The sequence below is a fragment of the Telopea speciosissima genome, chromosome 1, assembly GCF_018873765.1.
Source record: "Telopea speciosissima isolate NSW1024214 ecotype Mountain lineage chromosome 1, Tspe_v1, whole genome shotgun sequence".
In the NCBI taxonomy this organism is placed as follows: Eukaryota; Viridiplantae; Streptophyta; class Magnoliopsida; order Proteales; family Proteaceae; genus Telopea; species Telopea speciosissima.
Window position 1 is genome coordinate 8,800,688 of NC_057916.1, and position 72,089 is coordinate 8,872,776.

The 72,089-nt window shown below is 39.5% G+C and overlaps 3 protein-coding genes across 4 annotated transcripts; 2 read left to right on the plus strand and 1 right to left on the minus strand.

The window, feature by feature from the left end:
- Positions 1-554: 554 nt before the first annotated feature.
- LOC122655880 (protein SEMI-ROLLED LEAF 2-like) lies at positions 555-5,211 on the plus strand. The gene is made up of 5 exons (XM_043850290.1): positions 555-599; positions 736-783; positions 1,430-1,626; positions 4,968-5,069; positions 5,205-5,211. The coding sequence occupies exons 1-5, from the start codon at positions 597-599 to the stop codon at positions 5,209-5,211; spliced, it is 357 nt and encodes a 118-aa protein (XP_043706225.1). The 5' UTR covers positions 555-596.
- Positions 5,212-13,170: 7,959 nt separating this feature from the next.
- LOC122656855 (ras-related protein RABC1-like) lies at positions 13,171-37,219 on the plus strand. Of its 2 annotated transcripts, XM_043851544.1 has the most exons (5): positions 13,171-13,277; positions 15,433-15,554; positions 16,154-16,282; positions 20,231-20,339; positions 37,198-37,219. In XM_043851544.1, exons 1-4 carry the CDS (start codon positions 13,190-13,192, stop codon positions 20,336-20,338), a joined length of 447 nt encoding a protein of 148 aa, XP_043707479.1. In that variant the 5' UTR covers positions 13,171-13,189; the 3' UTR covers position 20,339; positions 37,198-37,219. The 2 variants fall into 2 exon arrangements, with proteins under 2 accessions (XP_043707479.1, XP_043707472.1); XM_043851537.1 differs by lacking the exon at positions 37,198-37,219 and having other exon boundaries at positions 20,231-20,369.
- Positions 37,220-40,408: 3,189 nt separating this feature from the next.
- LOC122655967 lies at positions 40,409-44,036 on the minus strand. The gene is made up of 8 exons (XM_043850404.1): positions 43,371-44,036; positions 43,103-43,168; positions 42,869-42,946; positions 42,376-42,511; positions 41,803-42,022; positions 41,379-41,685; positions 41,186-41,252; positions 40,409-41,091 (listed from the first exon to the last, which is right to left on the minus strand). The coding sequence occupies exons 1-8, from the start codon at positions 44,034-44,036 to the stop codon at positions 40,409-40,411; spliced, it is 2,223 nt and encodes a 740-aa protein (XP_043706339.1).
- Between the last annotated feature and the right edge of the window lie 28,053 nt (positions 44,037-72,089).

A 72,089-nucleotide genomic window follows, 5' to 3' on the forward strand; every position in this document is an offset into this window, starting at 1 on the left:
ATTTCATTCAAGCCTGCTTCACTGTAACTCAAACTCATCCCTATTTTCTTATTTGTTTCTAATTTTTTTGTATTCTTTTTATTTCCTTCTTGATGCTTGCCCCCTCATAACTGCTGCTCAAATTTTCTCTTATAATCCGGGACATAACTATGATATCTTGTTTTGTTTCATGATCTTCATCCTCGTTTACTGCACCACCATCTCTGGTGGGCAATCCATTTTTTGCTTCTTTCTCTGTTTTCTGTTATTTGCAATTTGATTATAAACAGTTGTCTATGTTTGTGTTTACAGGAGGGCATATTAACCCAATGAAAGGGGTGGCTTACAGCAGGAGGTGTGGTTGCAGTAAGAAGAAGAAGGGTAAATAGGTAATTTTAATTTCACTGTTTTCTGTTGAATATGTGATAAGGGTAAAATGGACTTTTCCATTCAACCACTAACAGCAGACTAACAACGTCAGGTTTCAAGGGGTGTCAAGTAATTGTTTAAAAATTTGGGTATTTTAAGAAAAATGGCAATAGTCTAGGGGGTGTACAAGTAATTTTCCCTATAGCAAGTGCTGTTTGAGGGCATCAAGTTTGCAATGCCTTTCAGCCATGGTAGTTGGTGGATTTTTTTTTTTTTTTGGTTGTAATGTTTTCTTGTTAGCGACTTAGCGCAACATGAGCACAATCATTTTTTAAATTTAACTCCATCTAATTCCTCATTGAGTCAAATTGATTTTTCACATTTCAGGTGTGGTTTATGGCAGATTTTTCACATGTTCTTGATGGTTTTGATGAGGTGAGTGGTTTTCTAATGCTTTAGTATGTGTTGGCAATTGGACCCAGTGTTTTATGACTTGTTTCCTGGCACAATATGAAGAAATTGAGCTTTGGAGCTAGAAGCTGCACAAGGAAAACAGGTTAAAGTTAGAAGCAACAATGTGGAAAAGTTTTAATGGAGGAATGATTAGGGGCTGTGGTGGGTACTTTCCACAGCGAGAGGAGTTTCTTCTGAAATAACTTTAGGTGTAGCTCATTTCTTGTTTCTAGGGCTGGCATTCCAAGACTTCACACTCTTGTTAGATTTTTGACATGTTTACTCATATTGATGCACGTTTGACATAGTATGGGTGTGTCTGCAGACTGCATTTAGTTCTAGGAGATCATTGAGTTTGATATGTATCCATCTAACAATATCTGCGTCTGCCGCTAACACATGTAATAGTAGTTAAATAGGATCAACAGTTTGTAAACCCGTAGCAAGTTATGATTAAAGCATGCGCATTCATGTATATATGCGAGTCTGATAATCAAGTCTCTCTTCTTGTGAATATACTTCCAATTTAAGCTTCTGTTTGTACATCTCAAAATTTTGGCTATTTTAAGTTTAATTGGGTTCCTCAATCATGAATTTCTTTTGATTTAAGGATTTATACTTTGGGCAGATTGTGCATGCCACACTGGATAACTACGACCCAGATATAAATCTTGTAGATGATGGTGAAAGGGGGGAGCCAGATCACAATTGGGTTGATGAAGTAGTTAGATGTGAAGCAAGGGGTGGTGTTGGTATTGGTAGTGATCTCAGCCTGAGGTACCTTAGGCCAAGACGAGAAAAAAAAGATTGCACTCTATTGACTCGGTAATAATGACTAGTTTTCTAACTGTTCATGGTGAATGGTTACTTGTTTTCTCTACTCTATTCCTTAAAATTATATGCAACTTTCTATTATAGATAAGTGTTCCTGTTATAGGTATTTCTAATTTCTTCATTTATGTTTATGTTCATTCAATTTGGGTAAAATGTTTCAGAAGCATAAATTTTTGTTGTATGTATTCACATTGTGATAGTATGTATTTGTTCACATCTTCATTTTTGTTTGGCTTGGGCACTTCTACAAGTGAAATTGTTGGTTCCAGTACTTTTTCATGCCTTAAGTGCTTATCTTATTTTGGTTTTTCAAATTCAATTGTCTCTCTTATTTTTTTTAAATCTATCTCGTTTGCTCCTCTAGGAAATCTTGTTTATGAGTTATCCCCTTCTTTTTTGTTTTTTTTTTCTGGAGTAGTGCTTTATCAAAATTTTGTCTTTGGGCTTCTTGGTACTTAACTCTATTTACTGTTTTAACTGGTAAAGGATTCTATTGCATTTTGTATTTATTTGTCTCAGATTTTCACATTGTATGCCTGTAATTAATCCTGAAATTTGTCAATTGTTATGTTCTCATACAACTCCGCGTCTCCCCACCTTTTTTTTGGTTCTTATAGAGGTTTTCTAACGGGACATGGATAGCTTTTAATTTATTCTACAATGTGAACTGATAGATTGGGTGGGGGGTTTTACTAACCACACTGATATGAGGTTATCATTTTGTTTGGACATTTTGGTAATGGGGGTGTTAAAAAAATAGGAGTCGAACCCCATAGAAACAACCTAATAGGTTCACGATAGGGTACCTTTAGTCCAATTATGCCACTGTTATGGAATTCTTGATAATGGGTGTTGATATAATAGTATTGGGAGTCCATTAGCTTGTGTGTTAAATAGGTCATCTCTTGCCCCCCCCCCCCCACCCACCCACCCCCAAAATAGCTCCATAAAATCGTCAAACCAATTTGATTATGATTTGTGTCACATTCTGCACAGGTGAAGCGATTGATGGTCTTTGCTATGACAAACACAAGACCTCACTGACTAGGCCAGCCGGTCTCTCCCTCTCTCTCAAGTTCCTAAGGTTAATGTTTTGTGGATGCCATCCTACATAGCATGGAAGGTTTATTTCCAAGGATTAGCTTCTCTTTGTTAATATTTTTTAAAATATATCTCAAATGGTGTGCCATTTTAGATACTCATTTCTTCTCTTTTTCCCTTTCCCTCACATCCCCAAAACAAAAATTCTGGAATCTCCGTATTTCTTCAGCTGATCTGCAGCCAAATGTTCCTTTGGGGTACTACATCATGCCTCTGCACCTGTATTTTCTTTCAAATGTTGGCTTTGCTTGGTCATGGGCTGGTGTAGCACAACATGAATTTTCCCATGAAATGAAGCTTGTGGTACCTACAATTTTATTCATGAAAGTATTTCAGATCAAGATGAATTCGAGCTTATAGGTATGACATAATATTAAGATGTTAACAGCCATGCCTCTACTTGGTCTGTTGAGCCTACCACTGTAAATTCTGGATAACTATAGTAGATGTCGGTTAGAGGGAAAAGCTTGCTTGAAGCTGTCTAGCCAAAGGGAAAATGTAGAACCGTAGGACATAAGGTTTTCTCTCTCTCCATAGAAGAAACAGATTAACCAGAGCTCAATTCCCTTTCAGAACTCCCTCTTAGTCACAGAGATAATGTAGAAGTAGAACCGTAGGACATAAGGTTATATCTCTCTCTCTCTCCGTAGAAGAAACAGATTTATCAGAGCTCAATTTTCTTTCAGATCTCCCTCTTAGTCAATGTATGTGACAGTTCCACAGCAAATTCCCAACTGAATCTGTGCCCATGGAAACAAAGGAGAGAGAGGCTCTTGAAAGGTGGGTCAGAAGCAACCTGTTTATAGGAAGTCCACTGACACATTTGTATAGATAACTACTCAGTATAGATAATGTGAGCCTAGAGTAGATAAAACGGCTCTAGAACCCTAGCATCTCTGCCAAGAAAATTGGAATGTCTAAGCATGTGGAACTGATAAAGGGACCTTCTCTGCCAAGAAAATTGGAATGTCTAAGCATGTGGAACTGATAAAGGGACCTTCTTGGTTTATTTTTGCTGATCACATTTTGCTTTTATCTATTGTGCTTCTTTTCGGCCTTATGCAATAATCAACCAAGTTGTGCCTTCTTCAGTTACGCTATATGAATGCTTCATGGAGGGAGAGATTACAAAGTAAATTTGAAATTAGGCCATTGTGAATTTTGCCTTTACCAGCTAAAATATAATGCAAGACTACCTCTTTGCCTGGAAGTATAGTAAGTTGTGGTTTCAGTTTACATTTTGTGAATGCTATCGATGTATTATGGATGGAGGCACTCAAAAACTCAGATCAATGTTATCTGGTACATTGAAGCAGGAATGTCCATTGAAATGTGTACTTATATGGTTGTCAATTCACCTGTTTGTTGATCATGCATATATGTCTTACTAAAACATTGTCATTGTTTAAAAATGAATATAAAAAGAATGTTCTCTTTCGGATTTCTTGTGGGGTTCAAACTGTTCTGGATATGTTTGAGCTTTTCTTTGTAATTCCTTAACTTTTAAATCATTTAAGCACTTTATGGTAGAAATGCAAAGTAAGAATTTTCTCCATCAGGATTATTTTGCAATTAATGCTTTGCTTTGTTCTTTTATAATCAGACAGCAATATATGCTTCTAATTTTTTGACTGGGTGTTTCAAAATCACTGATTGAGAATTCCAGAACTCTTATGTTGCCTACAAATATGCATGAAAGATTGAGCTTAATTCGAAATGCTTGGAAGGGAGAGGGGTATCCCAATCAGTAGCTGTAAGTCAGCATTCTTCTGTTTCGATTTTTTTATGTGGGGGATGGGTTGTTCTGCAATTATGTTAATGCATGTGTACCTTCGCTTTTCTCTTTCTTCATCATTTCTGTCAATTACATATTATAGCTTAATTTACAAAGTACATAAATTGTATGATTCTGCTTATTTTTTACTTCTTTTCTCCTTTATTGATCTCCTCTTTGCTTTAACTCTGATGTGAGCTACTTTTGTTTTCAGAGAATTACAGAATGCCAGAGTATGTCAAAGAAGAAAGTTAGGAATGCTATAAAGGTATAAACTTTCCAAGTTTTATCCATGTTACGATATAATAATCAAGATGCGTAGAATCCGTTCATTATTTTCTTCTCTCTCCCTCTCAATTCAATCTGGTAAATAGAGAACCTAAGTTGAAGTATTGAACAGGAGGAAAGAAGGATATTTTCCCCCTTACCAAACTGATGTTTGGTTTGGTGATGGCAGGAGCATCGAGTTCATGTTCTCAGGCATTGATGCAGATCTCACCTTAGACCTTATTAGGCCATTGGAATGGCAATCGGTGTCTCCTGTGCTGGGTGCTGCCTGGTAATCATCCCATCTCTTTGCTTTTATCCCAGTTATTCCTTTTTCTTCGCAGATTTTATTGTGATTGTGCTTGTTTTGATTGAATTTCTTAGACTTTTTCCTACAACAACTTCTATAATGGGATTTATATTACAGGAAGTAGTTTCATAGGTGCTGCAATTAAAATTTGTTTGCTTTTGTTTCTCTGGATTTGATTGGGTTTGATAATTTATGTGACTGTTCTTTAGCCTATAAATGCTCCTAAGTGAATAAAATTCATTCTGCTTGATGGTACAATCTTTACCCGATTTTATTCTGATTTCACTGGCTTTGATTGAATTTCTCAGACTTTTTCCTGTCTCAACTGCTATAGGGAATTTATATTACAGGAAGTAGTTCGATTGGTGCTGCTATTAAAGCTCCATGCATTACTTCGAAGAATTTCTCATTAGACTTTTTTAAGAGGGTTGTGATGCTTCAGGTCTCTTAAACAAGACTGATGCTTGTATGAGTGAAGGCATGGTTTTAGGTATCGGTCTTGGATCAGCCGTATTAGAGGTAAATGTCCGTAGGAAGCAAGTCCGACAAGAAGGCTACAGTAGATGCAGCCTCATGGATGTTCAATTTTGTCACTTTTTTCAGGATTATCATTGTCAATAAAGCATTGATTTATAGTGCTTTCTCTGTTTTATCCTTAAAACATCAAGTATCAACTTGCCTTGTCCATCTACGGTTTCATTCAACTCTCTCTCTCTCTCTCTCTCTCTCTTTGATTTATTTATAGTGCTTTATCTGTTTTACCCTTAATACATCAAGTATTTGGTTGATTTAGGAAATTAAATTCTTAAAATTATTGTCAAGTTCGTGTTGCACTCATTTCATAATGATGTCGATCAAGTTATGTTAAATTATGGAACACGAAGAAGATGCATTTACTTGTGTAATTGAAAAGTGAAATTGTTGGCACCTTAAATCTTGGCACCATTATAATTTTGGATATGGGTCATAGATGTTTATGTGGGATGCAAGTAGAATTTAAAAAATAGGTGAATCGGCCGAGACAGATTCAAATTTCTTTCGTAACAAAGACATAAACTGATTGCAATTTCTTGCATTCTGAATCGGAATATTCACATCAAGGTTCCTTGATTTCTGCCTTTTCAGGCTGATTACATGGTTATTCTGACCGATTCCGATCCAATCTGAATCGTGAATAGGCATGGACCCGCACAATTATTGATAAACTTTTAAGTTCACAACTACCCAAATGCTGATCCAACTGCACGAAAATCACTCTCTAACAAAGGTTTACACGTGCATTTGCATCAATATCTATTGAAAAGAGTCAAGTACATGATACTATTTTGCACATTGAGAAAGTCTCATTACCTTATAAAACAAAATCATTTGCTCTCCACCACTTAACAAATGCTTACATGTGCGACGTGCATATTTACTAGTGTATATATATATAACAATGTTTGGTCAACAGAAACTTCAGAAATGCAAACTTCAAAGCTGGGATTCAAATAGTGAAGAGAAACATAGGTTGATGACCCTCTTTCTTTCCAAATGTTGAAAAATACATTCTAGGTAAGGTGATCCCCAATTCTAACAATCATAGGTTTTTCTCCCCAAGAGACCAAGGTCTTCAGCTTTATCATCAGTGGTATTGAACATTAAGCTAATTTAAGCATAGTCATTTCTTGTGCTTAGTGGAACAGAGTTTTTTGAAGGCCTTTAAATCAATGATGTCATGGATCTAACAAATAACAATATATTAGCTACAGAGAGTGTTGATATCAATGCTTGCATTTAGAACATGTACGTTGATTAGCTTCTTTTGCCACTTCCCTTGAACTACACCCAATCACATTGCTTTTATCTATTTCTATATTACTTCATTTCTAGGAGGTTTAGATTTATTAGCTTTTTGTAGATTTATGTCTCTTGGTTAAGAAAATGAAAGGAGTCAAGCAACTAAGATGAACATCTAAGCTTTCTTTCTCAACAGGACTGTGTTGTGGGTATGCTATTCGCATTGCTTCCGATTTTGGGTGGTACTTCTGGGTTCTTCAAGCAGTACATCTTTCTCATTTTCTGTTTGTCTGTAGTACATTTTTTACATTTTCCCTAGATGGGTTCTTTGTTTCCTCGGTTGTGGATTTATCCTCCCCCCCCCCCCTCCCCCGGATTTCCCTGTTTGTTTTGTGTGGGGTGGGGATTGGCCCTTCACTTGAGCAATTTCTCCCACTTGGTTAATTCTGCTGCATCAGTCAGTACTTTTTCAATGGAGAGGACCTGATTTTTTATTTAATTATATAAATTCAGGGGGCTTAATTTCTTATGAATGGGGTTGTTGTAGGAGCCGGGGATTGTGGTACACTGTCATTGTTGGGATTTCATTGGATGGTTGTCAAAGCCCCAGTACCATAAAGCATCTGGTTGCAGCCTTGATTTTTAAACAGTTCTTTAGGGAATTGGATATGGTGGATGCATCTCCCAAGTATCTGTCTTGCCACTACAATTCTTTTGTTCAATTCCTCTTTCTCTGGCCTTTTTTTGTCTCCGTCTCTTAATAATTCTTTCCCCAAATGTCAACTTTAGGTGTATGCTAAACTAGTTGGTTGTCTTTTACCAAAAAAAACTAGTTGGTTGTGATACTATAATTGAATGATTATTCCCACTCAGGTTTTCCAACTGGGTTCATTCACAGACCACAACAACAACAACATCATAGCCTTATCCCAACTTATGGGGTCGGCTACATGGATCCTAGAAGAGACAGTAGTAAAGGGAGGGGGGCATACAACATCAACACAAACTCTAAGGCATCGACCCTTCTTAGCTACGTACCGCTTCTTAACTGCCCAACATTCTGCTCTAGTCCTTGTGTCACACCCCGGCCCGGTTATTAAGGGCCAAGTGTGACGGGATGTCTCTGACATCCAACCAATCCCCAAGGATCACAAGTGCAGTACCCTATTCACAATCATTGCTCACAGATACAGTAATCAGAGGCAGCGGAAACAATTTAATTAATAGAGATAACATCATTAGTAAGAGAAGTCTAAGTGATATTTCATTTATATAAAGGATAAGGCTTGTAATACAACTATACAGTTCTCAAAGGTACCACAGAGTAAAAGTATACAAGAAACTATACTATAACTATATAAAGCATTTATAAAGCATAAAAGAGTGGGGAGGTAGCCTGGACTATCAGGCCAAGATCAGGAGGTTGCGCAATCATCACGTACGCACGAAGTATCGTGCACTTCAAACTCCAGCGCCGCAAAGCCAACATTAGAAGTAACTAAATCACCTGAAAAATAAGGATATCCACAGGGGTGAGCTCTCCACTGAGCCCAGTAAGGGGGAGGGGAAGCACACATACACAGTAAATCATGATGCATGTCTTAACTAGTATGCTCCTAGCACAGTTCTAAGTCTCATGAGGTTTAAGTACTACGAGTAGTAGATGCTAGCCTCGAAGAGAACCCGCCAGGAAAGCATGACACAAGGCAGCTAACCCGACAAACCCCCAATGACTAACCGAAAAGCATGACACAAGGCAGCTCCAGACGTCGGTCACCCGAGCAAAACCATTCTACCACTGTGAAGACCCGCCAGATCGGTATGACACCAGGCAACGGACCCGACAAACCCTCAATGACCAACACTGTTTGTCTATTCCCACAGCGGAGCGGACACTATAATATGGGACAGAAGATGGTACCCCGGCATGTCCCTTCGGCTGTACCACGGGTTGTCCAACACCTTTCCCCTTATTGGTAAGGGGCGTAGTACTGGGTTATAAATAACAACCTAACCCAGTGCAATCTATTTATGATGTTACAATCATGGATTGAGTTATAGAGTACTGATTTCCATCATCAATAATTTCACATAAATAATATATCAGTGCAATGCAATGCAACATGCTCATATGCAGCCTAGTTCACAGTGCATTCTAATGCATTAAAAACAAGCTAGGAAACTATATGTCTCAGATACAGTTATAATGATGCATGGCATGACAATCAGCACAACATAGAAATTAAGATGATAAACACGCAGAAATTAAGGTCAAGATCCCCTTACCTGTAGTTGTAGCTAGCCTAGGTAAATAAACTCCAATAGGCAGGCAAGAACAGACCAAGACAGTCTTAAATATGAGACAAGAATATTATAGATTAGTTATAGAAGGAATTCTAGGTCAGTTACCCACCAATAAATCGAACAAACCGACTAGAAAACAGTAGAAACAGCCCTAAACAACATACCAAACACCATGCAATAGGTTCTGGGATGGTCCAAGGTCAAGTCCCAAGGGGTCTAGGCCATAAGGGCACAAAAATAGGGGAGCCAGATGCAGACTTCCAGGGAGTCGGTCAACCGCCCCTGGGCCTGCAACTCCATCCAGGAGTGTGTCCGAATTTGGGGTTTTTCCTATTTTTGGGTAGATCTTCACATGCAAGGAAGAAACTAAGTGTTTTAACATTATATAAAGGTGGGTCTACCTATATGGGAGTTCAATTTCATAAATAACTTCATAGTTGTGGTAATTAATCAATTAAACCTAATTAATTAGTTTAGGGTTTATAAATTGCCATCAAGAACAGCAATACAACTTTCAAACTTGGTAATTCTCCAAATTTCAGGTCTTAGAGAGTCAAAAACTGTTTCAAATCAGTCTAATTATGCTCAATTTCACAAACCCAAGCTTAGTCTCCAAGCTTTAATGGCAGAAATTCTTAATAGGTGAACTAGAGATGGAGAAGAAGGGAAATAAAGAGGAAGACAGCAAGTATCCAAGGCTTACCTCAGTTATAGGAACAGATTTAGAGTGCAGGCAGCTTTCTAATGGAGATTCTTGGTTCAGCTCCAAGTGTTGAAGACAAGCCCTAAGGTAAGCTTCCTTTTTTTCCCTCTCTTCTTCTCTTCTCTTTTCCTCTTTCTTTCCTTCTCTCCCAAGCTGGAACCAATTTCTTTAGCTCCCTTAGACTTGTGAATAGTGATCAATTGGAAAGGCTTTTGATATTTATCTAACTACTTAAGCACTAAGGGGTAAATCTGTCTTTTGGACAGAAATTAGATTTAAACTAATTTCTAAAATAGTTTATAAACCTGAATTCGTATTTATTGGTCTATTCTATACATAACTTAATGCCGAGCGACATTAAAGGTCATCCGAACACGGGTAATTGTCTGGAACAGCATTCCCCACTGGGGAACTGGGTCCCACAGCGACAATTTTACTAAAATACCCTTCTAACCCTATTTGGTCGTACAAAACGTTATATAAGGGGGAGGTCCTGCAGCCTGTCCAGCCAGCAGACCCGACACAGGTAGCTCTGGTGCGGGTTCCCACAAGGTAAAAATTACTATTCTGCCCCTAATACACTAATTAATTAAAAATACAACATACATATGTATAAAATGGGATTCTTACCTAGGATTCGGCCTAAGACAAAGAGAGGCTTCGCAGGCCATCAATCCAGCATGCCAAGCTTATATAAGGGGGAGGTCCTGCAGCCTGTCCAGCCAGCAGACCCGACACAGGTAGCTCTGGTGCGGGGTCCCATAAGGTAAAAATTACTATTCTGCCCCTAATACACTAATTAATTAAAAATACAAAAATAAAAATATCATGGTTTCGTCTTGGCTTTGAACAATAAAGACTTATCTTTGAGTGCACAGCTGTATGATTTAGAATTTGATAAACAATATAAAATTCAACATTTCTTTGCTTTAAATTCAACTCAACTTAACTTTAGAGGGCGGTCCTTGGTGCAACAGTAAGGTTGCTCCATTGTGACTAAGTGGTCATGGGTTCGAGTCTGGAAACAGCCTCTCTGCTAAAACAGGGGTAAAGCTGCGTACATTATGACCCTCCCCAGACCCCACAGTGGTGGGAGCCTCGTGCACTGGGTACACCCCCTCTTTTTTTTTTAACTTTCAATTGGGACTTATCCCAGCTAAATGGTGTTGGCTACACTATCCTCTTTCACTATTCAAGTTTATTTGAAGTTATTTTTGTCATTGACCCAAAGCCAACCCACTTCTCTTGAGGCCTTATCGGTGTACCCCTCTTTTTTTTGTGTGCTAAAAGATCATTTGTATTAGACAAAGGGAAAAATGAATCATACAATACAGGCTGGAAAGCCAGAAACACCCACAAAAAAGTGAGTTACAATCTCCCATCTACGGCATGGCCATCAACAGGGGAAAGAACCATGCACTACAAAAACAGAACAATTACGAAATCAGGCGAAAGCGAGGCCTGCTTTGAGCATCAATCAGCAGCTCATTCTCAATAGAAGGGGGGCAGAGGGATCATAGAGGAAGATAACTCGAACTTTGCAGCTGACTTGGATAGAAAGTCGGCGATTGGGTTGGCTTCTCTATAGCAATGAAAAATCTTCCATTCCAAAGAGGCAATGAAAGGGAGCACGGAGATTCATCTTTGGCGAACAAACCATGTAACCATCCTCTTTTTAGCAAGCAACACCACAGCTACCGAGTCACATTCTATCCAAAGTTTTTGAAGGCCCAAGTCTCTCGCAGCTTCTAAACCATGAGTCAGGGCTGAAAACTCAGCTTCAAAATTTGTTCCAATCCCAAGGAATCTTCTAAAAGAGAGAATAACTTTCGCATCATCATCACAGAAGACGCCACCAGCACCAGCCTTTCCTGGATTTCTTAAGGAGCGACCATCGACGTTTAGTTTAACCCAAACCCTCTCTGGAGAACACCAAAAGATTTCCATAAATTCACTAGGCCTGCTTGGGATCAAGGAGATACTTAATCGCCTTGCAGTCAACAAAACAGAAATCGAGGGAGGCCGACATCTTAAAGAAGGAGAGATTGAAGCAAAGTCTCTTAAGAATAATCTCCATAGAAGGTTCGGACCCCTCTGAACTCCATCATGTCTTCTCAGATTCCTTTCACTCCAAATAAGAGATGGAATAAGGATTAAACCTGCAAGCCAAGATTCCTTAAGAACAATACTTCTGGATTTGCGTTTCCACCAGGAAACCTAATCATGAAAGGTATCCTATTGTAAACAATGGACAAATTGAAATTCCCGAAAGTGGGTATGTGCAAGAACAGAACAAAAAAACAGAAAACTGAAACAAGGGATGCACGGATGCTGCGGGACCCTCCCCAGATCCCACAGTGGTGGGAGCCTCATGCACCAGCTTCGCCCTTTTTTATTAAATAGAAAAGAAAATAAAAGAAGAGAAGATTGGAATGAGGAATCCTGCCTGATCTTCAGAGTTGATATCCCACCATGTCTTCCTGCCTTAGCTTCTCACCAAGGGTCTCACGGCATCTCACAGCAAGTTATTATGAATCTCACAGAACAATGGAAGAAAAAACCATAATTCATTCATCAAATTCGTGGGTAGGGCCGCCTCTTGCAAACTTATATAAAAGACTCAAAAACACAGGTCAAACTCAAAAAAGGAAGGGCTTAAACCAATCTTGAACTTATAAAATAACATAAACTGACTAGGACCATTAAGGTGGCCCATTACAATGAATACCCATTGGACTAGAGACCCAACAATATATATGTTAGAAGTGTATGTTGGAGGGTAAAAAAGGGAAAGACCCCTCTCGGGATTAGCGTCAGACATTCTGGCTGTAATACCGAGAGGGCTTCCCCCTCCTCTCTTTTTGTTCCTTTTCTGTCCCTGTATTGCTGATATATATATATTGCAAATAAGAAAAGAGAAAGAAGAAGAGAAAAAGAGAAGGAAGGGAGAAGCTCAGTCCCGGTTCGCTTGATGACGGCAAACTACTCTATTCGGAAGCGGGGGACTGAGGTCGACTCCGATCGAGAGGAAAGCCTGTGTGACCATTGACTGTGAAAAAGGCTGTCCTCGGTCCGACAATTATATTCATTTGATCTGTCGGCTGCTACAGATCATTTGATCGGTCCGACAATACCTTGTTAGAATAAGGTATTGTCATCTTGTTTGTGCTTCCTTTTAATATTATTTCAATGGTATGCTTGCATTTTGGCATTTTTCACCATCTTTCTTTATAGGCAGATGAGGTTCATTTGGTCCCCCCTCCACCCCACCCCACCCACCCACCCACACACAAAATTAAAAGGTAATAATTAAGTTATGCCTTATTTTCATCATGCAGCTGGGCAGGAGAGGTTTAGAACATTAACAAGTTCATACTACAGAGGAGCACAAGGGATCATTATGGGTATTTCTTTCCCTGTCGCCCTATTATTTATTGTATTTTTGGGGCATGGTGTTGATTTCTATACTTATCTTTTTATTTTATTTGTGTTGATGAAAATGTGGATTCACTTGAAGTGTAGTCTTGCTATAGATAAAAAGATATGTAGCCTCACTGAAATCTTGTGCGGTGAGTAATGCAAACCCGGCTTCAAATAACCCTTATTGGGTTGCTTGTGGACCCACCCAAGCAAGGAAATACTCAAATATAAGATTCACTAATTCAATGGCAATCTGGTAAATTTGTTGGGAATCAAACTCACAAGAAAAGGAACCAAAGGGAATTAGTCACGTATGAAGTGAGGGGCAATTTTGGAAGGGTTTGTAGAATAGGGATTTAAGGGGATAAAGGGAGAAAGAAGGGGTAATATGGGAAAGTGGGGTAATAGGATTAAGAAATAAGGAATCGTGAAAGAAAGGTTATCTTCTTCAACCTTCGAACTCCAAACAGGGGCGGTAGAACCAGTCTAGAATTTAGGTGATAGAACTCACCTAAACAGCCTCAGATTCACTCGAAATTTCAGGGAGAAGTCGATACCCTAATGCTCAATTGAATCCAGCCTACAATACCTCGAAGCAGAAGCTGGAGATTTGTCGTAAAATTCTGAAACAGGCTCTAGCGGAACAATAGATTCTAGATCTGGTTTCAGATCAGTAAACCATTATATAAGGAACTTTGGGAGAGATATCCAAGGGACTGAATCCCCCTGAGGAAGTGAGTTAACTCCCAGAATCTCAGGCCAAAGGGGTTGATATCTGCAAGGTTATAGCAGGTCGTTCATCACCGGATTTCGTTAGCAGGAAATGTAATAAAAGAAAAAGAACAGAAGAAGAAGAAATATCAGGAGAGAGGAGAAGAGGTCACACAACCTGATTTGTACCAATCTGGTAACAAAACTCAAAACTTTTATTCATTCAAATCTGCCTTCTACTTGCACAGTTACATGTATTTAAATAAAAAAATAAACCTACTCTAAATTGGAAAGTTAATTAGGAAACTAATTCCTAGTGCATATCTCCTATTTAAATTACTAAAATAAAAGATTGCATGTTAATCCCAAAATAAATAAAAATCCTAAAGTCCTACTAGGACCCAAATTGGACCCGGTTCCAAATGGGTTTGGGTTGGTCCAAGGCAGTGTACCTGCATCAGTGACGTAAAGTTTCTCAATTTTCTGGATGTTCTGTAAACTGAAAAATTATTTTGGCTGTTGCTAAATGCTAATGGTTTGAAATTATACTTTGTGCTGAGTTTATGGCTATCCATGTTTGGACTGTTAAGTAAGGTATATGCGGATGCCATATCTTTGACATATAGAGTGGTCCTCCATGGGCTATTCTTTTTGGGACGATGAATAATATACAATGTATTTAAAAATACCAATCCCTTGGTAGCACTTAGCATTTCCAAGTAGGATTGTAACTGTGTTAACAACAATTGAATTACATCTTTGTCATGAATGATTGTTACTGATACATCTGCAAAAATTGTTCAAATTCATCTCACTGGATGGATCAAATGTCAATCGTGATGTCTGATGGTTTTGCACAAGTTGAAACATTTTGTAATTTATTGACTTGTGACTGCATGGCAATGTTTTCAACAACTATGATGACATTTGGATTTCATTGTGATAGAAATTCAGTATTTCTTTACAAAATTCATGTGATTGAAATTCAGTATTTAAGTCTCATTTTATTTATATAAACATGTCATTGGAGGGAAGGTTTTAGGAACAACAAGTGAAGGTTAATCCTGTTCCATGTTTCTTTCCCAAGCTATTTTACTTCTGAAACTCCTCTACTGTCAGAAAGTGTGCCTATTTGGAAAAATTATATCTTTGTTCCAGAAGTAACTAAAGAATGATTTGGGCATTGTTGAGTATGAACCTAATGATTGTTTGAGCTGAATAAGAAGAATTTATTCAATTTTATTACTTAACTATAGTTGGTGGGGTTGAAATATGATAATAGCATCAAAATCCTTAGTTGGCTTATAGATGTAGCTTTTCTGTGTTTTCCTGCCTAGCTTGCTTCTACATCTATGAAACATAATTTATTTACAGCTAACTTGTTTGAAAGCAGTAGTAATTTTTTCCCTTGTGTGAGGAACTTGACAGTTTATGACGTCACACGGCGAGATACATTCACAAACCTCTCTGATGTATGGGCCAAGGAGATTGACCTCTACTCAACAAACCAAGATTGCATCAAAATGCTAGTTGGAAACAAAGTGGATAAGGTACTTCATGGATTTTCTGGTTGAAAACTTTCGTTAAGCCCCTTTGCCAGAGAGTGGCTTTGGTTGGACATGAGCTTTTCTGGGCAAACCATATGCGACACTATTGGTAGACTTGTTTTTGGTGCAGCCCTTTATCACATTTGGATGGAAAGGAACCTTAGAAGATGGACCTCCAATTCTCGTTCGTTCAACTTGATTTGGAAAGCCATCTTCTTCGATGTTTCCTCCAAGCTACGTGTTTTGCCTTTGAAGCCCCTCCCGGACACCCCAAGAAACAGGCATATTGTTGTTTCCTGGGGTTTAGATATCTCTTTATTGAGGACCCGCTAGTGGGTTCGCTTTCCCCCCCCTCTCTTCCCCCTTGTATATTCCCCCCCCCCCCCTTCTTGTCCCTTTTCCTTTTGGTAATACATTTTTTATTCAACAAAAAAAAAAAAAAAACTAGGATTCAAAAATAATTGAAACTAGAAAGTGTTTTTCTTTAACTAGTGTCTATTTCGTATTCTTTTGTTTATCGAGCAATCTTCTTTTATCGTAGAATTATGCCCCATTTAAATGAGTGATATAAGCAGATCATTTTTCCACCCTTTTATCTGCAGGAAAGTGAAAGGGTTGTCACCAAGAAAGAGGGAATTGACTTTGCTAGGGAGTATGGATGCCTCTTTCTTGAATGTAGTGCTAAAACTCGAGTTAATGTAGAGCAGTGTTTTGAGGAGCTTGTCTTAAAGGTATAAACATTTCTTCTTCATGTTCCTTGATCGTGCAAATATACGAGTTCTAGAATGTGCATTTACTAAATAACGAATGCATTGTTGCTTCAGTGGTGACTGCATTGTTTAATATTGTGCATTTACTAAATAGCGAATGCATTGTTGCTTCAGTTGTGACTGCATTGTTTAATATACTCAATGGTGCAAACTCCAAGATCATTAGTCCATTACTATTCTAAGTGTCTAATAGTTGATTTACTTATTTATATTCTGTTTAGTAAGGTAGTTCTTTCCAGTTTATTAATCTGTTGGCATATTTGACCTATTAGATTTTTTTAGTATTTTATTTATAAATTTTAATTTTTAAATTCCCTTATCTGGAATACCTGGTGGTGACCTGGGCCTCTCGCTTGTATGCTGAGTCCAGAATTTGTCTTATTCTGCTGCTGTGTTACCAGAAAGTTGTCCTACTTGCTTATATTTCAGGCATTTTTTGGTTTTGGTCCTCGCTATGTGGCTATGTTATGAGAACTTTATGGCTTTTATTTCCACCCAAATTTGGAATGAGGAGAATATCACAAAGGTAGGGGGAACTCATCATTAGATTTCTTAAGATGAATATTCAATATGGGAAGAATTCATCTGTCAGTTTCAAGACAACGACTCCACACATTTGCCTTTCATTCATTTTTCCTCTAAATCATTCTTTCTACTGGTACCCAAAAAAAGAAATTTTTTCTACAGATTCGCTCTTCCTTTACATTTTCACCTTGTACACTGTAATTTACTAATATAGGAGGTGTTTATGCAGACAGATAATCCTTTCAACCTTCTACAAATTTGGTTTATCTGTTCAGAGTCGTGAATCTTCACATTTTTTCCCTATTAAAAATAACTTTATCTAATTTCGACAATACATAATCCATCAGCCTCTTTTTTTTTTTATCACCTCTGAGAATTGCAGAGTACTTCTGCTGGTATAATTAATTGTACAACTAATTGAGGCCTTTGGATGATGGATTACCATCTTATTGTTTGAGTGCAAAGACCTTAGTTATTAATTTTGTTTTATTTTAGCCAAAAAATCTGAAATGTTTTGCTTCATCCCACGATGAATCAGTAAACCCAGTGAATTCTCCAATATAAAACTAGCCGCTGCTTTTTTCCATTTTCTGTTTCACCCTCCTTTGACCAATTTGTGTCATTTCAATTGTACTGAGAGAGAGAGAGAGAGAGAGACCAATGGAGGAATAAGATTCAGGTGAGGAGCCCATGGGTTGAGTCCCAGCTTTTAATGACTTCCTCTTAACTCTCAGTGATGATCTCAGATCTGATTATGTCTGCCCGACTTCATAAATCTCAGTGGTTCATCTCCTCTTGGCGAAAGCCTAAATCTCAATGCAACTGAGACCTTGACCTCTGATTTTTCCTGTGACTTTTAAGATCTAAGAGACAGATTAGTAGAGCAATTTTCATCTTTAATGTGGATGTGGCTGTCTCTGGTGCTCTCTTCTTCGAGGATTTTCTTAATTTGATGTCCTAACTATAGTAATTTACCAAATGTATGGGGTATTGAATAGATCCAAAACTGAACTGACCAATGAAGCTAATTATTCATGAAGCAAACCTTCTTTTTAAAAATAAATAAATTTATTCAACTAGTTTTTGAAGGTGAAACAGCTCTGAGGTGGGTTAAGCATACTTCACTATATATGTGTATTATTTATGTGCATCTATCCAAAATTTTAACCAAGAAATCATTGAAGTATTGGAGAACTCGATTTTGTAAACAACCATAAGGGAAACTGAGAAGAAGTTGTGAGGTAAAAATTGTTTTTTCCATTGCCAGCTTAAGCATCATCTGCTCATTTCATGCTGTCAGCTCATGATATTCTTGGCTTAATAAACTAAAACTCAGCTCATACTCAGCCAAACCATGCAATAGTACAAAATGGAAAGCACTAACCAATCCAACTTAAACCCTTGTGTTGATAGAAGTTTGACAGTTAAATTAGTGTTAGTAATTGCAATGAACATTTAGAGCAGATGACGGAATGTTCACATCTTTCTTTGCGGATAGCCTGATAATACTACGGTTTTTTATACTTTTTGTGTCCTCTATTCTGACAGTATATGCTACACCCTCTTCCCTGACTGATTGTGATAGTAGTAAAAATAACGAGGGTTCCTTTATCTAGGTTTCTCTTAGATACGGGTTAGCTGGTTGTACATACAGAAAACGGTACAAAATCTTTTTGTTCTTTTTAGGTTATAATTCTCATTAATTAGTATTTTGTATTAGAAGTGATGATGGTAGAGTACTAGTAAGGGATGAGGACATTAAAGAGAGATGGAAGGCGTATTTCTACAGCCTACTTAATGAAAACTTTATGGATAATAGGGCCCCGGAAGGCTGTGTTACTCATCTTGATACCACATTGCGTATATATATATACGTAAAATTAGGGTGTCTGAGGTAAAAGAAGCTTTAAGAAAAATCAAAGTAGGCAAAGCTCCAGGCCCAAACGAGGTCTCAATAGAGGTGTGGAAGAGCCTAATGATTTGTGGTTTATCTTGGCTACCCAGGTTGTTTAACAAGATTATGAGCTCAAAGAAAATGCCAGATGAATGGAGGAGAAGCATTGTGGTCCTAATTTACAAAATCAAAGGTGATATTCAGAGCTGCAATAACACTATAGAGGCATAAAGCTAATGAGTCAAGTGATGAAGTTGTGGGAGAGAGTAATTGAAATCCACCCGAGAAAGGAAACTACCATCTCAGAGAACCAATTTGGTTTTATGCCAAGAAAATGGAAGCTATTTTCCTACTTAGGAGACTTGTGGAAAGATATAAGGAGTGCAGGAAGGATCTCCATATGGTCTTTTATTGACTTAGGGAAAGCATACGACAGAGTTCCTAGAGAGTTAATCTGCAAAATACTGGAGAAGAGAAGGGTGTCATGTAGATATATGGACATTATTAAAGATATGTATGATGGTGGAGTAACTAGCGTAAGAAATGTGGGGGTCAAGGTAGAGAATTCCCAATTACAATTGGGTTACACCAAGACTAGGAAGGATATTAGAGCTGATTTGGGAGTTGCCCCGATTTGAGATGTTCTTTGAGAGAGTCGTCTGAGGTGGCATGGTCATGGTCAACAGAGGCCTTCCAATGCTACAGTTCGGAGGAGTGACTTGATCCAGATTGAAGGCATTAAAAGAGCTAGGGGCAGGCCTAAAATGGCTTTGGGAGAAGTGGTGAGGAAAGACATGCATAGCTTAGGTCTTGTTTCAAGCATGATCTCAAATAGAGCTGATTGGAGGGCAAATATCCATGTTGCTGATCCCATTTAGTTAATGCTGGTGTGTCAGTATTGATGTTATGTCCTTTTTCTTTTTTTACTTTGTCAATCTTTTATCGTTGCAAGGTTCCATGTAGTCGACCCCATGTAGTGGGGATAAGGCTGAGGAGTTGTTGTAATTAGGATGTTGTATCTTATAGAAGCCATATCAGTTCCCATATGTCTGTCTTCCACGAGTTTGCAGATGACTAAATGAGCAAAAAAACAAAGTGGCTGTCAGTCAGCTGTAGCCATGGTATTATTGTTGCAGATGTATTGCTGACAATATGAAAAGCTCGTGAAGTAATTCTATGTCGGTATTTGCATCTGGGACCATTCAATTTTTTTCCTGAAATTCTTTAATCTATACTAAAGTTTATAAGAATATATATATGTTCTTATAATCTTATGCATTTTTCTTTTGTTCATCTATGGTTTCTTCGGACATACTCAAATATCTGTACATCATGTTTCAAATGCTGTCATTACTCTGCATCAACTAATACACAACCTAGAGTTTTCAAATCTGAATATGTGCCTTCTAGTTTGTTCGTGTGAATGCAATAATTTAATGGATTATAACATTGTGGATGATGATGATGATGATTTCGGTGGTGATGTGCAGATCTTGGACACACCCAGTTTGTTGGCTGAAGGTTCAGCTGGTGTGAAAAAGAACATTTTCAAACAAAAACCTCCAGAAGCTGATGCATCAACTAGTAGCTGTTGCTAATGTTGATTATTGTATTCATTTTCTTGCACTTCAGAATCGCTACAGGAATGGTTTTTCCTTCTTTAATTGTCATATGTAATATGTTTGACATCAACTGTAAATTTAGTCTTTGATAATGAAATTATCGTTGCTGTAAACGTTACAATAACTCTTGTTTCTTCCCACCCCCCCCCCCCCCTCTTATTGAAATCTTACATTTCTGTTGGTACCAGTTTCTTATTGATTTTTTACCCTGTTTCTTGCCCAAAATGTAGACCTTGAATATTCTATCATTAGCATTCATTGGAAATATTAGTGACCCTAAACTATGTTAAAAAAATTACAACCATGCCAGCATCTCTGCTCTGCTTAAATGAGCATGCCATCACAAGACGTGGAGAGATGTGTGAAGGCCTTTTATGCTACTGAAAGGCAAATGCCCTTTAGAACAACCATCCTTATGGACACAAGATGTCAAGATTTAAAAGAACACTAATAGAGGCCCTGTTTATTTTGTTGTACAGTTATCCCTTCTTATTTTTGAATGTCATTTTTTTTGTTTTTTGCTTTTTATATCGAAACAAACACGAAAACAAAATCTATTTTCCTTTTGAGTTGAAAGTAAATGGAATTTTTTAATTTAATTTTAATGATATACGTATAGGGGAAGGGTTCTCTGAACCTATGTTTCCTACGCTTTGTCACAATGTACTCTTTTTATTTATTTTTTAAGAGAAAAAAATGATAAAAAACGCTAATGTGAGGGGGCATAGTAAACGCCTTAAGATTAGACACTTCATATATATACATTTGTCATCCTCTCTCATCTCTCTTCTCTCTTTGCCCTGCCCTCCCGTATTCAAGCGTATGATCGATGCATGCCGCTAGCGTACCGCAAATTAATGACATACCCAATTCTCTCATTATTTATAAAAGTCTCCAAACCTAAGGGAATAGCATTGAAACCTTTTTGTATTCCGCACACCTCCAATTCTCCAATTCAAGGCAGTAGCATAGAAACCTTTTTGTACTCACTTCTCCAAGTCTCCAATTCAAGGGAACAACATAAAAACCTAAAGAAAAACAAATGAATAACATGTCTAAATTACTTATTTAAGTGTTTAACATGCCTAAATTACTTATTTAGGATTAATTAATACTTAATAGTTCTAACTTATATAAGAGTTTTATTGTAACTACAAAGAAAAACTATGGGTTTATAATAAGAGTTATATTGTAATTATAAAGAAAAACTAAGGTTTATTGATTACTTTAGGCTTAGTTGGGTGTATTCTTAATTATTTTATGCTTAAGAATATATTCAATTATTTGTATGCTTAGAAAATTTATTTGTATGTTTACCAAAAAAAAAAAAATTTATTTGTATGCTTGAAAATTTTGTACATATTTGATTATTTTGAACCCTTTGGAACTGAACCGATAAGTAGCTGTCCCAATGACCCAAAACCGTCTTGTTTGACACCCTTACCCCAGCCCCTCCTCTGCGATCCTAGCTCCGTCGTGCCCAGAATGGGACCTTTAATGGAAAACAAAGATTTTTTGTGGCGGAAGATGAGAGAGGAGACAAATGGAGCTCACCTCGCAACGATACCATCACCCCTGCACTTACTGTCCTCCTCACTCCTGCTAAAAGGTGGTGTTGCAAATGGTATGGGATGGGACGGTGATCGAGCGGGTGAGGGGAGGGTTGTGACATTGCTAAAAGGAGGAGGAGAACTGTAGCAGGGAGCTCACCTCACATGAGGTCGAAGTTGAAATATCTGTTGTGGAAAGCCGTCGGATGTTGCAAAGGGGAGCGGAAGAGATTGCTGCCTGAGCCTCTAGAGCTTGTACGCACATGCTGGCCAATAGGAGTGCTTGCACAAGCATTGGCCTAAGTGAGATTTCAGCCTTTCCATCTAAGTAGCATTGTACTTTTGTGTGCTTCTGTGTCTAGGCGTAGGGGCCATGCGGGCCACACGACTAGGTTGCTTTCTATCTCCCCTTAACTCCCAAATCCCAACTTTTTTTTATGAGACTCCCAAATCCCTACTTGATGTCACATAAATGGTGATTTGGCTCAAGCATGGATTTAATCCACGAAACCGGATGGGAATCAGCCATCCCAAAAATCGATGTGAGACCAATACAGATCATGGTTTGAGGTATCGGTATCAGGTGACCCGTTTAAGTACCACAAACCACCAATCATGATACATGACCGATCTTGTATTGGTGGAATGGTATGGATTAGAGGCAAAGCTATAAAAAAAAGACCCAATATTTAGGAAACCCAAGGGCTAAACTCTCTGATCTAGGCCGATATGTGCCAATCCATATTGGTATTTTATCAGTTTCTATGATAGCTGATACCCAATCCGATACCGTGCAATAAATCCATGACATCAAAGAGTTTTGCCCCAAGTTTTCCTTTAAAAAATCGGGTTTCTGTGACAATTTTATCCCTGGTCCATACCATTTCATAGATACGAGATCAACTTGTACCAATATTGATACTTATCGCTCAATACGGCCGATCCGATATTGATACCTCAAACTAGGGGTGCAAGTTTGGCCCGACGAGCCCGCCCGAAGCCCGATAGGCCTTGGGTTGGGCTTTCCAACACGAAGGGGTCCCTTCACCATTTATGCTAAGAACTTAATGAAAGTGTTAGTTTAAACTAGAATTATTTAACACCAGAAATATTTAGGTGTAGGGTGGAAACTGTAATATAAATTAATTTTTTGGGCAAGAGAATGCAGTCTGGAGTCTCTGGACTTCTAGAGCCTACATATGTGCCCTGGCCAATGGTAGCGTACGTGCAAACATCAACCTCCGCTTTTCCATGGGGTAAGACGATTTTGTGTCTAGGCACAAGAGCCACGCTTGCCACGTAAATAGGTATTCTTCTCTCCTAATTTATATTCAAAAAAGAACATAAAAGAAGGGGGAAAGGAAGCTTTTCCATAAAACCCTTAGTGTCATCCATATTAAGTTGAATCAGAAGCGTCAAACTTTGAATAATTATCACCTCCAATTCATTGCCCACTCCAATTCCTCACATATGAGCGGAAATGACCACCCTACTCTACCTTGGGTATTGTGTTTGGGCAAGGGGTAGTGTGATCATTTTCACTCCTATGTGAAGAATTGGAGCGGACAGCGAATTGGAGGGGATAACGATGCGTCAAACTTTGCATTCCAAATAATGTCAAGAAAACATTAGTTGTTGGTTAGAGGCCATTAAGGTCAAAAGTATTAACCATAGAAGAAGAATATTTGATTGAGGAGCGAGACCAAGTAATCGAGTGAAAAAATCTAGTGGAGCACTTACTTTTAGGATCTTCAAAGCTTCAATGCAAGTCCAATCGTATCTTGTTGTATTGATTTTTCTCAATTCAAGTTTCACTTCCAGAGCAGGGAATTTCTGAAGTAGATCTTATACCTAACAAATTAAATTTTCTCCAAGTAATGAAATGGATAGATAGAAAGAATCCAAAAAAATGGTGGGTTTCTCTTGACCTCAACATTAACTCTTTCCTTTTACTTTTAAGCGTGCTTCTGCGAAAGTAATAGTAAGAGAGAATGGGTGACCTCCTAGAAAGTCCTCATGTTGCACCTCTCTTTTAAATTCCAAAAGAGAAAGAAAGAACGAAATACTGATCAAAGTAGACATCTCTAAAGTTTCTTGCATTGTGAAGCAAACCTTTTATGCAAATAAACATATCAACAATTATTTTTACTTCCAGAGAATGAGGGTTGTTTATTTATTAACATCTTCTCTGAGTTTGCTGCATCGGTAGCCACATTATGAATGGCCGGCATGATCATCTGCTATCAGGTGCTAATGATGGTGGTGCGAAGAATTTGTTTAATGGCGTCCTGCTGCTCTCAGATATTTTTCATTTCAAGTGGTCAAGGAGTATAAAGATTTTGCATTCTAAGACCATGCAAGAGTAGAGAGAACATTGGTATCATATGAGGATGGTGATAAAGAAGAAGTGATTACAGAGATGGAAGATGTTTTTATATCTTTAAAAGGCATAAAAGTGTTAAAGCCTGGAGATATTTCTTTATCTTTCTGTGTATTTAGCCTTGTATGTGGACAAGCATGCTCCTTTGCTGTGGCTAAAAACCGGTTTGAGATCGCCAATCTGCTGTTCGAACCTCTCTTATGTAAGAAAAACAAGACATTGGCATTGAAGCCTAATCAGTTCTTTGCAATGTTTCCTAAGGCTATTAGGTATATATATCATATCAAACACATGTTCTTCATTTCCTGTCTAATTTTGTGATGTTTGGGTTCTTCGCCATTTTTGTCACGTGGGTCACTCAGTTAAGTGTGAAAACAAGGAAGACGATAGAGTGAAAACAAGGAAGAAAGTGCAATACTGAAATTAAGAATTCAAAAAAGGAATCACATAATACAGAAAAGTAAAATACAGATGGCGTAACCAAAAAAAAAACAGAGCAGGAAATCAGCTATGGAGGTTAAAGAACATTCATAATATGATTGCTGCACAATTGTGTTGGTATGTCACATAGAAGTAATCTTCAGTTTTGGGAATGAGAGAATACTCCAATTTACTCCTCTCTTAACTCCCCATCCTCACCCTTTGCTTCAACCATCCCCTTCCAACTCCTCACAGCACCTTATTGATGTCGAACATTGAACACAGGTTGGAACACATGTCAAACCCAGATATGTACCAATTTATACACACAATAGACTTTGTGAATCATTGAGAACAATGCCACCACTGTATTAACTCTACAGTCAATCACTTGATTACCTCCAATTTCATCATCTTTGGCATTGAAGGAAATACAGTAGTTGTTTAAAGGGTCAAACTAGAGTCACTTCTTTCATACTCTTTATTCATCACATTTTCTATATTCAATAAAAAAAAAAACTCATGATGGAATTTAAAAAAAAAAAACACATTTTCAATCTTCATCTACCTCAATGTTATCCCACTTAGTTAGTGCACAAGGCTCCCACATTTAGCAGGGTTTGGGGAAGGTCAAATGTACGTAGCCTTACCCATGTTTCAGATTGGCTGTTTCTAGAACTTGAACCTGTAACCAAGTGTTCGGCAAGCGAGCACTTGACCAATGCGCGAGTTTAGTTCTTATAATTTGAGGCTGAAGTAATACAAAAGACCAAAGTCTAAAACAATGCTATCAAACTATCACACCCCACATATGTATAAGAAAGATCGAATCACTTATTTGAAAGAAATTTTTACATCATCACGCAAAAAACAAAATCTGTAGTAAGTAATCCAATCAGCAAACTCTTACATCATATCATGTATCCTCACATTTTCATCGAAACAAACTCTGAAATATTAATTATCTACCAAAATAATATCATCTCCAAATATCATATATAATGTGACCTCATCTTGTATGCCTCTGGTTAAGTCGTCCATGATGAGCACAAACAAATAAGGGCTTAAGGCTGATCCTTGGTGTAACCCAATTGAGATTGGGAATTCACTACCTTGCCCCCTGTTGTTCTAACACTAGTCACCACATCAGCATACATATCTTTAATTATGTCTACGTATTTACATGACATCCTTCTCTTCTCTAAAATATTCCAAATTAGCTCTCTGAGGACTCTGTCGTAAGCTTTTTCTAGATCTATAAAGACCATATAAAGATCTTTCTTGCCCTTTCTATGTCTTTCCATGAGTCTCCTCAATAAGAAAATTGCGTCCATTGAGGATCTTCCAGGCATAAATCCGAATTGGTTTTCCAAAATTGTAGTCTCCTTTCTCAGGTGAGTTTCAATAAATAACACTAATTGTTTGGTGTTCTGCTAAGATGATCCAATCATCTTTTGGTTTTCTCATTTACAGTGGGACCATTGCCTTGATGTCTTACTGTGGCAAATACTATTTTCTTTTCCTTATGTTAGTGTATTGGTAGTTTCTACCAAGACTTTGACATCCCTTGTAGTTTTAGTCATGGTCGGAGCCCCAGTGCCAAGGCTCTTGCCATTGTTGCAGGCTTGGATTAACAATGTGAAACTAGCAAAAAAAAAAAAAAACTTTTGGAACCCGAGTGATTTCAGATTTTTGTTCAATATTTCCCATGCTAACCTCAAGCTATGGGCAATATCACATCTTTTTCCTATGCTTGGCATGCTGGTTTGATGGCCTGCAAAGCCTCTCTCTGTCTTAGGCCGAATCCCAGGTAAGAATCCCATTTTATATGTATATATGTTGTATTTTTAATTAATTAGTGTATTAAGGGCGGAATAATAATTTTTACCTAATGGGACCCCGCACTGAGCTACGTGTCGGTCGCTGCATTGGGCAGACAGCAGGACCTCTCCCTTAGTTAAACTCAATGTAAGTATAATTTAAAATATATTTATATAACGTTTTGTACGACCAAATAGGGTTAGAAGGGTATTTTAGTAAAATTGACTCTGTGGGACCCAGTTCCCCAATGGGGAATGTAATTCCGGACAGTTACCCGTATCCGGATCATCCCTGATGTCGCATGACATCATTCTGTAGCTGGAATAAGGTAATAAATACAAAAGAATCAATTTTAGAAATAAATTATGGCCAAAAGACCATTCTGCCCCTTAGTGGTTAAGTATCCTATATATATATATATATATATATATATATATATATAACTTCTCTTATACTATTTACAAATCACTTTACAAGTTAGAGAAAACTGAAAATTCGTTCCAGCTTAGGAGAGAAAGAAAGAAAGAGGAAAACAGAAGAGAAGTAGAGAGAAATTGGGGCTGCTCTTAAAGGCTTAGCTCCCTCATCCGATTTTGGACTTGAAACCTCCATTGCAAGGCTGTTCTCTATCAATTTCAAGTAAGCCTTGAAAACTCTTGCTGTTTCTATCTCCTTCTCCTATTAATTTACTTGATTTCAGTCTAAGTATACCTAAAATAAAATTCTGCCAGTAAAGCTCTAAGTTTGAGCTCAAGTAATAAGAATCTTACCCAATTGCTTGCTGTCCTAATGCTATTTAGGCTCAGTTATGCCTGAATCTCCATGGCAGTACCTCTAATAAGCTTAATTTCTGTCCCTAATGACTAGTCCATGAAACCTAGATAAGAAATTTAGGTTTAAATTATGAAATTCCTAAATTAACTAAACAATTATGAAATTGGAACCCAAAATAGACTGACCCACCTTGAAATGGTATTAAAACACCAAATTTGACCCATGCATGTTAAGATCTGGCCATTTCAAGCAAAAACCTCAAATTCGGGCACTGACCCGGATGCTGTTGCAGGCCTAGGGGCGGTCGACCGGCTCACTGGAAGTCTACATCCGGCTGCCCCTTTTTGTGTGATTGTTGGATTGATTCCTTAGGGTTTGACCTAGACTATTACCCTCACTGATATATGATGTTTTGATGTTTATTTAGGACTGTTTTACTCCATTTTTTGTGAGGATTACTTGGCCTTTTGGGATTCTAACTGACTAGGTTTATAAACTATCTCAGGTAAGGGGATTCGACCTTAATTTCCTACGTGTTTATCACATTAATTTCAACTTTATATTGAATGCCATGTTCATGCATCATTACCTCTATACCTGGAGCATGTAGTTTTCTAGCTTTTATTTAATGCATTAGACTGCATGTAAAATAGGTTTCACAAAGACATACTGCATTGCATTTGCATTAATTATTTATATGATGTGAATTTATGATGATGGAATTCGGTAATTTATAACTCAGATCATGCTTGCCTCATCATGTTTAGACTGCATTGGGCTAGGTTGATATTCATTACCCAGTATTGCGCCCCTTACCAACAGGGGGAAAGGTATTGGACAACCCGTGGCAGAGACCAATGTGTTAGTTCCGGGATGCCATCTTCTGTCCCATGTTAGCGGGTCCCTAATTCCGCTGTGGGAATAAACAGGCAGGGTTGGTAATTTGGGGGTCTGTCGGGGTCCGATGTGTTAGTTCCGGAACTGGCGGGTCCTCACCGTGGTAGAATGGTTTCGCTGGGGTAACCGAAGGGTTAGTTCCGGGACCGAGGTTAGCATCTACCACTAGTAGTAGTACTTATACCCCATGAGACTTAGTATCTGTGCTAGGAACATGTTAGTTTAGCACATGCATCATGGATTTATTATGTTTGTATGCTTGTACCCCCCTTACTGGGCTCAGTTGAGAGCTCACCCCTGTGGATATCCTTATTTTTCAGGTGATTTAGTTACTTCTAATGTTGGATTGGCGGCGCTAGAGTTTGAAGTGCACGATACTTCGTGCACACGTGATGATTGCGCAACCTCCTGATCTTGGCCTGATAGTCCAGGTTACCTCCCCACTCTTTAATGCTTTATAAATGCTTTATATAGTTATAATATAGTTTCTTGTATACTTTTACTCTGTGGTACCTTTGAGAACTGTATAGTTATATCACAAGCCTTATCCTTTATATAAATGAAATATCACTTAGACTTCTCTTACTAATGATGTTATCTCTATGAATTAAATTGTTTTCGCTGCCTCTATTACTATGTCTGTGAGCAGTGATTGTAAATAGGGTACTGCACTTGTGATCCTTGGGGATTGGTTGGATGTCAGAGACATCCCGCCACACTTGGCCCTTAATAACGGGCCGGGGTGTGACAAACAATCGATACATTTGGTGATCCATGTGTAGGAGGTAATGAAGAGCTTTGCAGTAGAAGCTGTTCATGAGATATTGTTCTGGGTTTGGGGCATATGGCATAAGCAAATCATTGTGACCAAGTGTGTACTATAGAATATCCTCTAACAGGCATACCAATTTGTTAGAGTTGTTAGAATATCTTGTATAAGGGTAGTTCTGTCATTGTCCAGTTAGAAGACATGACTAAGTTGTATTTTTCTTGTTCTTATTTTATTTCCTTTTACCTCCCTAGGGAGGCCTGTGTAATTTAGAAGAGTTTATTAATGAAGTAATATGTGTGTTGAGAATCTCTCAACACACAACCGATTCTCTCCCAACGCTTCTTCTCTTCTCTTCTTCTCTTCTTCCCTTCTTCTTCCTCCTTGCTGTTAACTCCTTAATCTTCCATTAGAATCGATCCATTGAAGCTTTAACTTGGTATCAGAGCCAGCATCTCTGGTTTGAGAGTCGGCTCAGCTCAGTGGTTGTCTTCTCCTCTCTTTGGAACCCTATAAAAGTAAAGGGGATTCCATTAGAGGCTGTATATGTGAGATACTATACTTCCTACAGTCTTGGGAGTAGTATTCTTCAAACCAAAGCCATATGGAGGGAGTTTTAAGAGCTACTGAAGTGTTTTGAAGCTTTGGAAGATGTCTGCCTAGCTACCGCCAGCCTGTGAAGCATTTCCCTTGGTTCTCCTTCTTCCCTCCATCTCTTGGGGTGAGACCTAGTGCTTTTGAATCGCCTAGGGAAGCTGTCTCAGACCCCTAACCTCTTGGTTGTTGAGAGGAAGGGTATTTAGCTCCCAACTGTTGTGAAGCATTGGAAGCAAACTCTGTTTTTCCGCCAGCAGTGGGCTATTTCAAGTTCAATTCTGCCTTTGGCAGATTGGTTTGCCTTGGAACTTAACTCATTCAAGTCGTATAGGAGTGTTGTTTTGAAGCCCTAAGAGCTTGTTCTTGAAGGTGGAAGATTGGAAGGCTGTTGCTGCCTTTTTTGTTCTTTGTCTGGTATTAGCGCCTACTCATTTACGCTTCTTGTTTGCCTTTTTTGAAGCTTCTTGCATCGGGTGCTTGTTTGTTCCTGAGAATGGAATGTGTGCATCATGGTACACTTGTTGGATGTTATGAACTGAAGTTCCTTGGCTGTTAAAAGGATTTGATCTGAGTTATGCTTGTTTTTTGCTCTTTGTATGCCTGCTGTTTTCTAGGCTTGGTCTCAGCCTAGTGATTTGGTTGATTTAGCACTATTTGTGTATTGGTTTATCTTCTTTGTTTGGGTTGAGTATACTCCCCACTTGAGCAAAAACACTGTGTTGATTGTTGAAGTGTTTGCCTATTATGTCTACTGTGTCTGGATAAGATTCTGAAGTCAGTGGACCTACTACAGCTGGCAGCTTGAGTAGTGGGTTCCCAACCATGGCTTCCTTTGATAATTCCAACACCCAAATCTCTGTTGTGAAGTTAGATAATACCAACTACTTGGATTGGTCCCAGTCTGTGAAGTTGTCCCTACGCAGCAGTGGAAAGTTGGGATACATTATTGGGTCTATCACAGCTCCTGCTACAACTGATCCAGGTTATCTAATGTGGGAGACTGAGAACTCCACTGTTATGACTTGGCTGATATTCTCTATGAAACCTGAGATAGGTAGGAGGTTTATGAGTAAGGAGACTGCGAAAGATATCTGGGACAGTGTCTCCAAAGTTTTTGACGGAGTTGGAGATGTAACAAAGGTGTATCAAATCCTCCAAAAGATCATCCATATGAAGCCGGGTGATAGGAGTATCTCAGAGTACTACAACTCTGTTATTTGCTTGTGGGAGGAATATGATCACTATCACAACCAACAGTTGTCCAATTTTGATGATCAGGCAAAGGTCTACAGGAGCCAAGAAAAGGAAAGGATCCTTATTTTGCTTGGTGGTCTTAACCCAAAGTATGAGCCTCTTCGCCTGCAAATCTTAGGCAGATCTTCCTTTCCATCTCTAGATGAAGTATACAGCTACTTGCAAAGTGAGGAAACCAAGAGAACCACTATGGATGTTGCACCATCCACAGAGAGATCTGCTCTTGTTTCTAGTTCCCACAGAGACTGGAAAAGTGAGGGGAAAGGCCAAGGGCCACCTCGTGGAGATCACCGTGAGCGATTCAAATGTGATCATTGTGGCAAGCTTGGACACACCAAGGACAGGTGCTGGGATCTACATGGATAGCCCCCTGGTATGCGTGGTGGTTCATCTAGTGCCCGTGGAGGCAAGCGAGGGGGAGCTCGGGCTCACTCTGTGACATCTAAGTCTGACCCACCTGGACCCCAGCCGGCTCCTGATTCCCTCTCACAAGATGATATTGCAGCCTTCCGTCGGCTGATGTCTCACCTTGGAGGGTCCGCTACTGGTTCTACCTCTGGAGGCTCTACTACTTCTGCCTCAGCTCTACAGGTCTCATCTGCTGCTCCTACTACACTCACCTGGATCATTGACTCTGGAGCCTCTAATCAAATGACTGGTATGTCACAGTACTTTGATTCCTACTCCATTTGCTCTGGTCGGGACAAGGTAAGGGTTGCTGATGGTTCCCTTTCTTTTGTCTCTGGTAAGGGTAATGTGCGAGTTACTCCTTCTATTTCCCTTGAGTCTGTCCTTCATGTTCCTGATTTTGCTACTAACTTATTATCCGTGAGTCATCTCACCAAGTCCTTACATTGTTGTATATCTTTCTTTCCTTCCTATTGTGTATTTCAGGATTTGGAGACAAAGAGGATTATTGGCAATGGGACTGAGAAAGGAGGACTCTACCTTCTTGAGCCACGGTTACCTGCTCAATCTATTGCTGCAGCCTATGTTTGGGGTCGGAGTGACTGTAGTACTTTGGAGTCTGTTATGCTTTGGCATCACCGTTTGGGTCATCCCTCTTTTGTTGTTATGAGGAGACAGTTACCCCACTTGTTTACTTCTTTTCCTTCATCTTATGTTTTTCAATGTGAATCTTGTATTTTTGCTAAACATTGTCGTACTTCTTACCCTTATCGTGGTAATAGATCTACTGCACCTTTTTCTCTTATTCATACTGATGTTTGGGGGCCTTTCCCCTACTACTTCTTTGTCTAGATTTCGTTACTTTGTTTCATTTGTGGATGACTATTCTCGATCTACTTAGACTATTTTGTTGAAACAAAAGAGTGATGTTTGTGATGCTTTTAAGGATTTTTATCAACTTATCCGTACTCAGTTTGGTACTCGAATCCAACTTGTTAGGTCTGATAAGGGGGGTGAGTACATGTATGGGGGGCTCCAACAGTTCTTTACCGATAATGGCATCATCCATCAACTGGCTTGTGTTGACACCCCGCAACAAAATGGGGTGGCTGAGCGCAAAAACTGCCATTTGCTGGAAATCACCAGGGTCTTCTCTTTGGTATGCATGTGCCTAAGACCTTCTGGTCTGATGCACTTCTTATCGCTGCCTTTCTTATTAATCGGATGCCAACTCCACTCCTTGGCTCCAAGTCCCCCTGGATCTTCTTTCTCCTCAATCCTCAATTTTCTCCTTGACTCCACGAGTCTTTGGTTGTGTTTGTTATGTTCATGTCAACAAATCAGCCCGTACCAAGCTTGATCCCAAAGCTCTCAAGTGCATCTTCTTGGGTTACTCTGATTCAACCAAAGGGTATAAGTGCTACCATCCTCCTTCCCGAATGTGACTTCTCTCCAAAGATGTCACCTTCTTTTAGTCCATCTCTTATTTTTCTTCCCCTCAACATTCTGTTCAGGGGGAGAGTACTAGCAGTGAACAAAATGCTGATGTCATTCCCTTTCTATTTCCCTTGCCTATTCTATCTCCCTTACCTACCTCCACTTCCCCATTCCTATTTGATATTGGAAAGTACAAAGAAGTGGATGTTGTTGATGATGTTGATGCTGATGATGTTGTTGATATTGATGCTAGTAGTGATGGTGATGTTAGCAGAAGAAAAGAATACAAGGGAATACGATTCAAAGAAGTGGTGTATTCACAAGGGGTGAATGCTTGTTGAAGGGCAAAGGGAAGCAACCATGGTATAAGCTACCCTGCCAAAACCCCTCTTTGGATCCACATCCTCAGTCTCATCCTCCTTGGTCAGGTAATTCCCCACCTTCTAAATTAGATCTTCCCATTGCTGTGAGAAAAGGGAAGAGAGTCTGTACTAACCTCATAGCCTAGTTTGTTTCCTATGACTCCATTTCTCCTACAGGTATTGCTTTTTCCACTGCCTTAGAGTCTTCTTCCATTCCCAAAAATGTCACAGAGGCCTTATCCGATCCAAAATGGATGCAAGCAATGACTGAGGAAATGGTGGCTCTAGAGAAGAACAATACTTGGACACTAGTTGATCTTCCTAGGGGGAGAACTCCAGTTGGATGCAGATGGGTCTATACAATCAAGTATAGATCCGATGGTACAGTGGAAAGGTACAAAGCTAGGCTGGTTGCAAAAGGGTATAGTCAGGTGTATGGCATTGACTACCAGGAGACTTTTGCCCCTGTAGCCAAACATAACTCAATCAGGGTTCTTCTTTCAGTGGCAGCCAATAAAGATTGGCCAATGTACCAATTAGATGTGAAGAATGCATTTCTTCATGGAGATTTAGCAGAAGAAGTGTACATGCAGCCTCCACCTGGTCTTAAGTGTCCCTCAGCTGAAGGGCAAGTGTGTCTCTTGAAGAAAGCTCTCTATGGCCTCAAGCAGTCCCCTAAGGCCTGGTTTGAGAGATTTAGACAAGCCATTCTAAAGAATGGGTATTATCAGAGTCAAGCTGACCACACCTTGTTTATCAGGAGGGGTAATGGTACAGTTACAGCTCTCATTGTCTATGTTGATGACATCGTGGTAACTGGGAATGATGTTGCTGAGATAAACAGATTGAAGTCTTCTCTGGCCAAACAGTTTGAGATCAAAGACCTTGGACTCTTGAAATACTTCTTGGGGATTGAAGTACCTAGATCAAGGAAAGGAATCAACATTTGCCAAAGGAAATTTGTCTTGGATCTTCTGAAAGAGACAGGGATGATGGGGGTGCAAACCAGCCACTTTCCCTATTGATCCTGTAGGAAACCTAGGACCTGTAACCAGTAACTTTAGAGAGAAGAAAAGAGAGAAGAGAAGATGGAAGTTATAAATACTTGAATTATTTAATTGATAGGTAAGCCCGAGGGGAAATTACAAAGAGACTAAACTAGGTGATGTGGGACTAAAGCCCACATAGCCGACATAAACTTAATAATATAAGAAGAATAAAACTACCCCAAAAAGACCAGAATACCCCCACAGTATTCTGGAGTACATATTCCAACACTCCCCCTCAAGCTGGATTACACAAATAAGTAAAGAAAGAAGATCCAACTTGAACTAAAGAAAAAAAGGAACTCCTAATAATGCTAGCAGTCCCCCTCAAGTTGGCGCATACAAGATGCCCAACTTGAACAAAATGGAAAAAAACTAAGTTGCAGCAGAATCCAGCTTGACATATGAATGCAGCTCCCAAATAAACCTTCAAGAACTTGAAAAAATAAATCTTTAAAACTTGGACAGACATGATCAGCAAACCGGGACTGGAATGTCTTCCAAAAAAGGCAGCTTTCAACGATCTTCAATAGCTATCTAGTGATGAATCTCAGATTGTCATAGTGACATAAAATCTTGAAGTGAAATAACTGGAGCAGCAAGCAGCGAAATCAAACTGAATCAGGCAGCGGAAAAAACTGTATCAACCCAACTGAAAGTCCTCAAATAGGCAACAACCAAATATCTTCAATACTGTTCAATACTTCAATACTTCAATCTCCCCCTTACGGCAAACTCAACCCAATAACGAAGGATACCCAATGACAATGGTGGAGAAAACTGATCTTCTATGTTTTGCACCAATGTTCCTGCAAGTTCTGCGTTCTGCAATGTCTGCAGGTGTATTGTACATAATCCCCCCCTCACGTGTAGTACACGTGGACATAATAGAGATGATGTAAGAGATATGGCAAAAACATAATATTCCAGAATTTTCCAAAGGTGCTATGGGTAAGTAAAAAGGAAGGAATGACAAAATTATAATTTACCAGAAGTTTCCAAAGGTGTTATGGGTAAATACCAAAGGTATGGGATATGAAGGGAATTAGAATTATTGAAAGAGAACGGTGTTGGAAAAAAAAGGATGGCATGGCTGCAATTTGGTGAAAATCCACTTTTAAATACAATCCAAGCCAAAGGGCAAACTGATAATAAACCAGAATATTCAAGGATCAATTGGGTAGTCAAATAGGGGAATGTATTAAAAAGTAATGGCAGTTCCGTAAATAACCAGAATTTTGCAAGGGCCTTTTGGTAAACAAAAAGCAATGGGATGCAACAAGTAAAATAATGCCTATGGAGAGTCGCAATTTGGTAAATAACCAGAATTTTCAAAGGGTAATTGGCAAATAAAGAAGTAAGGGGACATGAAGGGAATTTAGAGTATAATAAGGACAAAGGTAGATAAGAGAAGATGATAAGGGCATGAAGGGAAACTTAAAGAAATAAAATAAGACTTTAGGAATAAAGTAACTAAAAGGAAACCAACTCATAAAAGGAAACCCATTGTGAAACATTCATCGTCTTCCTCAAGCAACCACCAAACCGTGAAAACAGGATCTCAAGGGTTTGGATAACAGGGGGGAAAATCAGCCAGAAGCGATAGAAACTACAAGAACATCTGCAAACGACAAGCAGCCAGCAGAACTGGTAGATCGAGATGGATCGAGACGCAGCTGGTCTTCAAATTTAAATTTTTTTTTTTTTTTTAATTTTCAGCAAATCGATAGCATCAATCGAAGAAAAACCAGCAACTGATTCAGTCTATACCAGAGAGAGCAGCAGGGTAACAAGGGGCTTAAATCAGCCCAAAAGAGTGGATCGAAGACCCACCGTGAACAGTATTAACTAGTCCTCAAGAGAGGAGTAGAGCCGTATGGCAGAAAAAAAAAATTGCAGCAACTCAATGGTGGTAAAACAGAGACAAACCAAGCTATATGTCTGCAACCTTCAAACGATTCAGCAAAGCGATACCCAGTTGAACCTAGCGGAACAACCAGTGGTAGAAACAGACTTGCAGAAGCAAAATAAAAAATAAACAGCGGCAGCCATAGTCGCAGAACTAATGAACCATCAGCAGTTTGGTTCGATTTAAACAACACCAACGAAAACCATCTTCTCCAACAGAATCATTCAATGTTTGTGGCTCAAAAGCAGAGCAAACGAAACGCAAACAGCAGATATATATATATATGCAGCGGTAACATCGGCTGCTCACCATAACGGAGACCTTTAAACGAGTCTCAAAACTACAAACCAAGAAGAGAATCAATCACTGGTTACAACAGCTCTGATACCATGTAGGAAACCTAGGACCTGTAACCAGTAACTTTAGAGAGAAGAAAAGAGAGAAGAGAAGATGGAAGTTGTAAATACTTGAATTATTTAATTGATAGGTAAGCCCCTCTATTTATAATAGAGGGGAAATTACAAAGAGACTAAACTAGGTGATGTGGGACTAAAGCCCACATAGCCGACATAAACTTAATAATATAAGAAGAATAAAACTACCCCAAAAAGACCAGAATACCACAGTATTCTGGAGTACATATTCCAACAGATCCGAATCATAAACTTGGTGATGAATGTGGCTCTTCTCTTATAGATGCAAGTAAGTACCAAAGATTAGTTGGGAAACTAATCTATCTCTCCTTGACTCGACCAAACATCTCTTATGCAGTTGGGGTGGTGAGTCAATTCATGCATGCTCCCAAGAGTGGACATCTGGATGCAGTATATCGCATTATTAGATATTTGAAATCCTGTCCAGGAAAAGGTCTTCTATTTGCCAGGCATGACCATTTGCAGATTGAAGGCTACACAGATGCTAATTGGGCTGGTTCAGTCTCTGATAGGAGATCCACTTCTGGATACTGTACCTTTGTGGGTGGTAATCTAGTTACCTGGAGGAGCAAGAAACTACCAGTTGTAGCTAGATCCAGTGCAGAGGCCGAGTTTAAAGCCATGGCTCATGGAGTGTGTGAGCTTATGTGGCTGAAGAGGCTTCTTCAAGACTTGAGCTTTGCAACTGAAGGGCCAATGAGACTTTATTGTGACAACAAAGCTGCTATAAGCATTGCCCATAATCTAGTTCAACATGATCGAACCAAACATATTGAGGTTGATCGTCACTTCATCAAAGAGAAGCTGGATTCTTGATGCATTTGTACTCCCTTCATGAAGGCAGGCGATCAAGTAGCAGATATCTTCACCAAAGGTCTCACTCCTAGTCTATTTAGTACCTTATTGTGCAAGCTGTGAATGTATGACATTTATTCTCCAGCTTGAGGGGGAGTGTTAGAATTGTCAGAATATCTTGTATAAGGGTAGTTCTATCATTGTCCTGTTAGAAGACATGACTAAGTTGTATTTTTCTTGTTCTTGTTTTATTTCCTTTTACCTCCCTAGGGAGGCCTGTGTAATTTAGAAGAGTTTATTAATGAAGTAATATGTGTGTTGAGAATCTCTCAACACACAACCGATTCTCTCCCAACTCTTCTTCTCTTCTCTTCTTCTCTTCTTTCCTTCTTCTTCCTCCTTGCTGTTAACTCCTTAATCTTCCATTAGAATCGATCCATTGAAGCTTTAACTCAATTTCCACCTTCCAAATTCAGAGATGCAGTTTTTGTAATTGCTTTGTTGGTTTAGTTCATTGCGTTTTACTATCCTTGATCAAAATTGTGTATACCATGCCTAATTGCCTACTATAATGACTTGAAGCTGGGAAAATAACCAAAGAGGTAGCAAAACTGGAAAAGCAAAGGATTGTGTATACCATGACTACTGTAATGACAGAAGCTCGGGAAGCCACTGCATGGTTTGTCATTTCACTGCATAATTTTTCTCTATTAAAATTTTTTTGTACTTTTTCTACTATTTGAATATCAATTTTTGTAAATTTGATAGATCATCTTGGATGCTCATTCCGTGGGAGGAAACTTGCTGCTTGTCAACATGGCTGGTTAGGTGACACTGTGTTGTCCTATTAAGTATATTATCCTAATTTAAGGATATGCTATATGTATTTTAACTTTGATGTGAATTTTAAGGTTTACTCGATCAGTTGTCAATTGATCAGAGTTTTAGCTGTGATGCTGAATGGCAAGTTGATTCCTAAAAGTATCTTGTCTCAACTTAGGAGCTGCTTTGCGAGTATAAATGTTCCCTGTTCTAAGGTGCCATGATAATCTTCCTAAAAGTATCTTGTCTTAACTTAGGAGGTGCTTTACAAAGGTTTCTATTACTGAGAGATGTCATTAGTTTTTTCTGTTATTGCTCATTTGATCCAGAATTGAAGTTTCTTTTTCATTTGATGTGGGCTTGCAGAGAAGGTGCTGCTTCCTTCGATATTCATCCCAAATTCTGGATTCCCATGTCGCAACTGGTAAGTCCCTTAGCTATTCCTTCTTTCCTAAGTAATGAAACAGGAAGAATAGTTGCAGATACAATACTTTTAAGTCAGTATTGGCTTTTTTTTTTTTCTTTTTTTTTTTTGGGGGTGGGAGTGGAGGTGGGGAGGGCACTTATAGCACTACAAGGTTGATGAACAAGGTCAACTGTTAATGATGATCAGAATGAGGCACTTATTAGTTATTACCCTATTGATTAGCATCAGTTTTTACTTAAAGTATAAAAATGGGAAATTACCTTTTGAATCCTTTTAAAAGGTAATTGTGGGCATTTCAGGTAACTGAGGGTGGACCTTGGTGCAAAAAGACTTAAATATGGGGAACTAAAAACACATATATCGTACCTAAGGAACACAATCACATACAATCACACATGTGCATCCTGGTGGTTAATTTGTCTGTAATCAGTAAAAGTTGGGGCCATGCCCTTGGGCATCTTAGGTAACTGAAAATATGTTACAATTCTTTTGTAACCTACTTAGTTTTTTTTTCCCTGGTAAGAGTAACCTATCTAGGTTACAACTAGACAAACCTTCAACTAAATTACCCAAATTAAAGGGTGTGTCTGATTCTAACCAAGCAGGTTAGAAACGGAATTTGTACCCAGCCTTTTTTTTTCCCCTCCTTATAATCACATGGAGGGGGAGAGAGTGTGTGTGTGTGTGTGTGGGTGTGTGGCTCAAACACTAGTGCTGCTAGAGAAGAGCTTCAACCTGGGGTTGGTTCTTGATGCTGTCACGGTAACAAAAGTGGTGAAATGTAGCTAAGGTCGTGTCAAAAAGCTATCAAGGTTTTTGAAAGATATTGGAGTAGAAAGGTGGCAAAAGTACTGAAGTTATGGTTTACAACACCTTGATTAAGGGTTTTATAAATTGGGAAAAGCAAGGTTGGATGCCGGTTCTTGAAAGAGAAGGAGAGGAAGTGTTACTTCCAAATGTAAAACGCATGTAATGAATTAGCTAGCATATGGGTTTATGCGATTCTGAAAAATGGATTCAGCTCTTGATTTGTTTCATGAGGTGTAATAAAATTAAAGAGAAAGAAGGAGAAAGAGAGGAGAAGAGAGGAGGAGGAGAAAAAGAAGTGCTGCAACAAGTTGGGAGTCACAGCCGTATCTCAGCCTGCCCCAAAACATTCAATATAATAAGACTTTTTTTTTTGGATGAATAAAAAATTAATTACGAAGAAAGAGGGGGAGGGATATACAAGCCCGAAGGCCAACAAACCCATCTAGAAAGAGGCTAGGAAGGGCGCAAAATAGTGGAAGGGATACCCCAGGAGACAACAATAAGCCTGTTCCTTGGGGAATCTATCACACTAGTTAGGGGGAGGGAATTAACTTTGGATGAAACATCAAAGAAGATGGCCATCCAAATCGTGTCTAAAGAGCGGGAATTGGACGTCTATCTTCTAAGGTTACACTCCATCCAAATGTGGGAAATAGTAGCACAAAAGCCTAGCTTTCCAACCGTGTCACAGATTGACTTGCCACCAACAGTCATATGAATCCAAAATATAATAAGACTAACAATAGGGTAAACAGAAAAAGACCAAAACACCCCTAAGAGGGAAATCGTGAATTAGCTCTAGCGCTAATTCACGACTTCCTCCCCCTTTCACGACAACTTCTAACACTCCCCCTCAAGCTGGAGCATATATGTTAATCGTACCCAGCTTGTTACAAATATAATCTACTCTCACACTCCCCAAAGACTTTGTAAACAAATCAGCAAGTTACTCCCCGGTTCGAACATGACGCGGAGAAATAATCCCTTGTTGTAGCTTTTCACGAACAAAGTGACAGTCAATCTCAATGTGTTTCGTTCTCTCATGAAACACAGGATTAGTAGAAATATGAATGGCAGCCTGATTATCACACCATAATAACATAGGAGAATCATCACCAAACCCAAGTTCTGTCATCAACTGTTTAATCCACCCAACTCACAAGTGCTATGTGCCATAGCACGATACTCCGACTCTGCACTGGACTGAGCTACAACGTTTTGTTTCTTGCTCTTCCATGAAACAAGATTTCCTCCAACAAACACACAGTAACCTAAAGTAGATCTTCGATCCACTGGAGACCCTGCCCAGTCAGCATTAGTAAAACCTTCAATCCTCCCATGACCATGATCAATATATAGAAGACCACGCCCTGGAGCTTTCTTGACATAGAGCAAAACCCTTATAACTGCATCCCAATGAGACGTCTGAGGAGAGGACATAAACTGACTCAGTACACTGACAGGAAAGGAGATTTTAGGCCTAGTCACAATCAAATAGTTGAGTTTCCCTACAAGCCTTCGATACTTCTCTAGATCATCAAGGATATCACCATCATCTGCCATTAGTTTCAAATTAGGATCCATAGGAGTTTCCAAAGGTTTAGATCCCAGTAACCCTGTCTCTGAAAGCAAGACAAGAACATACTTCCGCTGTGAGAGCGAAATCCTTTTCCATGATTGAGCTACCTCAATACCCAAGAAATATTTCAGACATCCCAGGTCCTTAGTTTGAAATTGTTGTCCCAAATGTGTCTTCAAGCTCTCAAACACCGAATGATCACTCTCAGACCGAGTCAGTCCAAATTCCAACACAACATCTGTAAATCAGCCAAACCATTGGCTACTGTTTCAGCCCATACAATGATTTCTTCAGCCTACACACCTTACCAGACTCCCCCTAAGCAACAAAACTAGGAGGTTGCTCCGTAAACCCTTCCTCATGGAGATCACCATATAAGAAAGCATTCTTGACATCCAACTGAAACAAAGGCCAATGGTGTGTAGCAGCCAAAGAAACAAAAATGCGAACAGAAGCAAGTTTCGCAACAGGAGAAAAGGTATCCAGGTAGTCTATACCATAGACCTAGGCATATCCCTTAGCAACAAGACGGGCCTTCAACCGAGTCACAAACCCATCAGGATTAACTTTCACCACAAATATCCACCGACAGCCAATGGCAAACTTACCAGAGGGTAAAGAAACAAGGTCCCATGTCTGATTATCCTTAAGCGCAGATAATTCCTCAGTCATAGCAACCCTCCACCCAGGGTCAGACAAGGCTTCTGCAACAGACTTAGGAATAGGATGACGTTCAAGAGTAGACAAACAAGCAACAAAAGTAGAGGACAAACCAGTATAGGACATAAAGTTAGAGATAAGATGTAAGATGTTGGGCACAACTCCGAACACCCTTACGAAAAGCAATAGGGACATCTAAATCAGAATAACAGGAATAGGAGGTGAAGAGGAGGTACCTATTGGAGGATCCAGATCTGGAGGTGAATAAGACGAGGTAAAGGTAGCTAACCGGGTGCTATATTTGTCATAAGCTGGAATGCGAGGTGTCAGCTCGTCAGATGAGCGACGGTGGAACACAACAGATGGCTTCGTAGGAGGTGGCGCTACTGGCAAAGGATCCTGGAAAAGAGAAGAATACTTGACAATAGAGACGGGCAGATCATCGTCCAAATCTGAAGAAGGCAACGAAGACTGAACAAATTGAGTGGACTCAAAGAATTTAACATCAGCTGTAACAAATTATTTCTTTATATCAAAAGAATAGCAACGATAACCCTTTTAAGTTTTAGAATACCCTACAAAAAGACATTTAAGAGGCCTAGGATCCAACTTAGAGTGACTAGGACGATGATCCCTAATAAAACAAATACTCCCAAATATACGAGGGGGTAAAGCAAACAAAGGTTGAGAAGGAAACAACAAAGAATATGGAATACTCCTACACAAAAATGAAGATGGCAGACGGTTAATAAGATAACATGCGGTCAAAATTGCATCAGCCCAAAAATTTTAGCCACTTTCATCTCAAACAAAAGAGATCGAGTGACTTCCATTAAATGTCTGTTTTTCCTCTCAGACGCACCATTTTGTTGAGGTGTGTCCGTATAAGAGGACTGATGAATGATGTCATGCTGAACCGTAAATGTAGTAAAAGGAGCAGAAAAGTATTCTTTAGCATTATCACTACGAAGAACTTTTAATGAAGTATTAAACTGATTCTGAATTTCAAGAACAAAAGCACAAAAAATGGAGAATAACTCAGAACGGTTCTTCATTAAATAAATCTAGGTAACTCTGGAATAATTATCAACAAATGTAACAAAGTAACGAAAGCCTAACTAAGAAACAACCGGACATTGGCCCCATACATCAGAATGAACTAAAGAAAAATGGTGGGCAGCCCGTTTATTAACTCTTGGGGGATAACTTACATGGTGAAGTTTCCCAAACTAACACGACTCACAATTAAGACTAGACAAAGATTTGAAACGACTATCTAAAATTTTCAAACTCACTAAGGAAGGATGACCCAAACGCCAATGAATCTGATGAGGAAGCGCCACACTCGAACATGCCACCGCTGATGTGTCTTTAGGTAGATACAGCCCCCCAGATTCACAGCCTCTACTAATCGTCTTCTTCGACTTGAGATCCTGAAATACACAATAGCCAGGGAAAAAAGTGACAGAACAATTATGAGCTTTGGTGAATTTGTGAACAAACAACAAATTAAATGGAAACTTAGGCAAATAAGAAACAAAGGATAAAGTCAAAGACGAGGTAGCATGCACAGTGCCTATACCCCGAACCTGAGCTAAAGACCCATCAACCAACACAACATTTGAAGAAGACTCACGAAATGAAGAAAAAAATACCTGAAACCCCAGTCATATGATCCAAGGCAACTGAATCAATGATCCAGGGATGAGAAGTGGATGAATGACATGCAGTAGCATTACCTGTTTGAACACCCAAATCACTACTAGCCGAGTTGGCAAATTGAGGTGGTTTACCATGTGGTTTCCAGCAAAAGCGCTAAATATGGCCAGGCTTACCACAATGATGACAAATCCTCACCTGTCTTGAAGTCTCTGAAGCACTAGAAGTGGGAGCTTTACTAGTGCCAATCCCATAACCACGACCACCACCACCACTATTACCTGTCCCACCATTAGAGGCACGGTTTGATGGAAAAGAAGCAAGAGCAGAATTTTCAGCATTGGTGGGTTCTTGGCTGCTTTTACGGGAAGCACGTAAAACTCGAGAAAAAGTTTCTGAAAGTGTGGTGACCTTATCTCCACCAAGAATCTGAGACCTCACCGACTCAAATTCATTATGAAGTCCACCCAAAAATATCACAACAACAAGCTGTTCTCGTTGGTTTTGCATCGCTTGCACATCCGATGAAATAGGAAGGACAGAATTCAGCTCCTCATACAAACGTTTGAGGTCAGCAAAATATTGGGTAACATAGAGATTCTTTTGTTCCACTTCATAGAAAGCTTGGGAAAGATCATATATACGTGACAGGTTGTCCTGTCCAGAGTACAGGATATTCAAATATTCCCATAATTCCTTAACAGTATCAATATGAGTCACCAAGTCTGCAATCTGATTTTCCATTGAATTCAGCATCTGGCTCAAAATCCGTGCATCAACAGTGTCCCATGATGTCTTATCAACAGGTTTCGATTTTGTCAAATGATCCTGTTGATCACAGCCAATCGAACCACCTTCTTCCATTGTTGGAAATTTGATATTCCCTCTAACTTTCGATTAGTAATACGATGAGAAGACGAAAGCTCAGTCACCGTAGTCTTGGTCTCAACCTTTCTTACTAATTCAGATAATCTTCAAATTGCAAAGACAGCCAAAGAACAATCCACCAAATAATCCCAATTAAAAAAAAAACCGAGAATCACCCCCAAAGTATAACACCACTCAAAGCACAAAATCACGATAAAAAAAAAATATTGTGAATACTCCCAATATCGCTGACTTCAAACACTTACTCCATTAACCTTCACGTCCCACAACAACTCATCAAAATCATCAAAAAATAGACCTAGTTCTTCATATAATCATGAACTAGTCTCTAAACAAAAACCAAAGACAGCATAGGGTGTTGCACCCTTTCAAACGAAAGACTGAATAGTCTACAACTTGATTGGTTTGTAGAAGACACCTTCAGCCACTGTAAAACCTCGATCAAAAGAGAACAATGGATCTCTGGAAGTCATGAACCAGTCCCTATCGATCCAACTCTGATACCATGTTATAAAATTAAAGACAAAGAAGGAGAAAGAGAGGAGAAGAGAGGAGGAGAAGAAGAAGTGCTGCAACAAGTTGGGAGTCACAGCCGTATCTCAGCCTGCCCCAAAACATTCAATATAATAAGACTAAAAATAGGGTAAACAGCAAAAGACCAAAACATCCCTAAGAGGGAAATCGTGAATTAGCTCTAGCGCTAATTCATGACTTCCTCCCCTTTTCACGACAACTTCTAACAAGATGCAAACAAATGTGATCAAATCAGCATTAATTTCTTTTGTTTCTGAATTTCCGACCCACTTTAATGACATAGAGCCAAACAAAGTACAAGCACTCTTCCCTTCCAAATTTCAAGCTAGTAGAACCAACAATCACTTAGGGTTCTCTCATTAACCCTCTTACTCAGTCAATTTTGCAAGAGCGAGGCATAGTTCAATCTTCTTCATGTTGCCTATGTTTGGTAGCCCACGAGGATATCCCTTATATTTTCTTTAAATGTCTATTGTCTGTTGTGATCTGAAAATACATAATTAGGAAGTACTCCATATCTTCCCGAAGGATTCTTCCTTTCGAAAGAAAATGGTTTCATAGGAAATTCGGGTGTGACAAGCTGGGAAAGCTTGCATTTTTTTTATTTTGGGAAAGCTTGCATTCAGTGCAGTGGTTTATCATATATGGAGAGAATACAACCTTAGAAGATGGGTCTTCAAATGTAGGATATTTTTTCCGATTAGGGCTATTCTTTTGTGCTTATAAAAATAAAAAAAAACTTCAGCAGTTGAGAAAAAAATATTTTCTTGATGGGTTCAACTAGGATAGGGAAGTCCAAACTTGCAATATTTCTTGCAACTAAATTCCATGTGGTTTGGACATTGTAAATCAAGTCCACAAGGATTTAGACATTGTAATGATAAAGTTACAGAATGAGGAGATGCACAATGTTCCACACCACCTAGTAGGAATCTCCCAGATCCTGATGCTGAATTCACCAGAGCTTACTTTTGTGAAAAAACTTCACTTGCAATGGCTTCCATAATCTTGGATCTGGGCAATGTTCCAATTGTTGTTGGAGTCTCGAACAGATACATTGAGGCACACCACTTCAGCTTCTTGTATTCTATGGGTTCATGTCTCACTACCTGTCCTCAAGAAGTTACTTTACGAGCGAGTATATCAAATGGAAGATGATTAGATGGAATAAGTATATCAAATGGAGGATGATTAGATGGAATAAAAATTACATGCTCCATATCAACACAAGAAATGCTACCATATTACTTTTTTCTTTCAAAATCTATAATTTATACATATATGCACAAAAATAAAAAACAAATTATATACTCACTCTAAAATTTTGTAAATCGTTGAACCAATGTAACTTGCCACCATCACTTTTACATGCTTATGAAACTCTACATGTTGGTGCGATAACATTTGTTATCTTAATGTTAAATTTCCGTCCTTTAACTAAACTAGGGGGGAAAAAAAAAAAACAAACCAATAACTTTAGTAATATTCCTAACTCCTTTTAGTATAACAAAATATTTTCTTAAACTAGTACAACCCTTTTATAGACAAAAACACAAGTAAACATAAACACACACGAGAGAGAGAGAGGTACCAATATTCCACATATACTGCATTTGCTAGCATATGGGTGAACTTGGTAACAAAAACTACTGGTTTATTGATGGTGGCAACAGTCTTTTAAAGAGGAATGAGGACTAGAGGTGCTTTAGACTACTAAAACTGATGAGTAAACCATTTAGCATGAGCAACACCCTTAATATAGAAGCAGTAGAAAGTGGTAACCAACTAACCAATATGATTGTTTTTTCAGTCCATAGCGTGTCAAAATCTTTTGAAATCTTACCTTACCATTTTATGGAATAATACAATTTATTTTTTGTTGATATGTAAGATCTGGATAAAGATTTTTTGCAATCTTACCTAGAAAATTTTGGAAAAGTACTTTTTTTATTCGTTAACTTTAGGATATGAGGAACGTTGTTCTTCAACGCCCACAATATTTCATAAAACAGCCTAACTCACATTATCTTATGGGAAAATTACATGATTAGCTACTTTTGGGTTTTCATTTACAAAACTGTCCACCCTATATTTGAGTTAACAAAAATAGACAAAAACAAGTTAAGGTTTACAAAACTGGACAAAATAGTGTCTCTCCCTCCCACAGTAACTTTTTTAGACATTTTTACCCATGTCATTGCCTTCTCGCCCAGGCATCCTCCGTTCCCTGCAACCCTACCCTTGTCCCAGCCATAGTACTATATCTCGCGATATATCGGTATCTCGGGCCTACCGAGATATCCGAAATATCCGAGATATCGCGAAATATTCCCGAAATATTGCATTTTTTCGCAATATTTCTGGGGTCCATCTCGGGGGTATTTGGCCATATTTAGGCCTGAAACTTCATGGACTGACCTTATTTAAGCTTAATAAACACATTTAAACCATAAAATTGTAAAAATGTAAATTCAAATTGGTGTTTTGGGCTTGCACCCTTGATTGACATACGTCGCCGACCTTAATGTATAAATAGTTAAATACACATAGATTAATGAAATCACAACTTAAGTTACAAATTACAAGTGCTAAATCGCTAATAGTAGTTCTTTGTGCCTCCTGGATCAATCCCACTCATGCCTCGCCGAGTCGACGTCCATTGCTCTCTGTTTGAATGACATATGTGGACCACGGTATAGAATCGGAGAAGAAACGAGTGTAGTCATCCACAAGTGTCACGTAAATGGAATCATCAACGATCTGTAGGTAACCTATCCTAGGATATAAACTAGGGTTACCAATCGATCCAAATCGTGAAGAAGATGATCCTTTGTGATATGATGTTGGCGCGGCGCAAAGAGGCGATGGCATTGGCGCATGTATGGTGGTGAGGTTGGTATCTAGGTCCGCTAGGGTATGCAAAGATGTTATCTACAAAAGATGATCCAAGATGTCCCGGGACTGGAGTAGTCATAGTCCCCTACCCCACTAAACCGCCCATATGATGATGATCCATATCCATATCCACCGTAAGGTTGTGATGCACCATAATCCGATGCCAATGGAGTGGCATGTGCGTCAAAAGATGGGGCACGCCAATGTCCGTCGGTCCTCCCTCCCTATCACCCATACTCAAACCACCAACAGAGCTAGATAGGTTATCAATGTCCATTTGATCAGGTTGCAATCTGTGTTTGTCGACCCCTACGCTTCTGTTGTATGTATGTAGGGGGCCTCTCGAGGGTGGGGGTGCGGGGCACGTGCTCCGTGGTCCGTATCTTGTGTGGCATGATCAAACCGTGTCTCTCCAGGTGAATCGGAGTGGGTCTACAGTGCCGAATCCCGGGCCTCCTGGCCTACCACATAACGCTCTCGCATGCGTCATATTCTTCACCAACATCACCACCACCAACATCACCACCACCAAGATCACCATCACCACCACCAAGATCACCATCATCACCATCATCATCATTTGAGGACTTAGACCAGTCTTCATCATCGCAACATTGCCACGGGTTGGAATGGTATGGGTGAGGCTTCCCTTGCATGTATCGACCCTCGTCGCCCATATACTCGTCCACATCGGCACCAATCTCGGAAGCTATCATGGGGTCGGGCCTACCTCCCTCCTCATCCAACACTGGCTCACCTCTATCCTCACCCAATCCACAATAGGGTCCTCATCGCGAGTCAACTTGAAAGATGTCGGCTAGATCAATGGTGCCCTCTCGTCCCTCATGTCCCATGCGTATGTGTTGCGAGTTTCAGCCTCAAGTTGTAGTGCACATACACCATGTCGGATAAACGTTGAGACCCCAACTGCTGCGCCTCTTGGAGTGGATGAGTGCAAAGGTACTCAGTTCCTCTCACAACCAGGATGCGAGAACATGTTTGGGCAAGGACTTTAATTGCTATTCTTCTTAAGTTTTCAGCCGATTCCCCATACAACACCCACCATTCAATGCATTACAAGTTTACAACAAAAAGACATGTGTCAAATGTTGTTTCAACTTTCAACTTTCAAATTTCAATACATATGTAATTTAAAACTTAAAAGAATTACCAAGATCACCACGTGCTCGCCTTGTAATCGACCTCGGTTCCAAAACTTCCCAATGCATCCCTAAATACCTTGATCTATACCCATGTGGAAAATTAGTAAGTACTTCTTCACTACTTATTTGAAAGCATCAATAAGTTGAGTTTCCAAATGAACTCACTTCATTGTTGCAAATTGCTTGTAGTGCACCATCCGCTCCAACTTCTTCACTACTTGTTTCACAAAGCATCAATAAGTTGAGTTTCCAACCCAAGCCTATTGTTATATTGATACTTAGGGTTGAAGTAGTATCTTGAAATATGACATATAGAATAGAGGTATTGTCAAATGCATAGGTAATTAGTAAATAATAATACTATGAATTAGTAAACATAAAACAAATTTACTCACCGACCTTATGCGGTGGATGCATAAGTTGATTCTCCCAATGAGCATTTATGATATCTAAGAAGTGTTTGCTCTGCGAGGACCCACACTATAGACACTATCTTTCATCAAGTCTATTGCGCATATAGGACTGGCATGGTTGGGCCCTTGAGCGGAGTCGCAACATGTAGAACTTGAATTATCGGCTCTAAAACTTTCACCACTTTGCTTAGTTTGGTCGAAGTCCTCGGATGACATCGTTGTTTGTGCTTCCCTCCCATTTGCGTCTTGGAACCCTTCCATTGAAACCACTCTCGAAGCAAACATGCTTCTCGGCCGCCTTCTTTGTCTCAATGCTTTTGAGGGCAATGTAGTTGGTGGCAAATCTTGTGATGCCGAGGCCTAACCAAGTCACCCCCACATTTTTCCCTCAATAGATTGAGTGCATAGGAGTGGTTGTATACAAAGTTGGTGACTTGTCTTGCACTTTCAACCACAGTCTTCACCAACTTTAACTTTCCCATATCTTTTAGCATTAAGTCAATGCAATGGGCTGCACAAGGAGTCCAGAAGAGCGGTACTTATTATTGTTCATCATCTTCTCAGCCGACTTGAAGTTACTTCCATTGTCATTACAATCTGGACAACATTCTCAATACCCACATCTTTTTCCACTACTTCCTTTAACAATCAGTAAATATATTTTGCATCCTTTATCTCTTTGGATGCATCCACGCATTTGAGGAACACTGTCCCTCCCATCACAATAAATCATGAAATTGATGATGGACTTTCTTGTAGGCCCATCCATCCATCTCGCCATTATAGTCACCCCATATGTCTCCCACATATTCTTCATCTCACTAATGTACTCATCAATCTCACTCTTTTGTTGAGGTAGATAAACATTCATTACCTCATATGGGGTGGGGCCCTTGAATCCTGGGCCAGCCCCGCAATGGTATCTATCATGGTATCATAATGGGGGCCTTGTGCGGTGTTGTTTCCGGGATGGTATGGTATAGCATCCACTTAGCTATTGATTCTTTAACCAATCCCTTCATCCCCTTCCATGCTCCTTTGATTCCTGGGTTTTGCTTCCTTTCTTCTTATGCAATTTAGGATCGATGTTGATGGTGGTACTGATCTGGTAGAGGTGTTGGGGTTGCCCTCACACTTTGTGATCTTTTAAAAGGATTCAAAGTTTTAGGACCTCCAAGCGCCCGCTCCTCCACTACCCCCTACTCTTTGTCTCTGCGATCATCTTGAAAACTTCCTCTACTCCTTGAAACATCCGCCTAAAATCCCTAGCCTCCTCTCTTGTTTGTATGTCATCAGGCGCAATGTCATCATCGAGGAGGAGGAGGAGTCATCATCATCATTGTATCGTCTTCCTCCTCCCATCGAACTCCTCACCGTATCCTCAAGTTGTTCTCTTATCCTTTGCTTGTCGCCCTTCCTCTTCTTTCTTCCCCTCAAACTATCACCAATCTCCCTGGCTACTTCAGTAGGGGACCATATGACAACCTACAACATCTTTAGATCCTCCTCGAGATGTTGTTTAAGTCTCACTGGACCCACCTCCCATAAATTGCATGTGACAATAATTACATATAGATTTTCTCTTATCCCCATCAATGGGAGTACCATGTAACCATGCAATGTCACCCCTATCTTTGGCTGGTTGGTCTCTCTTGTTCCCTCTGTTCTCTTTGTTCCGTCCGCCCCTTTGTTGACTACTTTCCCCACCTTTTGCTTGCCCCTCGCACGTTGTCTATCACGATCCGCCATAATGATACTTGTTTATCGCAATGTAAGTAACACAAATAATTAAAAAACTTAATGTAGATGCACTTCAATTGACACTTTTAGATTACTAATACACTTGTATAGTTATTTAATATTTTTCCCTAACCCTTATATTTTTCACAAAATTAAAACCAATTTTTATATATAATGTTAATATAAGTATTGACCTAACACAACAAAACTATGAATTAGTAAACATAATATACATGTAATGCATCTCAAAACATATAGAAATAACTTTCATATTTTTCATTATTTTTTAAACTTAAAACTCATATTTTTCCTTATTTATTTCTGTTTTTTTAATTTTTTATATATTTTTCTTAATTTTCGAAAATTAAAAGAATTATTTAAGAGCAGAAAAATAAATCCGACACTCGTGAAGCCGTAGATCGGCCATTGGTGTCTAACATATATTTAATTCATTACCATCTAAGTCATATTACCCCTAATTATTTCCTATTTTAGTTGTAGGAAAATGAATTTTTAAAACCAGAAAAAATAAAAAAATACATATGGGAAAAAATTTGACACGTGAGGCATGTAGATCGGCCTCCGTGTCTAACATATATTAATATCATCAACATCCAACAACATTTGTACAAAGTTTTTTAAAAAAATTGTTTTAGAGAAATATAATTTACCTTAAATAATGAAATTAGGCTTGGATGATGAGCTTAGATGACCCTCCGACGTCTTCCCGCGACAGGAGCTTCAATGAGGCTTGGAAGGGAGGAAGAAGAGAGAAAATTTCATTTTCAGCTCTCGGTCGAAATATCGACCAAGAGTGCGAAATATGAAATTTATAAGGATTTTGAATGTGACACTATTGTCACTTTACAATATCTCGCGATATATCGTGATATCTCGCGATATATCGTGAGTTCCACGATATATCGTCGAAATATCTCGATATATCGACGAGTTATTGTACTTTTTTATTTCGACCTTGTTTCGTATCTCGGTCATGTCGAGATTCACGAAATATCGCGATATATCGCCGATATTTCGCGAGATTTTATACCATGGTCCCAGCCACCACCATTCTCTGCTATCCCAAATAACAGAGGAAAAAAAAAAGAGATTTTTTCAGAGGGGAACTGCCAAGGAAGGAAGGGGAGTCACTGTTTTGTCTAATTTTGTAAAACAAAACTTGTTTTTCTCTATTTTTGTTAACTCAAACATAGGGTGGACAGTTTTGTAAATGAAAACCCAAAAATAGCTATCATGTAATTTTCCCTTATCTTATTTTGGCAACATGATATATATTCATCGACATTAAATCTGAGGAAGTGGTAAACAGCTAACCAATGTGCTAGTTTCTTCAACCAATATGCTCTAAAAATATTTTAAAATCTTACGTACGCATTTTTTTAGCAAATTATGATTAATTATTGTTCTTAAAATTTGAGGGAAGATATTTTAGAATCTTATATGCCCAATTTTGGAAAAACTTAATTTCATTCATTCAATTTAAGATCCAAGTAACATCGGTTTTTTTTATTTTTATTTTTATGCAAGTAACATTGTTCTTCAACACCCACAATATTTCATAAAGCAATCGAACCCACTTTACCTTTCTTGGAAAAATTATTTGTAGTGCTCCCAAATCCGGTTAAAAGATGTGGGTGATGGCTCTCATGAATCGTCATGTGATAACGACTAGTCTTCCATTTCATTCATTCTACAACGGATAAATTAGAATCATACTTATAAAAGCTACAATGGAAGACTACAACATCATAAACCATCCATATATAATGGTTGTGGTGGCCCTAACATCCATAAGATCGAAACACCAAATAATTACATTCAAATCCATTGACAACTTAGACATTGAAAACATTCAAGTCTTGTTCACCATACTGTTCATTAACTATTACTAAACATATTCTTTTACACAAAAGCATATCTACCGCTGTAAGTAATTACATCTATGTTGATTCTTTTGCATGCACTCTTATTGGCCCCCGCACAGGTGCAGCCACTACACGGCCAAACAACGATCTATTGCCCAATCATATACTTAAAACGAAAATTTTGCGTTTTTTTTGGTTAAAAAACAAAACAAAAAAAAAAAGGGTGAGTGGTGGCGGAACGTACGTTTTCTTAACTTATTTTCACGTTCGTCTATTATAACCATAGATCTTTCATAGTATTTATCTGAACCGTCTATTGACTTTCTATCTAGTTACCGGTTCCCGGCTACTACAGAGACAGATTCACACTCGCCCTCACGGTGACTCTGTTGCTACCCTCCGGTCCGATGCCTCTGTGCCAACACCTCAACCCCTCTGCAACTGCCTCTTCAACCACTTTTCGGTTGAAGGCATTCAGTTTTCTAAAGCTTTGGTCACCGTCATCATCTTCAGCAGTGAGAGATTTCATTTGTTTACACAGGATGATTTTACCAAAGGAAATAACGAGCATCATCTGTCCTCTTCGTCATCTCAGAGAGATGTGATTTACAGGTGCAGGGATTCCTTGTTCTGTTTGTTTTAAACCCAGATGATTGACAATTAAAAAAAAATAAAAAAAATGATGACATCATTCGATCTCGTTTTTTGAAGTTGGAAGTTCTGAGGAATTGTAGTTTATAGTCTTGACTAGGGTGATCTTTTGGCTAGTGGGTTGTCTAGTGCTTGCATCATTCGATCTCGTTTTAGCAGATTTCATCTGTTCCTAAGATGTTAAAATTAATGTCTAAACTTTTTAAATTGGATTTGGATGTTTGAGAATTAAATCATTTGAAATTAATAGCAAGGGTTGGATTTTACACTAAACAGCCGGATATCAACAAGTGTTGCAGCGGAGATCGCAGGGGGGTGTGGCCGGCCTCTTCTATTCAGGAGAAGACAGCATAGCAGCAATCATCTGCTGTGACGGAAAGTAGAAAAGTCAAATAAATTGAACTTTAATAGCAAGGATTGGAGTTTAGAGTAACCAGCGCGGTATCTCAGCAGAGGTTGCAGTGGGGATCGCAAGGGGGTATGACCTCTTCTACGAAGGAGAAGGCGGAATAGCAGCAGTAGTCATCGGGCGACTCCATCTCCGGCATTGATGGAGTTTGAGTTGATGACTCTCCGGTCTGCAACTAAACGATGGTGGTGGAACCACGTCTCTCAAAGTTAAGGCTATGTGGTGTTTGCGTCTGCAAGCTTGATCCGTTCTCATTCACTCCATTGCGGCAATCTCCCTCTTTGCTCTAAAGCACACGCAGAGGAAACCACTACTTTCCGTTAATCACCTTTACAATCGGTTTCGGGTAAAGTGACTAAAAGCGTTCAACGGCTGAAATTCAATCTCGTTAAATTTATGGTCAATGTGGAATAAACGTTGTGCCAACTTGTTTTTATGTACTTACCGCTACGTTTTAACCATAAAAAATTGTTAATTATTTTCCTGTCAGAAGTTTGAAGTGGAGTGTGGGACAAGGGAACAGCTCTCTTGAAAGTAGAAACCTCAACATTCTTATTTCAAGAGAAGCTCACCACTCATTGAATTCATTTTCTTAGCTTGTGGGAGGAGTGGCATCACCGTATAAGGATTTGATGGGGCCCATCCTTATTTTTCCTTCTTCCATCAGACCGTGAGGATGTAAGATGTATCTGACGAATTAAAATCCATTTATTTGGATTGGCACAGAAAGGAAAATAACAGTTTAATATGGTAAACCCAAACGTATCAAATAACAACTGCAATAAATTAACGGTGGAAGGCCCAGATTCTTCTATAGTTTAAGGCGCCTTTTCAGGCTTTTCACGTTACAGGTCTCATTTCTTTAAGGGCCTAAGTTTTCTTCATCTTGCTGCAACCTCTCTTGTGTCTTCCTTCCCCTGCTTCTGCCTTTTCAGTTCTTCATTCTATGCCTCTCTCCCTCTCTTTTATACGTTACATTTGATCTGGGTTCTCCCATGTCTCATTGAATTCTCCATATTAAAAAGGTAATTCAAATTTCTACGGGGTTTTCGATGTTTGGGAGCGTGCGAAATGACGGTGTGAGTTGTAAGATTGGTGGAATTTGATCTAGGGTTCTTATTTTCTATGACTGATCATTCTCTTTTGTAGGAATTTGGCGGGGAAGTAGGGAGAATTACGATGGATTCGTCATCAAGTCAACCGGAATTTGATTATTTGTTCAAATTGCTGTTGATTGGAGACTCTGGAGTTGGAAAAAGTAGTTTACTTTTAAGTTTCACGTCCGATACTTTCGAAGATCTTTCTCCTACAATCGGTAAGTTTCACGGAGTAGCTTCTTACTCTTCGGTTATGGCAATCTGCTATATAAATTTATTTTAGGATTTAGGGAAGGTGGAATGTATAACCACATTATTACGTTATAACTTGTTGCATTGCTTATGCTAAATTCTTTTTATGGAACCAATTGAAGAAATTCCTCTTTACAGATTTTGGCTCTGGTGTTCAGACACGTATACATATAATTGAGCTTGTTGTTATACTTTTTCTTTAACAGAATATCATCAATGGTTTGTCGATATGAAGCTGTAGTTTTCTGGACATCTTTGCTGCAGTGTTCCATCTATAGCTTTGGATTATTTAGGAAGTTTGTCTTATGTCGACTTGCTAGTTGTTAATTTGGATTTAGTGAGTTGATGAAGTTCCTTTCCAGGATGGACATGTAAGTTGGTTGGAAAAATGGGTACAGTTATGAATTGGAAGACAAAGGATTGATGTCCACATTTTGGGTGTATGAGGGTTCTCTGCTATTATTTGTGGAGCAAATTTTCTCCCATTCAAGGTTGCTGATCCTATACACAGATTAATGGCCCCATGTTATATACATTTCTCTGTGAAGCCAGAGGTGCAATTCAGATAGGGATCTTTTGATATTAAATGTCATCTCTTTAGAGGATAAGTGGTCTTGTTTGAATGAGATTCAAGGGGCCCAACTTAAAATTATAGGTGAGAATTTATGATACATAGGATTGTAAGGAAATGAAGAAAGGTATATGGATCACTGTTCCTGTATCCATATATTTGCATTGAGGTTTACGAGAGTAGTTTGCCTCTACGTATAGGGAACTACTTCCATCTTTAAATATTAGTAGGCAACACAAACAAGAAATAGTGAGGAGCTCAAAACATGATGACTCCCATTACAATTAAGAAAAATCCAACTAGCTTGCATATGGGCTATTCCCAACAACCAAAGTCAGTGACAACAATTAAACACCCACATGAAACTGGAGAAAACAGTAACTATTAAGAAACCAGAGGCACTTATGTCATAGAGAACTTAGGAGCAACCAAATTCAATGTAACTTTAGGATTAAAATACTTTAGCCCTTGTTATCTTAAATTCAATTAGTGATAATTGGTAGCCCTTCTTATCTTAATTCAATCAGTGATAGCTCCAAATGATCAATAAAGTTGGGAAAAAAGATCCCCACGCTGACATTGTGGGGATGCTTGCCCATTTCTCTCACATCCTGATCATGTTGGTCCTGCACATCCTGATCAGCGACCAAATTCAATGTAACTTTAGGTTTTGAAATACTTTAGCCCTTGTCATCGTAAATTTAATTAGTGATAACTCGTAGCCCTTGTTCTCTTAATTCAATCAGTAATAGCTCTAAATGATCAATAAAAAATTAGGAAAAAAGATCCTCACTCCGACATTGTGGGGATGCTTGCCCATGCCCTCTCACATCCTGATCATGTTGGTCCTGCACTTATATTCGCTCTCCTCCCTTACCATGTGGACCATCTACTAGACAAAACTGTTTCCCACACCGTGATTGGTGTAGGGTAGGAAATTTCCCCACATTGTTGGCGTTGGAAACCATCCCCATAAAATTATTAAAATTCCATTAATGGCACTTTACAGTTCCCCCACTGACAGAAATCTATAATGGTCTTCAATCCTAGTCAAATCTGAATTAACCAACACAAGAGTACCATTATAATCATTGCTGGGATAGGAACAAATCCCAAAAATCAAATGCAAGGCCAGATTTACTTGGATTGATGAGCTTGAATTTCAAGCACAAGGTACCATCCGGATTGAAAACAGTTTAAAATCTCGATTTCAATGTAATCTATTTCTGTACACAACAGGGATGGAACTAAACTGTTTCATTGAATCTATGCCTGCAGCCACAAAAGATAAGTCAAATTTGAGTTAAAAAGTCATTGCAATATCTGCAGTTCATTCAGAAAATAACATACCACATTTGAAAAACAGAGCTTGGAGAAGCGCCACCATTATTCTTACTGATTGAAATAGCACCCACAACTGAATTCAGCCCTATAAATTAGAAGCTTCTTTCTGAAGAAAAAAACCAAAGTTTAATTTGAAACCCAGAATGAAACTGAACTTTAAGTTGAAATTCAGAAATAAGAAATCTTTCACCATGAACATAGCAATGATTGTCCATTTGACTGTTGGAAGAGAAACCCTATTCTCTAAACCATTACCATACTCAGATTCGTTTACTGAAAAGTAAACCAGCTAAAAGTATTTTAAAGCCCATGGTTAGAGAGTGTAACCTTCTGCTACTCTAACCTAAACTTTCTAATTAGAAAAACTAACTATTTTGAACTTCTATTTTCAAACTCCTAACCTATTTAGACAACAGTTTAACTAAATCTTCACAGGTTGAAGGCATTGCTGATTTCAGGCCGAGAACCATGTCAATACTATGGCCCAGAACCTAGTAAACCACACAACATCACAACCTAATTAACCCAACCTATTATAAAAGTACACTTGGCCTAACTGGGGGTCACAGCTGTACTGCACTATATGACCAATTATATGAAATGATACTGACCTATCAGAAAAAAGAATAAGGAAGATACTAGATTGATGTAAATAAATGATTAATAAATAAAAATAAAGTGAATTTGTCAATAAAATAGTACCCAGAAACAGTGATGCAGTTTTGGTTACTAGAATCAGCAACATACGATTTCTTTCCAGATGGTTGGCTGAGAAACAAGAAGGGTTTGTTTTCTTCTCTAGAAAACTTGAGTGCCACATCTCTTTACAGTTGGCCTAGGCAATTGATCCGACTGGCATAGGAAATGTTTATAAAAAAGCAGGATACTATTTTGTACTGTTGATAGCAGTTTGAGAAACAGATTACAATTTATGTGCCTGCTTGCACATTCATGACACATGCAATATGTTGGGTGCAGGCGTGCAGATTAGGTAGACCTGATTTGTATTCCATGTGCATGTGGGTTTTCCTGTCAGAGAACTCTTGAAAGAGCCATTCTCTGGGAGGGCACTGTGGGGGATCTGATCCTTTCCAAGGACAAGTCTTGTTTTCAATTTTATAAACACCAATAGTTTAGAGCTGTGGATTCCATTGCATATGGTGCTTGACACCCTCAATGATGGTTGCAGCTGAGTGTAGCTTGGCTTGGCCTCATTCAGACAGTGATCAACATGTTGTTAATTTTCATTATTCTGTTCTTGCTTTCTTCTGGTTTGCTGGTTCTTTGGAGCTGCAATTAGTGTTCATAGAAGAATTGTCTTAGAGTTGCTTTTGGTTGTGCACTCAATCAGTTCTATGGTTGTAGTCTACCTTTTTATTTTTAATCCATTTTGGTCTTTACCTTCTTTATTTTTAATTGTTTTTTTTCTTTGATGAAATCTGTGTTGCAAAAAACCCAGGGGTGAGCAGAATTACTATATTCTTGGCTGATGGTGGGATAAGTGTTTATATGTGCCTTGCTGATATCATACTTTCGGTTCTTAATTTGCCTTTTTTCCTTCTGAGGTGTTCAGGGCTTACGTTTTTTCATATTTATTTAGTTGATTCTTTTTTATTATAAAATAATGTGTTTCAAGGACTTAAAATGGGTCCCTACTATTTTCTGTTAGATATTTCAAGGACTTAAAATGGGTTTCTTTACCTAACAAAACTTCAAAGCTTTGGTGGTTTCATTGTGTTAAAAGGACCAGATTTAGAACTCGATGCTTGGATGAGTTTGTCATCCCAAGCACATCTTTATTTATAATCATAATGAAGGATGAAACAATTGTACATTAGCAATGTGGAACTAAACCACATGTACGAAATAAATAAAATAACAAAAGAAAGAAGACCAGAATACCCATATAGCTAACACTCCCCCTCAAGTTGGTGCATATATATCATGCAGGCCCAACTTGACTAAGATAGGATGAAACAGCTTGCTACTCAGCCCCTTAGTGAACACATCAGCCAGTTGATCAGTGGACTTCACAAAGGGAACACAAATGAGGCTGGCTTCAAGCTTCTCCTTGATGAAATGACGGTCAACCTCCACGTGTTTAGTACGATCATGCTGGACAGGGTTATGAGCAATGCTAATGGCGGCTTTATTGTGACAGGAAGATGGACAACAACACCAATATCCTGCAATAATCCTCTAAGCCACATAAGTTCACAAATTCCTTGTGCCATTGTGTGGAACTCGGCTTCAGCACTAGACCTTGCCACAACATTCTGCTTTTTGCTACGCCATGTGACAAGGTTCCCACCCACAAAGGAACAGTAGCCAGAGATAGATTTCCTGTCAGGAGAACCAGCCCAATCGGCATCAGTATAGGTTTCAATCTTCAAGTGACCATTGGGAGATAGAAGGATTCCCTTTCCCGGAGTAGACTTCAAATACCTCAAAATACGACGGACTGCATCCATATGAGAGGAATAGGGATCATGCATGAACTGACTCACCAAACTTACAGCAACTGCAATGTCAGGGCGTGTGTGAGAAAGGTAGATTAGTTTGCCCACTAACCGCTGATAAGCATCCTTGTCAACAGGCTCACCCTCTTTCTCCCTAAGTTTTGTAGTAGCTTCCATATGAGTATCTCAAGGATGATAGCCAAGTAGCCCTGTCTCAGTCAATAGATCAATGACATATTTTCTTTGAGAAAGAAAGATGCCCTTTGAAGATCGAGCAACTTCTATCCCTAGAAAATATTTTAGGGGACCAAGATCTTTGACCTCAAACTCACGGCCAAGAAGAATTTTCAAATCCATGATTGTAGCATCATCATTACCCGTGACCACAATATCATCCACATAGACTATGAGAAGAGTAACCTTGTTACCAAGCCGTCTGATAAACAAAGTGTGATCAGCATTGCTTAGCTTATAACCTGCTGAAATCATAGCCTTATGAAATCTGCCAAACCAAGCCCTAGGTGACTGCTTCAAACCATAAAGGGCACGCTTCAATTTACAAACCTTGCCCTTAGTCCTGTCATCAGAAAAAACTGGTGGAATGTCCATATATACCTCCTCCTCAAGCTCTCCATAGAGGAAGGCATTTTTGACATCTAACTGCTGAAGATCCCACCCAAGATTTGCAGCACAAGATAATAACACCCTGACGGTGTTGAGCTTTGCCACTGGTGCAAAGGTCTCCTGATAGTCAACTCCATAAGTCTGAGTGAACCCTTTTGCAACCAGACTTGCCTTATACCTATCCACTGAGCCATCAGCTTTTTGTTTAACCACGAAGACCCATCTACATCCCACTGGTTTTTTCCCTGGAGGAAGAGCCACAAGATCCCACGTATTATTTTTGTATAGTGCTCTCATTTCTTCCAACATTGCTGCCTTCCGCTTTCCATCTGTAGATGCTTCCTGCCAATTTCTAGGAATCAAGATAGAGGAAAGAGAAGATACAAATGCACGAAAAGAGGGAGAAAGAGAGTTATAAGAAACAAAATGAGATATGGGATGTAAAGTGCAAGTCCTAGTACCTTTGCGAAGTGCAATAGGTAGGTCGGAAGGAGATGGATTACCAGGAGATGTAGGATCTGTGTCTGGAGCCGGCAATTGGATGGATACTGGTGCTACAATGGGATGCAACTGCCCTCTGGTGGATCTGCCCCTTGTATAGGTGATCATGTTGGAGTTGTCAATTCTCTTCTGAAATTCACCAATAGTTCTCTGGACTGGATTCAGCTCCCCCTAAATAGGAATATTAACAACACTATTTTCTATGGTCTCCCCCTGTAAAGGATTCCCATTAGGTGAGGGAGGAACAGCCAGAGGTTGTTGGGCAGTCTCCAAAGTAGGATGGGCAGCAGCCGTGGGTGGTGAAGGGGGCTGGACAGCAGCCGAGGGTGGTAAAGATGGCTGGGCAACAGCCAGAGGCACCTCAGGTAAAGGAATTTCGAAAGCCACATCTTCACCAGCACTCTACCCCTGAAGAGGTGGCGAAGAATAATAAGAAATGGACTCATGGAAAATAACATCCATGCTAACCACGGTATGGCTGGAAGGGGGATGGTAGCATTTATAGCCTTTCTGGGTTGGAGAATAACCCAAGAAAATACAACGGAGCCCCCGAGGTTCAAGTTTGCCTGGAGATTTGGTATCTCTAGCATAACACACACAACTAAACACCTTGGGAGGCACAATAACGGAGGAATTACCAATCAAAATATCAGAGGGGCTACGGGAGTTAAGTACCCTAGAGGGCAGCCTATTGATGAGATAGGCCGCTGTAAGAACCGCATCCCCCCAATATTGAGACGGGACATTTTTCCCAAACATCAAAGCTCTGGCCATTTCTAACAAGTGGCGGTTTTTCCTTTCTGCCACACCATTCTGGGCAGGGGTATCAACACAACTAGTTTGATGAATGATTCCATGGTCAGCCAAATATTTTTGAAATTGTGATTCTTTATACTCTGTCCCATTATCACTTCTCAATATTTTGAGAGTAGCCTGGAACTGAGTTTGGACCATTTTATGAAAGTGCTGAAAACATGAAAAAACCTGATTTGTTGTGTGCAAAAGATACACCCATGTGTTCCTAGAATGACAATCAATGAAAGAGACAAACCACCGATGACCAGAAATAGAGGGTTTACGATTAGGGCCCCAAACATCAGAGTGCACTAATTGAAAGCAAGAAGAACTCCTTTTATTTAAAATAGGATAATTTGAACGTGTCTGTTTGGCCAGAACACACGCCTCACAAAAAAAGTCATCCTTAGTACGAAGGGTGACCAAACTAGGAAATAAATGTGCTAAAATTCCTAAAGGGGGGTGACCTGACTTAGAGTGCCACTGGTAGAGTTCAGAAGAGACCATGGAGTTCTGGTGTAGTGGAGAAGGCAATGGTGGTGGAGAGAAGCGACCATCATCAAGCAGGTACAGCCTACCGTGCACTTTACCTAATCCAATCGTCCTCCCAGAGTCCAGATCCTGAAACACATAATGAGAAGGAAAGAAAGTGACTTTGCAGTTAAGATCACGAGTAATACTACTAATGGAAAGAAGGTTAGTAGTAAAATTAGGAATATGCAAAACAAAAGTTAATGGAAGAGAGGAAGTGCAGTTGATGATTCCTTTTCCAGATATAGAAGAAAGGGAACCATCAGCTACCTTGACCTTGTCTTTCCCAGAAGTGGGAGAATATCTATGAAACAAACCAGAGGAACCGGTCATATGATCTGTAGCCCCAGAATCTATGATCCAAGGATGTGAAGCTACAGCTGCACAATGACCCCCAAATGGAATACCTGACCGGGCAAAGTGGGAACCTGAAGTAGCAGAAGAATTGGCAGTAGCTGATGTAGTAGAGGCAGCAGCAGCAGAAGACCTCAGCATACGAAGGAGTGCCTGTAGATCATCCTGGGATAGACCAGGGTCAGTAGCAGGGGCCGCAGTAACAGTCTCTGTCTAATGGGCCTTGGTCTTAGTCTTTGTCTTGGTCTTGGCAGCCCTTTTAGCTTCAAAGTCAGCCGGTTTCCCATGAAGTTTCCAGCACTTCTCCTTGGTGTGGTAAGGTTTGTGACAGTACTCACAAACAACAGACCCAATAGTAGAATCACCAAGAGAAGCAGTGCCACTAGGTGCAGGAGTGGCAGGGGCAGCAGCTTGGAGTGCTGATTTGTCAGTAACAGGAGGATGCAACATGGCAGCCCGACGGTTCTCTTTAGAGGACACCAAGGCATAAGATTGTTCAAGTGTGGGAAAAGGCTTATGGCCCAACACTTGAACACGAATCTGATCATACTCCACATTTAAGCCAGCTAGAAAATCGTAGACCCTAATCTTGTCCACATGCTTCTTATAGGAGGCAACATCAGTGGCTGTACTCGGGTGAAAGTCAGAGAAATGGTCCAGTTGTTGCCAAAGGCTGCGCAAGGTAGCATAATATTTGAAGACTGTCAACTCTCCCTGAGTAGTATGAAGGACCTTCTTCCTGATTTCATAGACCTGGGCATCATTGCTAAGCTGTCCATAAGTCTCCTTGCAAGCAGCCCAAATTTCCGCGGCTGTGTCAAGGAGAATAAAATTGTGTTGTAGCTCTGTAGTCATAGAACCGATCAGATAGGACATAAGAACTCCATTCTTGGCAAGCCACTTGTCCTGAGCAGCTCCAACCTCAGTAGGCATAGCAGTGGTTCCCCTAATATGACCAGTAAGGCCACGGCCTGCAATGGCAAAGGAGGCAGACCTAGACCAAAGCAGGTAATTTGTGCCATCCAACTTGATTGGATTAGGGGAAAAAGTAAGGTAATCTGGTTTGCTGTTTCCATCACCCACAGAAGTAGCAGTCGAATCCACAGAGTCACCCATGACGATTGACGACAGTGAAGAATTCCAAATCGCAGATAAGGGATGTTGTGAAGAGAAACCCATGAAAATCTCCACGATAAGGGCTGCAACAATGATGAAAGCCTTCTAATAATGAAGGAATAAATATCTCCAAAAATCAGCAATACCAGACAGAGGAAACCTTGAGATCGATTTTTGCAGGGGTTTGAACAAAACCCTGAAAGTGCTGAAATCGATAAGAGGAGAAGATGCCCAACCAGTGAGTGGATTGAGGCTGAAATTGCAGTCGAATCAGTCTAGGCCAGAGGAGAATCACTCCTCAAAAATTCAGAATCAACTGATATATGAGAGAGACGCAGAATCAAAGATTACCGATAAAGATAAGGCTTTCGGTTTCTTTATTTTGTGAAAAGAAAAACTGAGAGACACAGAATCAAGATTTTTTTTTATTTTTTTATTTAGAAAATTTACGCATACCCCCCTAAGGTTTGACGAAAGGATATTTTTATCCCCCAGGTTTGAAAAATTCTACGTATTCCCCTGAGGTTTGCAAATGGTAATAGATAGGTCAATTCCGTCAGTTCATGACTAACACTGTTAAAAAGCATATTTGAACTGACGGAATTGCCCTTACAAAAAAAAAAAAAAAAAAAAAAACCCTGCAACTCATCTTCCCCAATCGATTTTGGGGAAGGGAAGATGAGTTGCAGGTATGAAACAATTAACTAAGTTCAATTTCGAACTCAGAAATCAAAGGTGAAAACCACGTTTACCTGAACTAGGGCGACGGCCTACAAGGTTGTTAACTGGGAAGAAGATCTGTGGAGCGGATACAATTGAGGATAAACTCGATGGATGCTGTGGAGCTCCAAAAATTAAAGGCGAAAACCGGCCACTGAGGGGCAGAACTAGGGCACCGGCCTTTCAAGGTTTTTCAATGGGAAGAGGAACTATGTAGTAGCTACACTTGAGAATTACCCCCAATAGAATTTCCCCAATTAACTGAGTTCGATTTCGAACAATCAAGATGGGAGCCTCGGCAGGTTGAGATCCATTTCTTTTTCATTTTCCATTCTTTCTCTTTAACCCCTGTTGGAAGCCATCGCCCTTGGTTCTCTTTTCCTCCCAAGACCCAGATGAAGGAATGCCCTAATGCTCAAGACCCAACTTAATCTCACCCAATTGAGCTGTAGGAAAGCAAGGGGCCACCGCTTAGGTTTGGGAAATTGAAGTTTGATTAGCAAAAGTCCTTGTAGAAACCCTAGGATTTTAGATACTGAAATCAATCCCACTGAGAACACAAGCTTCGATTCCTAATTGGACCTGAGTTACAGGTATCCCCATTGATTGCTCCATCCATGGGTTCTAATGGAACATCTATGGCGAGAAAAACAAAAGATGAATTTTGTCAGTTTTAACAGAGAAGCAGATGGAGGAAGAAGAAGGCCCCAAATAACTGAACTCTGCGATGCTCTGTTTTTTAAAAATTTTTGGCAGTTTTTTTATAGTGAAATTAATTCCAAAATCTGTCCAACAGATCAGTCCCATATTATAGGGTTTGGAAGATCAATCAGCAAGGGTTCCTCAACATCAATATGGCCCTGATCCAAGAATTTGTTGCATAGTAATTTATACTTTCTTAACTGTTGGCGGTCCTCACTTTTTTGGCACTTTTCTGGCAAAATCGATTCTGTCCTATTCTAAAGATCTAACCATCAGATATTCCTGCTCTTCTAGGGCAGAATTGACAGCACAACAGATGAGTTGCAGGGAGGCCTTGGTGGTGTACGTTCAAGACTAATTAGTTTGAAAGTTCTTAAGTGGTTTTCTTTTAGAATAGATGACATATCAGAGAAGGGTTGATCTCTCGAAAGTTGGGCGCGAAGGATTTGCTAAGATTGATGAAATCTATGACCGCAAGCGAAGGCTTTGCTCACCCCTCCCTCCAACCCTCATTCTTCTTCTTCTTCAATAATCCAACCAATAAGCAGTAGTGAAACTGCAGTGGCTTCCTCCCTTTCTAGTTTCTCCCCTTGTATAGTTGTATGTACCTGCAACTCATCTTCCCAATCGATTTGGGGAAGATGTGTTGCAGGTGGTTTTTTTTTTTTTTTTTTGTAAGGGCAATTCCGTCAATTCAAGTCTACTTTTTAACAGTGTTAGTCATTAACTGACGGAATAGACCTATCTGTTATCATTTGCAAACCTCAGGGGGGTACGTAGAATTTTCCAAACCTGGGGAGTAAAAATTTCCTTTCGTCAAACCTCAGGGGGTATGCGTAAATTTCCCTTTTTATTTTTTGAGGTAGAAACAGAGTCAAGATTCGACCTAGAAAGATAGGGTTTCGATTTTTTTTTTCATTCCCAATATTTTTTTGTCGGCAAAGGTATTGCGAACCCTATAGACCCATCAAATTTTAATATAAGATTTTGTTATATACGGATATACCCTCCATGTGGTGAGAAATTATTCCATCTATATTGATTAAAACTTGACATATGAGGAGACTTTTCCATTGCTTGTCTATGAAGTTATAGCGTTATCCAATCTACTATCGGGCATAACTGTGTGTTGTTAAAGAGATATCATATAGATATTTTGGGGGAGCGTAGGGGTTAGGCATGCACGCATTGGCATATCGGGGGACGGGATTTTCGTCTTTGATGAAGAGCAAGGCAGGATGGGTGGTCATTTTGCCCCAAAGAATATTCCCTAAACATCTAAAAGGTAGGAGATACTAAAGGAGATGGTTTTCAGAACAAACAGCATAGGGGAGCACACTTATTAGATGTGATGGAACGATTTGGTACATAAGAGGGCAGTAAAGCTATTTCATATGACGAGGTGAGAGAGAGAGGATGTTAACATACCCTACCATGGAGGTGTTGGACAAGTGTGTGTCCATCAAACCCGGTTCGGTCCGGTTCAACCCGGTTCGGTCCGGTTCAACCCGGTTCACCTTTGTATTGAACATTTATACATTTTAGTTTAATATTGTCACATGCGATATAAACTTTTTGAGCATTATGTGTCCGTAAGTTATACTTAAAATGGTAGTCACGACTAGGGTTTGGGTTGGGCACCCTTATCATATGGTTGTCGCATTGGGTATGCCTAGACATGTGATGTCAGGGTACGAATGCGAGTGCTCACATGTTTGATGTGTGCATTGGCGAAGAATCTACTTTGTCGATTCCCTCATGTATTCGTCGGATGTAGGAAGGGATAGACATGTGTCACCGACACCACATACCAGGGAACCTTGTCTTGTAAAATGTGATTGCATTCTTTGGTTCATCAATGTGAGACTCAAGCGAGTCAAAGCCGGTGTTCGGGAATGCGTGAACACTTTGTGAGTGAAGGAGTTATCCAACACGGTCACCACTACCCGATTGGGAACACCAAGATAGAGAGCTGTCACGTGCATGGTCGGATCGAAACGGATCGACCGTTTTGGAAATGGTTTTGCAAAATTTATTTTACATAAAATGATACATTATTTATAGTTATTTCAAATAAAGTGTTTTATCGAGTTTTGGGACCCGATCGGATGCACGAGACGCTCTTATATGGACATGTACTATGGATTGGGGTTTGACGAAGACATGTGTACATGCCCTAGATTCCATAATGATGGTGTTGATTAGTGGGGGGGTTGTATATGACAAATTGTTATCATATAGGGAGTTATTTGGAATTTGCTAATTTAATTGGCTCTTTATTTAATTAATGGATTTGGTGCTAATTGTAATCATCCATTAATAATTAAATAAAGAATCTAATTAATACTTTCCCTATTAGATTCTCGCTTCTTCACTTGTGTAGACTTTGAGTTTAAACAGAATCGCTCAGATCGAGAGAGAGAGAGTCGGACTCTCACTAGGGCTCTATTAAATCTATCTAGGATTTAATTAAACCCTATTATTATAAATAGGGGACCATAAAACGCAGAAGAGGAAGCTCTCCACGTTTTGGAGCAGACACTCTCTCTCCTACATTTTTGGTTTCTCTCTCTCCCTCTTGTGATCTCTCTTCTTCTTCTTGCTTCTCTCACCTGTGTTTGAGAGTTGGGGTTTATGAAACCCTAGATATGTGCTGAGGAGTTTGAGGGCATCTGGGATTGACATGTAGAACATTGGTAGCACCATTGGAGGTTCAGATCTGTTTGCTTAGAGCGCTCACTGGAGGAAGAACCACTGTCTATTGGAGGAGCAACACTTGAGGCTCACCAGGTTAGCAGTTCTTTATTAATTCCTTCTGCTCATTGATTATTAACATTTATGGGATGCGAAAGAAACTCAAATCGATTAATTTTCGCTGCGCATTCGAGTATGGGATGGATCCCTCTTGCCATGTGATGGACTAGAGACGAATTTCTCCGTCCCTATTGTGATAATTAATTTTATGGGACGCAATAGGGAAGGAGAAACCCTAATAGGGATGCACCAAGGTTCCCATGAGAAACCATGGGACACCCTAAAATTAAAATGGGGCACACATGGGATACCATGGGATAACCCAGAGCGTGCAATACTCTAATTGATTTATAATTGCTTTCCCTACGGAACCATGGTTTGATCCCTGGACCGTTGTTTGACCAACAGGAGGTTGCTTGGAGAATCTTCTCCCAATAAAAAATTATATCCACTTGCCCCTTCCTCCCAACGTTCAATGACTTACAGAACTTAAAAGATGGGGAAAAAGATCCATATGTGGTGTAGGGATGCTTCCCCATGCCTTCTCACATTTTGACGAACTGGATCCGCATTCAAAAGCCCACTACTCTCTAAATATGTGGGTCCCATGTTAACAAAGTCATTTCTCATGTCGTGATTGGTGTAGAATGGGAGATTTCCCTTACACGAGCGATGTGTGAAACCCTTGCCCTAAAAGATAATCATTAATGCTTTTCATACTATAAACACCTAATTTTGTCAATTAAAGTAGACTATAGGTGATCATGAATCGAAATGTTGCGAGACCCATTATTTATAACTTTGAATGTTTCAAGTGCCCCAGTATTTTTTCAAGTTTATATGATTTTAAAAGCAGCTAACAAAGTGTTTTGCAAATCATAGTAAGATGGCTTTATCATGCATAGATAAGACTTGGCCCAACCTTGGTTCGGATCACACTTGACCCGGGCCAAATCCATTTTTGCCAACCCAAGTCAGTAAATGTGTTGGCTTGGACCAGCACTGGATGAGAATCCACTGGCGATAGCCCAAGGCTCATCGCCTACGGCCAAATGCCTACCTGACGTTGGATTCTGAGTATTTCCAGAATGTGGGCTCTTTGAGTCCAAGTTTGTAATGGCTTATCTTACCTCTTTGGACCTTAACTTTTACTTAAACCTACTCAAAGACCTTAGAAAACGTTGCTTGATGGAATCCTTCACATGCTTGTCATAGGTTGCTTGATGGAATTTATCTCTATTCTTAGCCAATAACCACCCAATCCCCTTAACCACCCAATCCCCTTAGGATCAAGAAGATCACTAAAAGTTTACATGAGGAACACTTGTCTTTGTTTGAGGTTCGCATGTATCGACCAATCTGTATCAGTATCACTAATAATTGATTTTGATATTGTATCGATGAAACGCTAAAGAGTCAAAACCCAATTTTTAGGAAAACTAAGGGCAAACAACGAGTCAATTGATCTCTATCGATCTGTATCGTATCGTTTTGAAAGCGACTGATACCCAATCTCATAACGTACACAAAAACCATGCCTACTGTTGCGTGTGGAAATCTTCGACGCTTGGTTCGCCCACGGATGAGTCTGCAAGGACCAAGTGATGAGCACAAGAGGGCCGATGTGGCTCCGGCCTAGGACTCTCCGATGCTCAAGTTAGATCACCAGTGCAACAGCGTAACAGCTAGTAAAAAGCCAGCTGAGCAATAGAGCTCCATACCTTAGTATTTATAGAGGGAGATGAGGCGGTTGAAGGAGTCCGAGTATGGTAAGAGTCCTCGTTTGGTAAGACTGTTCCCCGCGGAGCGAGTGGAGTGGAGCATTTCCTTCGGGGTCGGACTCTTGTTAAAGTAAGAGTCCTAATGGGAGTGTGATTCGGTATTGCAATGAGATCGTGACTCGATTCTTATCCCGTGATTCCCGGGTGGTGCTTACGTGGCGTCGTGATCTCCGGTGGAGCGCTATGGTAGCTTTCGTGGAGAGCTCGGCGTCGGAGCTCGACCACAAAGGTCGGCCTAAGAGCTCGGCCAGTGAGGGTCATCATTAGCTATGTGGGCTTTGCCGCGCTGTGGTGCTCCAATCGAGGCCGACGTGCGTAGGCCCGGACCATGGGGTCGGTGGCCGTGCAGCTCAGCCGTGATGGGGATTTTTGGGTGAGTACTGATCTATCGTGTCGTGCGGCCAGAGATCGGCAGAAGAGCTCGGCCGAGCAATAGGGTTTTACCCAGATCGGGTCAGTCTGGTCTTCCACTTAGCTCGATTTGGTTCTTAGTATGACCTCAACTCGGCCATGTGGCCGCTTCTGATTGGTGGGGTGTTTTATGCCTCATCACCTACATTAGTACATTGGCATCAACAGATGTGTGATTTTTGCATTTCATGGGGGTGGGACCATCATTTTTACCCTCTCTGTGTTGGGCACCGGGCAGCACACAACTTGGTAGGAATCTTTTTTCCAATTTAAAAATAAGTAAAAATTATTTCTAAGGTAACTCTACACCTACATCCTTATTCTGTTTTGATAAAAACCTACATCCAAATTTTTACCACTTAGAAAATGGTGTAGTAATTTGACCCTTTTAAATGTTTAGATAACGATTTAAATCGGATACATATCGAATTTGAGTCTCCAATTCCATCAAACCCTCTTATATATTACCATATCATTCCATATATTTGGGTTGAAGTATGATGACACATTTGGCTACTTATCAATAAAGTTTTTTTTTTTTTTTTTTTCACTTGTCAATAAAATTCTATACTTATCCAATGCACAATTTGGCATAACTTGGTAGGTTGTTGTGGAGATCATTTGTACATTTGTACCCGCTTGTAGAGAACCATTTTTCCTCCCCTCATAAATAATTACTTGACAGCTAGAGCCATTTTTCCCAAATTATTATTCTTTTTAATTCCTAAAGTTCGGCAGTGTGGCAGTTCTAGGTGGAGATGCCGATATGTGGCAGCTCGAACATCCAACGGTCCAAGCTTAACATAATCAATGAGCTCGGAACCCCAAGGGGTTAGCGCAGCTGGCTTGGAGGGGACATGAGACTCAGCCTCAGGAAGCGAGGTCTCGTGATCAAACCTTCACCGTTGCATAATTTCTTGGGGCCACCCGCCTGAGGCTCACTAGGGCCCAGAAGCTCCCAGTTCATGCGTGGCGCATGGGTCATGTACGAGCCCAGGGGGGATTTAGTCGGCCTAAAGTCAGATACCCTTCCTGTCTCCAAAAAAAAAAAAAAAAATCAATGAGCTCTGACCATTGGATTTCCGAGCTGCTACATGTCAGCATCTCCATCTAGCATTGTCGCATTGCCGAGCTTTAGGGAATTGGAGAGGGTAATTTTCCATTTTTCCCCTCCTCCCAATTACCAACATCCAATAATTTTAATAAACTTTAACGATAGGAAAAAGATAATTATGCTTGTCAGTGGGCTTGGTGATGATGAGCAAGCATCTTAGAATGGAAAATTATCCTCTCAGGTTTTCTACACGGTACAGTTCCCTAGTGCCTCTAATAAGAGGGGGGTGGATCCCACCCGAACAGTGTGTTCAGGGAGGGGGATAAAGTGGTCTTTTCGGTCCCTTTGAGAGGAACCAGACGAATTGTACCGGACAAGAACCTGAGAGGGTAGAGATCCTCCTAGAACGGTGTAGGACTTATTTTATGAATCATTATAAAAAAAATTATGAAATTAATTTTTAAATTACCAAAACACCCTTGATAGGATTGAACAGCCTTGAAATCAATAAAATTTCATGGTTAAGAAATTTAAATCCTGAGTATCAAAAAGATGGTTGGAAAATATTTTAATTTTAACAAGTATTTGATAAAATATTTTATTTTCAACCCCATGGGACCCACTAACTAAAAACTTTTGCCTAAAATAGTTTCTAATTTCCATCCCATTTGAAAGTACTTGACATGAGTTTTCAAATGCATTTTGAATCTTAAAATTTGAATTTTGAACCTCAAAGTAATTGATTTTTAAATTTCACGAGGAATTTATAAAGGATTAGATGGATAAACCCTAGACCAGAGCCAATCTAAACCCAGGCCTAGGTTTGCCCAAATTAGCAACCGGAATTTTCTCAAGCCAACGCCAAATGACCCAAGGCTTACCTCGGCCCAATTTGTCGAGGCCTTAATTCTTATCCAACCCCTTACAAGCTAAGAAACACTTCAAAACTGAGGTCGCTTGGACCTTTACAGAATACATGTTCTTTATTAAACAGGTTTCTCTTAACCAACACTAAAATAATGAACTGATGTTCTTCATTTCCTGTCTAATTTGTAATGTCTAATTCTTGCCATTATTTTTTTGTCATGTGGATCACCAAGTTTTAAGTGTTTCCTTTGCACAACTCATAACAGCTGGTACATGTTTGGTAATTGAGTTAAAAATACAAGTTTCTAATACCTTTAACTTCATCTAATAAAATGCCTTGTTATGAGTTATCCCATCCCATTGAAGAAAAGGAAAGCAAAACACAAGTTTCCTCCATCACCATTG

Bases quoted from the DNA above. Each gene is read 5' to 3' on its own strand.
- LOC122656855 (XM_043851544.1), top strand. From the start codon at position 13,190: ATGCCTTATTTTCATCATGCAGCTGGGCAGGAGAGGTTTAGAACATTA. The intron at 15,555-16,153 runs GTACTTCATGGA...TTTTATCTGCAG, and splicing joins TTGGAAACAAAGTGGATAAG to GAAAGTGAAAGGGTTGTCAC. The intron at 16,283-20,230 runs GTATAAACATTT...GGTGATGTGCAG, and splicing joins TTGAGGAGCTTGTCTTAAAG to ATCTTGGACACACCCAGTTT.
- LOC122655880 (XM_043850290.1), top strand. The intron at 784-1,429 runs GTGAGTGGTTTT...TACTTTGGGCAG, and splicing joins TTCTTGATGGTTTTGATGAG to ATTGTGCATGCCACACTGGA. The intron at 1,627-4,967 runs GTAATAATGACT...TGGTGATGGCAG, and splicing joins GATTGCACTCTATTGACTCG to GAGCATCGAGTTCATGTTCT.
- LOC122655967 (XM_043850404.1), bottom strand. From the start codon at position 44,036: ATGGAAGAAGGTGGTTCGATTGGCTGTGATCAACAGGATCATTTGACA. The intron at 43,169-43,370 runs GTGAGGATTTGT...CTGGGGTTTCAG, and splicing joins CTTCAGAGACTTCAAGACAG to GTATTTTTTTCTTCATTTCG. The intron at 42,512-42,868 runs GCATGTTCGAGT...CTTGAAATTCAG, and splicing joins CTAAAGACACATCAGCGGTG to AATCAGTTTAATACTTCATT.